Genomic DNA, 72,089 nt, shown 5'->3' on the forward strand with positions numbered 1-72,089 from the left:
GAAAGCTAGTAAGCCTAGTTTCACACTAGTGCTAGACATCTCCGGCAGGCTGTTCCAGCAGGGATCTGGATCTGTCATTGCTGGATGCTACCTGATACCCACCAGCCCCATTAACTATAACGGATCCCTGCCGGTCCCGATTATAGTTAATGTGGCCAGATGGCAACGTGGTAGCTTCTGGCAATGTCTGAATGCAGAGAGATCCAGCCGAGAACAGCCTGTCAGATACAAAAGCGCCAGTGTGAAACTAGCCTAAGTTTTGGAGGGAAAAAAACATGGTAAAAGGTGAACTTCTGACTGTCTGGTTTAGCTCTGTCAGATAGTTGTTTGTGTCTGAAAACTGCTCAGTCATTCCCATTGACTTGTATTCAGGCACATTACAAGTCTATGGCACTTGTAAACTGCGGTTCTTGCTGACTCCTATGTGAAGGCAATTCAGAGCGGAACAGTCCCCTGCATGGAGAATGCGGTTCTGGCTTTGTCCTCGATTGAAAACACAGAAGCTTTACAAGACGCACTGTCCAAATATGAAAGTAAGATGAGCAACCATGTCCTGAGGTTCCCAACAGAGACACAGCAAGAATTCCTGAACCTACACATGGAATGTGAGAAAGAGGCCATCAAAGTTTTCATGGGACGTTCATTCAAAGATAAGGAGCAAAAATATCAACACAAGTTGAAGGTTAGTCCCCAGATCCAAAAGCCCCCAAAATGGTTTACCTCTCAAATCCCACCATTAGAAAACGGCTTACCTACAGACCCAAACTCCAGCATTGAAGACCAACAGTTGTGTGAACTGACAGACATCAATAAAGTTGGTTCTAAACATTCCGACTGTTATCGATATGTTTGCAAATTAGTACATACCAGCAGGGACGTGCACAGACATTTTGAAGGGCAGGGGCTTAAGTAAAAAAAAAAAAAAGGGCACTTGTCATAATTTCAAAAAATGTTTGTACCACGAAGCTGACTTTTCTAGAAGTCCTACCTTGTTCTCCATAAATTTTTTGAGACTGTAATTGTAAACACGACAGAATCCACAAATATTACTTTTTTGGTTTCACCGTACATATTATGGTAAAATGAGTGATGTCATTACAAGACTCTACAGACTCTAATATGTAAAGAGACAAAGCACTACAACCCCCAGTATGCAAAGGGACAACGCACTCCTGCCACACTGAGCTAGGCAGAGTGGCTTAAATAGCCAGAGGGTGGAGATAACCTCCTACCCGGAAGTGAGGTCAGAATGCAAGGCCCCACTCAGCTGAGGCGGCCTTCTAGAAACTTATAACTAACTAAAAGTCAAAAATAATACATATAGTCGGCCACTGCCTCCTGTCCTCAGACACGCAAAGAGGACAGGAGGTGAAGAAAAAAACTCTAGCGGCGAAAAACGCAGCGTGCCTGACCGGAAGTCGTCAGATGATGCACTTCCGGGACGCCACAAGAGCGCTGGCCGCCTGAAGTATTAGAACTCCGGAGCGGTCGGCAGTGGAAACCGGATGCCCCTGTCTCCTGTCCTGAGACATCGAGGACTGGGGCGAACCTACATACTCAGAAGCCCTGGAGCTTCCCCTTTAGAAATATCAGTGGCCGCAAGCGCCGGCGTCCAACCGGAAGTCGTCAGATGACGTACTTCCAGGACACAGCAGGAGCGCAGGCCACCGAAGCTTAGTGAGGAGAAAAAAATCCCAGATGCCGAATGGCACCTACACGAACAGGGGCCTGGACCCAAGGGGGGATGCCCAAGGGCATATCAGCAGGCATTTAAATGGCAGTAACTTAAGCAGATGTAAGAGACTCCAGCTTGGGAGTGTCGCCTGTCCTAAGCTCACAGGACATAAAAAAAGCACCTCCTGCCATTGTGGGGAATCCTATATAGGAGTGGGTTTAATTAGTTACTTATTGATACTTGGCAGTCATTTTCTTTCAACAAAAACTCCGCCTGCCCTGTCCAGCTTCACAGGGGAGGAATCCCCCACTTGTGCTGCTGGTTAGGACGACATGGAAAAGCTAGAGGGACTGGAGAAAGGAAGTGGCAGGAGGACAGAAAGTCGGCAGTTAGAGAGCAACGGGTTGAGACGTGTCTGCTAAATTGTCTACCTGAGGTGTCCTGTGATCGGCCAGAGATTGAAGGCTTTATCCACAGCAAGCAAGGGCCGATTATTGATCTGCTGCCTGCTAAAGAGGATCTGTAGTCGTCGTTTATCATCAGGAGCTGAGGAGACCAGAGGCCGGCCTGCCCTGAGGCCAGCGTTGGATCATCCATCAAGAAAACCAAGCTGCCATTCAGGCCTGCACTGGAGATCTCAGCCTGAAGCATTTTCCGCTCGGTTTCTGCGCACTTTGAATGGGACAGGTCCCTCCCAGCAATCAGGGTGAGGACAAGTTTTGGCGCCGTTGCAGCAGTTAAAGCTTTACTGCGACAGCAAGTGGATCCACGTCCCGGCTCTAGAGTTACAAATAGCCACGTGGGAGTTCAAGGGAGTCTAGCTGAGGTGGGGTGGGGGGCATTACCGGCATCCAGGAGGGATAGGGTGGGATTTTTTCTGTATTTGGCCTCTGTGAGCCACAGTGCCCCTCAGCTGAGATCCCAGGTACACAGACCCCAAATGTGGTGTTGATTCCTAGTGGCTTCGGTTCTCTGTGTTTGGTTAGGACTTAGGAGATTCTGCCGTATTTAGCTGCATTTAGGCAAAATATAAACGTCAGTACACCGGAGCTCACCTCACTCCGTGTGGTCCGGCTGGATCACGGTGTACATTATATTGTAAATAGTTTTCTGCTCTAGAGTCAGTAAAGTTCTTTTGGTTCACACAGCTCACTGTCCGTGCATTCATTCTTGTGTGGTTCACTGTATCCCAACGGACTCCCTCGGATCCACCTCTTACAGAGTGCTGCACATTTGTATACATCAAACCGATAGGAAATAAAAAATTTCTAGGCTCCAGCAGGGCACATTTTTGAGAGTTTCCCTTTAAGACGCATAAAAATGGCCCCTGATTAAAATGCATACTTTTTGTGGGAATTTTTGCCAATGATTCCCCTCTGGTTTGTCACTGTCCATGTTGTGGGAGGATTTGTGCACTTCTAGTAAGTGTTTGCTGGCTGCAAATATGACCTGAAGGTTTTTCAGGTTTGCCTGCCATTAAAGTGAATGGGGCCCGCCACGAACGCGCGGTTCGCGAACATTTGATCACGAATGCGCATTTGCGAAACGTCCCGGCCGATGTTCGTCCATCACTACACCCCTGTATACAGACCCCAGACCTCCCCTGTATACAGACTCCAGACCTCCCCTGTATACAGACTCCAGACCTCCCCTGTATACAGAACCCAGACCTCCCCTGTATACAGACCCCAGACCTCCCCTGTATACAGACTCCAGACCTCCCCTGTATACAGAACCCAGACCTCCCCTGTATTCAGACCCCAGACCAGACCTCCTCTGTATATAGACCCCAGACAAGACCTCCCCTGTATACAGACCCCAGACCTCTCCTGTATACAGACCCCAGACCAGACCTCCCCTGTATACAGACCTCTCCTGTATACAGACCCCAGACAAGACTTCACCTGTATAGAGACCCAAGACCTCCACTGTATACAGTCCCCAGACCTCCCCTGTATACAGAACCCAGATTTCCTCCCCTATATACAGACCCCAGACCAGACCTCCCCTATATACAGACCCCAGATCTCCTCCGCTATATACAGACCCCAGACCAGACCTCCCCTGTATACAGACCCCAGATCTCCTCCCCTATATACAGACCCCAGACCAGACCTCCCCTGTATACAAACCCCAGATCTCCTCCCCTATATACAGACCCCAGACCAGACCTCCCCTTTATACAGACCCCAGATGTCCTCCCCTATATACAGACCCCAGACCAGACCTCCCTGTATACAGACCCCAGACCAGACCTCTCCTGTATACAGACCCCAGATCTCCTCCCCTATATACAGACCCCAGACCAGACCTCCCCTGTATACAGACCCCAGACCATACCTCTCCTGTATACAGACCCCAGACCAGACCTCCCCTGTATACAGACCCCAGATCTCCTCCCCTGTATACAGACCCCAGACCAAACCTCCCCTGTATACAGACCCCAGACCAGACCTCCCCTGTATTCAGACCCCAGACCAGACCTCCCCTTTGTTCAGACCCCAGATCAGACCTACTCTGTATATAGACCCCAGACAAGACCTCCTCTATATACAGACCTCAGACCAGACCTCCCCTGTATACAGACCCTAGACCTCCCCTGTATACAGACCCCAGACCTCCCCTGTATTCAGACCCTAGACCAGACCTCCCCTGTATAAAGACCCCAGACAAGACCTCCCCTGTATACAGATCCCAGACCTCCCCTGTATTCAGAACCTAGACCAGACCTCCTCTGTATATATACCCCAGACAAGACCTCCCCTGTATACAGACCCCAGACCAGACCTCCCCTGTATTCAAGCCCCAGACTAGACCTCCCCTGTATACAGACCCCAGACCAGACCTCCCCTGTATTCAGACCCCAGGCCAGACCTCCTCTGTATATAGACCCCAGACAAGACCTCCCCTGTATACAGACCCCAGATCTCCCCTGTATACAGACCCCAGACCAGACCTCCCCTGTATAAAGACCCTAGATCTCCTCCCCTGTACACAGACCCCAGAGAAGACCTCCCCTGTATACAGACCCCAGATCTACCCTGTATTCAGACCCCAGACCAGACCTCCCCTGTATTCAGACCCCAGACCAGACCTCCTCTGTATATAGACCCCAGACAAGACCTCCCCTGTATACAGACCCCAGACTTTCCCTGTATACAGACCTCAGACCAGACCTTCCCTGTATACAGACCCTCCCCCCCCCCCCAGTAAAGGCTGATAGACCCTGGTGCAGGTGAGATCTCCAAAGGCAGCTCTAAATCTTCAGGATCTTTGGGCCCCTCTAGGTCCATAGCTCGGGCCCCCTGGAGGATCCTCTGGTATGCTGAGGGGCCAGTCTGACCCTGAGGGGAGCTCTGTTCCCATTACTGGTGTCTCCACGTGTCACCGCTGGCTCCTGGACTTCTACAGAACGGGGTCTGGAAGGAGCCGTGGACAAGGATGGTTCATGGACAACGCGTTGCAGCCCGCGCCCTCCGGTTACCACAGAGCAGCAATATGTCACCCATAGGGGGCGCAATGTGCAAATATAATACAGATACAATAACCCCCCCCCCCCCCCATTGTGTAATGAGCGCAGCTGACTGGAAACACTGCAGCTCCAGGAATGTCCGCCACAGCCTCTTCTCTGTCACTTTCACTTGCATTTTTGAGCCTCTATAAAAGGCAGAAGAAGCTGCAGGAGCGGACGGACGGACAGATCTGTGCTGCACGGTGAGGACGCCGGCAGCTGTGAGGAGCAATATTACCGAGGTTAGTCACCAGGTATGTGCTGATGTCAGGGGCCCAGGACCCACTTGTAAGCATGAGGCAGAATTATTAACCCTGTAGATGACAGTTACGCAGGCTGTCTGCACCCTTCACACCCCTTCCCTTTTTTTGGCTAGGTGCAGAAGTGTTCTCTACATCTAGATGCCGCACATTTCCTGCAGATCGTCACCTCCCGCCCCCCTGTCAGTGAATGTCTAGTTATCGGGGACGTTTCCATTATATTTCACCGGATTAGGCTACATTCACACGACCTTACGTGTTTTACAGTCCACAAAAAAGCGGATACACAAAAAATACAGATGATGTCCGTGTGCATTCCGTATTTTGCGGAACGGAGCAGCCGGCCCCTAATAGAACAGTCCTATCCTTCTCCGTAATGCGGCCAATAATAGGACATGTTCTATTTTTTTGCGGAACAGAAATACGGACATACAGAAACGGAATACAGAGTTCTTGTTCTTGTGCATGAGCCCTTATTCTGTGTATTGTACCCTGATCGGTGTGTGGGAAGGAGATGATCACTCCTATCATCCTCACTTGAGTGTTTACTACAATGCTGTGCACCCCTCCCCCGGCGCGGGCAGTATGGGGGGGTCATCCTCCTGCGTCCTCGAAGCTTCCATGACGCTTGTAGATTACTCGGTACCAGGTGCCGCTTTCTCTCCTATTAATCCCTGTGAAAATCACTAATTTTGAGCAAAAGCTCCAGATTATATTAAAAAAATGTTAATTTTCACTGTCCAATTGTAATCCATTCTATGAAACCCGTGTGTGGTCGCTGCGCCCCTGGACGACCTCCTTAAAGGGGTTGTCCAAGACTTTGATTGGCCATTCACAGAACAGGAAATCAATATGAAGATCAGCGGAGGTCTGCCCCCCCCTCTGTCAGTACCAGACACGACAGCGCCCTGCACTGTGTAGTGGCCGTGCTCGGTATTGCAGCCCAGGCTCATTGACTTGAATGCGACTGAGCCGCACATAGGCCGTGTGACTGATGAACGTAACGTCACAGACCTAGGAAGGGGCTGCAGTACGGCCGGGGGGCCAGGAATTGGATGTGGCCCTGAGGATAGCCAATCAATGTGAAACACCCAGAAAGGGTTGTAGCTTTATATTATGTATCAGAATAGGAGAAGTGATTCATTTCCTGCCTGAGGATTGTGCTAGACACAGCAACTAACATGAACAAACAAAGCTGCAGTGAAAAGCATGGGGGAGAAGTAGAACAGGAACTTGTGGCTCTAGTGAGTGTGATTTCCATACCAGACTTCATCTGCATGTGCGCAGTTATAAAGGGGCGCTCGACCTAAAGCTACTGTCCAAAAAGTACATAAAGAACCAAATCAAACAAAGGAATCAAAAATATTAGGCCCCTTTCACAAGAGCGGGTTTTCCGTGTGGGTGCGATACGTGACGTGAACGCACAGCACCCGCACTGAATCCTGACCCATTCATTTCATTGAGTCTGTGTACATGAGACTTCTTTTTCACGCATCAGTTCTGCGTTGTGCGGCTACAGTGCGTTTTTCACTGATGGTTGCTCGGAGAAGTTGTTTATAAACCTTCAGTTTTTTTTATCACGGGCGTGAAAAACGCATCAAAACGCATTGCAGCCATCCCTCCTCTCTGCACTGCCCCACAAACCCCATCCTCTAAACCCCTGCTCTGAAAACACTGCCTCCATGCCTCCCATAAACCCCATGCCTTATCCTACGCCGCCCAGGTCCCTGCCGACAAGGATCCCCTCACCAACTCTCCAGCCGATCCAAAAACAGATTCCACAGCTCCTGGGGAAAGCTCGCTCCCTGCTCGTCCGCCTCCGGTGCCAACTCCCAAAACCGATCCCACTGAAAACGAGACAATGCGTCCGCAATTGAGTTTCCCCCGGCACATGAGTCGCTACTATCCAAGCATTCAATGATAAACAACCCAAAACCAAATGCTGAAGCAAGCACACAACAGGAGGAGACGAAGCCGAAATGCAAATGATGGCCTCTCTAAAAAGGAAGCCCACACCCTTAAAACATCCCGCTGTTCCCAATTAAGCCGCACAAAATGATGAGGAGCCTGAACCCCCGTTGTCGCCCGGGCCAACTTCCTACAAAATATCCGCCCAAAGGATAATACGGCAAGCAAAATTAAGTTTACCCAATAAAAACTGCAACTTGCGAAGCCGTGTTTTTTGTCACCCACACGCAGCCAACACCTCTCGCCGTAGATCATTAACCTTGTCCTCGGGCAAACTGCACTCCATAGCCATAGTATCTATGACGGTAAAACTTAAAGGGAACCTGTCACCGGGATTTTGTGTATAGAGCTGAGGACATGGGTTGTTAGATGGCCGCTAGCACATCTGCAATACCCAGTCCTCATAGCTCTGTGTGCTTTTATTGCGCATAAAAATCGATTTGATACATATGCAAATTAACCTGAGATGAGTCAGAGCTTGAAAATATGACTCATCTCTAGTCACACAAGTAAGACATGACTCTTCTATGTTAATTTGCATATGTATCAAATTGTTATTTTACAAAATAAAAGCACACAGAGCTATGGGGACTGGGGACTGGGTATGGCGGATGTGCTAGCGGCCATCTAGCAACCCATGTCTTCAGCTCTATAGACAAAATCCCGGTGACAGGTTCCCTTTAAAACCAACGTAGGGCCTTCCGTTTTCTCCGACGCCAAGGGAACCCCAAAAAGTTGTGACATGGCTTCAAAAGAATATCACGGAGCATCCATTCGAAGTTGGCGGCCCGATGAACAAAAAGTCATCCAAATAATGGATAATCGAACCCCAACCGCCACACACTCCAGAAACGTACTGAATGTCTCAATGTAAACACACGAAACCGAACAACCCATGGGCAAACACCGATCAAAAAAAAAACATCCCAAAAACAACCCAGCAAGTGCTGACAATCCAGATGTACTGGCAAAAGACAAAAAGCCGCCTCAATATCCACCTTGGCCAACAACGCTCCCCGCCCATATGTCCGAACCCAACGAACCGCCTCATTGAACGATGTATACACCACCGAACACAACTCCAGTGCAATCCCATCATTACCCGAACCCCCTTTTGGAAATGAAAGGTGATGGTGGATAAGGCAAAACTTATTATGCTCCCTCTCCGACACAACCCTAAACGGTGACATCCGCAGATCCTGCATCGGCGACTCCCAAAAGGGGCCTGCCATGCGACCTAATTCCACCTCTTTCCGCAATTTTTCAGCAACCACCCCCATATGCTCCTTTGTTGACTTCAAATTCTTCTTCCCTTGCCAAAACGCGCCCTCCACGAACGGGATGCAAAAACCCTCTCTAAAACCCATCAACAAAAACCCAGCCGCCTTCGCATTTGGGTACTTAGAAAGAGAACCATCTCGGTTACCCGAATTGCCGTCCGCCCCTTTTCCAGCCACTTTCCCCCCACCCCTTTCCTCTACGACCTTTGAAGCACCTCTGCGCTCTGATTCCCACCACATGAAGAACACTCGTGCTTAAATTTGCACTTGTCCCCATATCTGCATCCACCCTCGTTAAACAGGAAACAGAACCCCTTTTGCGAGGCCGCCGAGCGCTCTGATTGCCCAGAACTTCCGGCACCTCCTGGAAAGGACCGCCCCGCCCTGACTGGAGCCATCACCCTCATCCATAGGACAATGCAGCAGCCCCCTGCAAATCAGATAAAGTACAACAATGCCATAGTCACAAAAATAATGATCACCCAAATTATGGTGCTAATGCTACACATCTGAGCTCAGATGTTTTTGTACAAAATGCATTGGCCAAGCATCTCACTTTATAAAAAGGTGTAGCATTAGCACCATCATTTTGGTGATCATTATTTTTGTGATTATGGCATTGTTGTACTTTGTCTGATTTACAGGGTGCTGCTGCATTGTCTCTTTTTTTCCTCTAGGTCTTTGCCATGGCAGCGTGCACCTGCGCACTGGGAGGTGCTGACTAACCCCCTTTTTTTGCAGATCCTCATCCACAGGCCAATATCCTTATGATCCCACCGGATGCTAGACCGAGCCGCTTTGCGTTGCCGAAATTGCTCGTCATACCTCAACAACCCCAGCCCCCCATATACCCGATACTCCTCCCCTATCGCGTCCAGGTAACAGAAAAGCGCGGAAAAATTCTCTGCCGCCTTCTCCCCAATGACACTGGCCAAGATCACAAACGCCTGCATCCAGTTGGAAAACGTCCGCGGAATCAAACGTTACCGCCGCTTGACCTCATCTTCCTTTTTTTATCATACTTACTTTCCCTATCTAAATTAAACCGTTCCAGCAGGAGTAAAAAAATATGTCCACGTACTCCCCTTTCCAAATTTTTTCTTTTATCTCTGGCCTCAAGTGGGCCCCCAGTGGCCCCTCAAAGCAAACATATACCTCCCCTCTCGCAACGTCGTCCAACCGCGTCTCCCCCCCCCCCCACCCCCGTCTCTCTCTCTCTCCTAAACACTCTCTCTCTATAACCCCGTCCTTATCCGCCGGCCCTTGTAACGATGCCCCCGACGACACACTGGCCCCCGTACCCACAGCCCCACTATTCCCTGTCCAGTCTACCCCCACTGCCCCACTACTACCCGGTACTGCTGACCCTTGTAAGCCCCAAGCCACCAAAGGTGACCCCATTAACATATCACCCAGCCCACCCGCTATGGACACTCCCGGGTCCCCCCCAACCCCGGGAGCCCCTTTGAGACAAGCAACTGCTAATGAGGACTCCCCTCGTATCTCACCTGGCTGCATGGACGCTGTGATACCACCAGCCGGAACAGGTGATAGCGGAATTTGACCGGCTCTGATCTCTCCTCCAGCTGTCATCAGGTCTTGACCCCGCCAACTTGCCGATGAAGCCTGGACATCTCTCCCACGCCGGGCAAGGTGAATGCATCCTGACCCCGCTGCTGAACCTGCTCCTGCACCCCCGCCGACTGCATCAGATGAGGGGGCAGCACGCCTCCCCCACCCAGGGTCTGGGGATGCGGGGAAGGGTCACTTCTGTGACTACTGGGGTTGGACTGGGCTTCCTTCGGCCACCAGAGGAAACTATTCTCAGGGTCCCCCCTCAGTAAAGGCTGATAGACCCTGGTGCAGGTGAGATCTCCAAAGGCAGCTCTAAATCTCCAGGATCTTTGGGCCCTTCTAGGTCCAGAGTCCGGGCCCCCTGGAGGATCCTCTGGCACGCTGAGGGGCCAGTCTGACCGCTGGCTCCTGAACTTCTACAGAATGGGGTCTGGAAGAAGCCGAGGATAAGGATGGTTCATGGACAACGCGTTACAGCCCGCGCCCTCCGGTTACCACAGAGCAGCAATATGTCACCCATAGGGGGCGCAATGTGCAAATATAATACAGATACAAAACCCCCCCCCCCCCCCCTTCATTGTGTAATGAGCGCAGCTGACGGGAAACACTGCAGTTCCAGGAATGTCCACCACAGCCTCTTCTCTGTCACTTTCACTTTCACTTGCATTTTTGAGCCTCTATAAAAGGCAGAAGAAGCTGCAGGAGCGGACGGACGGACGGCAAGGAGCGGGATCTGTGCTGCACGGTGAGGACGGACGGACGGACGGCGAGGAGCGGGATCTGTGCTGCACGGTGAGGACGGACGGACGGCGAGGAGCGGGATCTGTGCTGCACGGTGAGGACGGACGGACGGCGAGGAGCGGGATCTGTGCTGCACGGTGAGGACGCCCGCAGCTGTGAGGTGCTTCTACCTCCCCCCCCCCTCTGCAGAGCAATATCACCGAGGTTAGTCACCAGGTATGTGCTGATGTCAGGGGCCCAGGACCCACTTGTAAAAACATGAAGCAGAATTATTAACCCTGTAGATGACTTACGCAGACTGTCTGCACCCTTCACACCCCTTCCCTTTTTTTGGCTAGGTGCAGAAGTGTTCTCAACATCTAGATGCCGCACATTTCCTGCAGATCGTCACCCCCCTGCAGATCGTCACCTCCCCCCCCCCCCCCCCCCTCCGTCAATGAATTTCTAGTTATCGGGGACGTTTCCATTATATTTCACTGGATTAGGTCTCATGCACACGACCGTATGTGTTTTACAGTCCGCAAAAAAGCGGATTCTCAAAAAATACGGATGACGTATTTTGCGGAACGGAGCAGCCGGCCCCTAATAGAACAGTCCTATCCTTCTCTGTAATGCGGCCAATAATAGGACATGTTATATTTATTTTGCGGAACAGAAATACGGACATACGGAAATGGAATGCACACGGAGTAACTTCCGTTTTTGACCATTGAAATTAATGGTCTGCAAAAAAAAACGGAACGGACACGGAAAGAAAATACGTTCTTGTGCATGAGCCCTTATTCTGTGTATTGTACCCTGATCGGTTTGTGGGAAGGAGATGATCACTCCTATCATCCTCACTGGAGTGTTTACTACAATGCTGTGCGCCCCCTCCCCCGGCGCGGGCAGTATGGGGGGGGGGTCATCCTCCTGCGTCCTCGAAGCTTCCATGACGCTTGCAGATTACTCGGTACAAGGAGCCGCTTTCTCTCCTATTAATCCCTGTGAAAATCACTAATTTTGAGCTAAAGCTCCAGATTATATGGAAACATTTTTAATTTTCACTGTCCAATTGTAATCCATTCTGTGAAACCCGTGTGTGGTCGCTGCGCCCCTGGACGACCTCCTTAAAGGGGTTGTCCAAGACTTTGAAGGGCTATTCACAGAACAGGAAATCAATATGAAGATCAGCGGAGGTGTTCCCCCCCCCCTCCTCTGTCAGTACCAGACATGACAGCGCCCTGCACTGTGTAGTGGCCGTGCTCGGTATTGCAGCCCAGGCTCATTGACTTGAATGCGACTGAGCCGCACATAGGCCGTGTGACTGATGAACGTGACGTCACAGACCTAGGAAGGGGCTGCAGTACGGCCGGGGGGCCAGGAATTGGATGTGGCCCTGAGGATAGCCAATCAATGTGAAACACCCAGAAAGGGTTGTAGCTTTATATTATGTATCAGAATTGGAGAAGTGATTAATTTCCTGCCTGAGGATTGTGCTAGACACAGCAACTAACATGAACAAAGCTGCAGTGAAAAGCATAGGGGAGGAATAGAACAGGAACTGGTGGCTCTAGTGAGTGTGATTTCCATACCAGACATCATCTGCATGCGCGCAGTTATAAAGGGGCGCTCGACCTAAAGCTACTGTCCTAAAAGTACATAAAGAACCAAATCAAACAAAGGAATCAAAAATATTAGGCCCCATTCACACGAACGAGTTTTCCGTGTGGGTGCGATACGTGACGTGAACGCACAGCACCCGCACTGAATCCTGACCCATTCATTTCAATGGGTCTGTGTACATGAGTGGGTTTTTTCACGCATCAGTTCTGCGTTGTGCGGCTACAGTGCGTTTTTCACTGATGGTTGCTAGGAGAAGTTGTTTATAAACCTTCAGTTTCCACTTCACCACCATGACGGCCCAGAGAGATTGACCCCTGACCTCTGTAGGGGCAGGAACAGAGACAGGTTACAAGGACCCCTCCCACCACCATTCACCAGTGAGTTCCTGCCCCTATAGTGGCCAGAACAGAGAAAAGTCCTCTCTGGCTTTCAGGGAGGTGAAGTGGATAAGGACCTCTTTTTATTATGACACCGCATCGGCGGTGTATATTGCCTCCCTTGCGGGCCTTTTCATCCAGGACTGCGTCCCCTGGTCCAGCGGACTCCGTTCCAAAGCTGACAGGGAGACGCCGGGGTCACGCTCCCTTTTGTGGGAAGCCTGCCCTGAGCTGCGGCTGGGTCGCCTACCTCCCTGTGTAGGTAGCTGACCGGAAGGATGTTTTACGCAGGCGCGCGCGTCTGACGTCACTTCCGGGTAGCCGGCCGAAACCCGGAAGTGTATGTCTTCTACAAAAATGCTCACAAGCACTTTCCCGCTGCGCTCTCTGCATCGCTCACTGCATCGCTCTCTGTACACCGGAGGACATGTCGGACCAGGAGAAGGAGCCACAGCAGAAGGAGCAGACCGCTCCAGAGCGCCCCTGCGTGAGTAGCCCACCTGGGCATGCCGGCAGCTTGACAGATGGGGGCCAGTGGGGAGGGTGCCTTAGTATGCCACTAGTATGTGCCCCTCCCCCTGGGGTCTTCTGGTATACTGCATCTAATTTATGCAACTATACTGGATCGACATAAAATTGATGGGCTGCTCTCTCACTTTAGGCCAAGCTTGCTTTAAAAAAGCCGAGGAAGACCGCCAGATGCATCCAGTGCTCCGTCAGGCTCTCCGATGATTATGCTAAAAAAACTTTGCAAGGATTGTATTGCCAAGTTAGTGAGAGAAGAACAACCCTCAATTATGCAGGAGTTTAGATCTATGATTCAGGAGGAAGTTAAGTCTTCTCTGGCCTCCCTCCGTGAAGATACCCTGGGGGCTCGCCCACCCAAACGGCCCAGGATGGCGGACATTTCCTCCTCAGACTCCGAGGATTTGGAGGGCGATGCCCAAAAAAGAGGACGACGAGTACCCCCTATCTGAGGGCAAGATCGTCGAGGACTCTAAAAAAATTTCCTTCTCTCCTAGCGAGATGAGTGACCTTTTAAAGGCGGTCAGAGATACAATGGGGTGGAGGACATCCAGTTATCCCATACAGTTCAGGAAGAGATGTTTGAGGGATTGAAGGTCAGACGCTCCCGTGTATTCCCCATAAATGAAAACATTAAGGAGATGGTGATGGATAAATGGGCCCATCCAGAAAATAAATTACGAATTTCCAAGGAATTCAGGAACCGCCTTGTATTTGACCCGTCAGACTCTAAAATTTTTGACGAAGTCCCCAGAATTGACGTCCAGGCGGCCAAAGTTAATAAGAAAACCTCGCTACCATTCGAGGACTCCTGTCAGTTAAGGGACACCATGGAAAGGAAGGCAGACAGTTTACAAAAAAATCCTGGGAGGCAGCTATGTTTAGTGTTAAGACCAACATAGCCACTACTTCAGTCACCAGGCCTATGTACCTGTGGCTGAATGAATTAGAAAATCATCTAATTAACAAGACGTCCAGGGAACAGATACTGGACTCTATTCCCTTGTTAAAATCCACCACAGGGTTCTTAGCGGACGCCTCTGCAGAGACAATTAGATTCTCAGCCAAGGACGCGGCATTGTCCAACGCTGCCCAGAGGGCACTTTGGATGAAATCTTGGTCAGGAGACATCTCTTCCAAGATGAAGTTGTGTTCTATAGCCTTCTCGGGGGAATACGTGTTCTATCCTGTATTGGACAAAATTCTCGAGAAGGCTACTGATAAAAAGAAAGGGTTCCCTGAGGAGAAAACCCCAAAAAAGAAACCCTCCTTTCGTAGTCAATATTCCCCAAAATAGCTCGTTTCGTGGTAAAGGTAAATCCGGACGTTGGAGTTACCCAAAAGGGGGGAGGGGTAGAGGGTACCTCCTCAATCCCCAGAACAAGGGCGGTGAGAAACAGTGATGCCAGGATAGGGGGAAGACTATCCCAATTTTTTGCTCAGTGGCAGCAGACTTCTCCCAGCCCCTGGGCGCAAAATCTTATCAAGAACGGCTACAGGATAGAGTTATCTTCCCCCCCTCCGAATGTATTTCTGATTTCTCACCACTCTTCTCCTTTTCAGTACAGCCAGATTTGGAAGGAGGTCCAGAATCTCCTGGACTTAGAAGTAGTTATTCCTGTTCCCGAGCTTCAACGGGGGCAGGGATTCTACTCCAGCCTTTTCTTAGTAAAGAAGCCGGGGGGTTCCTTCCACATGATTATAAACCTCAAGAGGCTAAACAAATTTGTAATTTACAAAAGGTTCAAGATGGAATCCCTAAATTCTACCATTCCTTTAATTAAAAAAGATGCGTTCCTCTGTACAATCGACCTGAAGGACGCATATTATCATGTTGCTATTCACACCCAGTCTCAGAGGCTCCTGCGTTTTGCAGTAAGGGATCACAGAGGGTCTGTTCACCATTTCCAGTTTGTGGCTCTCCCCTTCGGGATGGCCTCAGCCCCAAGGATTTTCACGAAGCTGGTGGTAGAGATTCCTTACCTAGACGACTTTCTACTGATTTCAAACACGGTGGATCAGTCTATAGCAGATCGAGAGATCTTCTGTTCCCTTCTGACAGCTCAAGGTTGGGTGATAAACCTAAAAAAGTCATCCCTAGTTCCAGATACCAGGGTAAAATTCCTATGGGTTTTGCTGAATTCAGTAAAACAAACAACCTTCCTTCCAGCAGAAAGAATCCAGAACCTGCAGTCATCAATCAGGGCCTTCCTAGGACATCGCTCCTTCTCGTTCAGAGAAACGATGAGCCTTTTAGGTCAGATGACAGCCTGCATGGTAGCAGTCCCTTGGTGCCAGGCCCATTACATGGCCCTTCAGTCCTGGCTTCTAAGAAAATGGGACAAACAGCTGTCCTCTTTGGACAGGAAAATCCTGATCCCGGGCCACATAAAATCTTCAGTCCGGTGGTGGCTTCAAACAAAAAATCTAAAGAAGGGCATGGTCTGGTTCAAAACCCCAGTAGTGCATATTCAGACCGATGCCAGCGTAAAGGGGTGGGGCGCAAAAATATACTCCAACCTCTACCAGGGAGACTGGCCTCCGAAAATTGCAGCTCAGTCCTCAAACTACAGGGAGCTCAGGGCAGTTTGGGAGACAACACGAGCAGCCGCTCCAAAACTAAGGAACTAACATATAAAGGTCTATTCAGACAATGTAACGACCGTGTCCTACCTCAAGCATCAGGGGGGCACACGGTCTCAAAAACTAGAAGGTCTGTCCAGAAAAATCTTCCTTTGGGGGGAAAAAAATGTAAAGTCAATATCTGCAATTCATTTAAAAGGAAGCCTAAACAGCGCGGTGGACTTCCTCAGCAGGACTACCATAGACCAGGGAGAATGGTCTCTAAGCATCGACATCTTCAATCTGATTGTCCAGAGATGGGGCCTCCCACTGGTAGATCTATTCGCTACAAGGATAAACGCAAAGGTATCAACCTTTTGCTCCCTAAACCCGAGGGACAGGCCCCTAGCGATCTATGCCTTCTCCCTGCACTGGAACTGGGATCTTGCATATGCCTTCCCTCCGTTCCCGTTAATCCCAAGGGTTCTCCAAAAAATCATCAGGGACAGGGCTAGAGTAATCCTGGTCACCCCGTACTGGCCCAAGAGGAGCTGGTTCTCGATTCTAACCAACCTCTCCCCACAGGAAGCATTTATTCTCCCAAGGAGAAAGGATATCCTGATCCAGGGGCCGGTTCTCCATCCTCATCCAGAAATCTTCAACCTCTCGGCTTGGATCCTGAGTCCGACCTTCTAAGACATAGAGGTCTCTCTGAGGGTGTTATATCTACCTTGAAGGCCAGCAGAAAGAAGGTGACTAACTCCATTTATTTTAAAATCTGGAAAAGATTCTGCACCTGGTCAGGTGACGAAGCCCCAGACCAGACTAAACCAAATATACAGAGGATCCTGGATTTCCTGCAAAAAGGACTAGAGTCAGGGTTAAGTCCTTCTACCCTTAGAGTCCAGGTCTCAGCGCTTAGTGCCTTTTGTGAGAATCCTAAAATTTCTGGAGAGGAACGTTTCCATACCCTGGACGTCAAACGAACAGTACTAAAATACCTAGAGGTCACTAGAGACCTAAGAATGGTGGACAACTTACTAGTACTCTTCTGTGGTAAAAATAAGGGGAAGGCAGCTTCCCGATCTACCATTGCCCGATGGGTAAAACAGGCTATTACAGACTGCTACAAGATCGAAGGCATCAGTTGTCCAGAGGTCATTCGGGCTCACTCCCCGAGAGCCATATCTGCCTCATTCGCTGAAAGGGCAGAAGCTTTCCTAGATCAAATATGCCAGGCCGCAACCTGGTCCAGTGTAAACACCTTCATTAAACATTATAGACTCTACTTATCCAGGTCTTCCGACCTGACCTTTGGTCGCAAGGTCCTACAGGCCGTTGCCCCACCCTAAGACGTATATAATCTGTTGTGTCTCTCTGGGCCGTCATGGTGGTGAAGTGAAAAGCCGGAATTAGACTTACCGGTAATTCATTTTACACGAATCCACCATGGCGGCATGATATCCCACCCAAAAAATGACTTGGTATGAGTTAATACCAAAAAAATAAATAAATAAATAAATCAACTTTTGAGTTGTTTCACTTCTTAACCGGTGGTTGTGGCACTATAATCTGGAACTCACTGGTGAATGTTGGTGGGAGGGGTCCTTTCAACCTGTCTCTGTTCCTGCCCCTACAGAGGTCAGGGGTCAATCTCTCTGGGCCGTCATGGTGGATTCGTGGAAAATGAATTACCGGTAAGTCTAATCCCGGCTTTTTTTATCACGCGTGTGAAAAACACATCAAAACGCATTGAACTTGCGCAGAAACAACTCACTGCAATCGCACACAAAACAGACTGAACTTGCTTGCAAAATGGTGCAAGTTTCACTGAACGCATCCTAAACGCATCCGTCATGCTTTTGTGAAAGAGGTCTTAGACCTGGAGGAAAATGCTCCGATATCGCATGTCTGTGAGCGGTAAAAGTATGTGAACCCTCATGACAAGCGTATTATGGAGTCATTCCCTTCAATGTCCCCCATTCCTAATCCAAATAAAGACACAGCACCACAGGTGGATTTTATTGGCCACAGCAGCACCTGAAGGCTCGCCCAAGAAAAAACATAAACACGGGGAGGGTCCTTGGAGCCCCGTAAACCAGACTGGTACCTGCCCCGCCCCTCAATTAAATTAAATTACCTCTAGTCGATAAATGCCAGTTCAGAGGCAGAAAACGGTAACCTTGGGCAACAAACATGGGCAGATACCCGCCATATCTTGCCCCAAATTCCAATACCTTGGGAGTCCAGAGCCCACTTGGCTCCCTCCCCACCACACCAGATCCACCATAACCACCAACTCCAAGGACCCCACCACTGCCCACGAAGCAAAGCGGGGTGAAACCTCACCTCCTTGCATCCCGCTACACCCGCAAAGCTAACTCAATCCCGTCCTGTAAACCCGAACACCACAAGTCAATCCCCACCACATTCAGGTGTACTCCATCCCCCCTCCAAAATACCCCCTCACCTGTTACCAACTCCCTATGACACACCGCCAGACCGCCATTCCTCACCACAAAACGACTTACCGCCCTATTCACTTTTGTTAAGCCTCTTCACCGACCTAGCGTCCCTCCATTGCTTCCTTGGCACCATATCCGACCAGACCGTCAACAAACCTGGAAACTGAGCCCACAAACGTAGCAAATCAAATTTAATGTCCCTTGTGAGCTCTCTAAAGGGGCACACCCCCAAATAATTCCCCCCCACATGTAACACCAATACCCCCGGGGACATATCCAACCTTGCAAATCTATGCAACTCCGGGAGACCACGACCCCACAGGATTCCTCTCATCCCCAACCAGCGAATCACCGCCACCTCTCTAGGAAAACCCAGTTGTCTTCCTTCCGGCCTGACCACTGCACGCAACGCTCCCCAGAACACGTAAGAGTGCCCCATGATCCAAACCAGGCACGCTGAACCACCTGCAGGGAACACAGAATACAACATATCAACCAAAAAGGCCCTCAACATGCCCTATCCCCACACTAACTCCATTACCCTTTTTATAACAACGCTGGCCTAACATAGGACCGGAACCGGATAGACTTCCATCGACCAATGCGACTAATGATATTATCCCCCAACCCCCTCCTAGCCGCCTCCGTGGCCACGCCAATCCGTAAAGAATGACCTCCAAACAGCAAGGGGTCTCTATCCAACTTTGCTAAACAAGCTCGCAGTTCCACCGTAAACTGGAAACGAGAAATAATCGACCCATCCTCGTGAACCAACAACGGCCCACCGCCCCCAACCTTTCGCCCCCAAAACTCCCTAAGACACTGAACTGGGCACACAACCGAACCCACCACCTGGTATAAAACAACCCGAAAACCACGACCCAACTGATCTGTTTTTGACCACCTCCTAATTAGAGTCGAGCGGACACCTGGATGTTCGAGTTCGACGGTTCAGCCGAACTTCACAAAAAAGTTCGAGTTCGGGACCCGAACTTGACCCCAAACCCCATTGAAGTCAATGGGGACCCAAACTTTTGAGCACTAAAATGGCTGTAAAAATGTCATGGAAAGGGCTAGAGGGCTGCAAATGGCATCAAAATGTGGTTAAGAGCATGGCAAGTGCTCTGCAAACAAATGTGGATAGGGGAATGACTTTAAATAACATAAAATATTATAATTAAAAATAATAAACTTGATCTAGAGGACGAGGTCCATATGGAGTAGGAGGTTGAGGAGGCGGTGGATGTGGCGGTGTAGGTGGAAGCGGCGGTGGAGGAGGAGGAGGTAACCTACACTGCTTTTTGGTTTTAAATTTATTTATATTTTTTTAAATTAGGGTACACCCCCAAAACATTGGAAAATATAACCTGTGATGACCCCCTCCAGTCGTGCTAAACAAACGTTCAGACAATACCTTAAAGGTGTAAGGCCGAGTTCACACGAACTGTGACCCGTGCCCGTGCTGCGCAATGCACGATCGCCGGCCGTAGGTCAGCCGCATCGGATCGCGGACCCATTCATTTTAATGGGTCCGCGATCCGCCCGTTCTATCTTTATGCGGAATGAAAGTATGGGACGCAACCCCACGGAAGCACTCCGTAGTGCTTCCGAGGGGTCCCATTCCGTGCGGCTGTTCTGCAATTCCGGATTTGCGGACCCATTGAAGTGAATGGGTCCGCATCCGTGATGTGGAATGCACACGGAACTGTGGCCGTGTATTGCGGCCCGCAATTTGTGGGCCGCAATACGGCCACGGATCACACACGTTCGTGTGAACTAGGCCTAAAGACTAAGCTCAGGCCATGTGCCCAGAGACCCAGAAGTTGAAGGGGGCAGACCCGTCATTCAGGACGTGTAGGCGTGTGCACACTTACTGCCCCACCATGTCGCACGTCCCCATGATGTCCACGATCCAATTTGATATCTTCTCTATCAACTTTGATGTTCTTTTATGCGCCTACCATGGTGATCACCGGTGTCGGGGAATCGGGGTTCCAGGCCAGAGAGGGAGCGTGAGAAAGGGATACCACATCCAAGGGAGGTCAATAAATGAAATTAAATGTAATGGAGCGGAAATGTGGGACACAGTATTGAAGCAGAAGCATCCAAGTTATGGAGGGGGCGCGGGGCAATTACCCACTCCTGACTCGGGGAGGTAGTGACGATAAATAACAATACAAGACTCTTAAGATGCCCTGTTATTGGAATGATTAATAAAAATTTATAGGGAATGTCACAGGGGTATTTTGGATTAGGAAACGCTAGCCAAGAGAGGCCCTTCTGCCTCTTTGTTGACTCTAGATAACTTCTGCCTGATCACACGTCCCTGTGACGTCCAACATCCATTTGGATATCTTCTCTATCAACTTTCGATGTTCTATTCTGAGCCTACCATGTTGATTACGGTTATCAGCGAATCAGGGTTCCACGCCGGAGAGGGAGCGTGAGAAAGGGAGACCACATCCAATGGAGGTCAATGGCTGCAATGGGATGAAGCAGAAATGTGGGACAAGCTATTACAGCGGAAGGATCGAATGAAAGGGCCAATTAAAGACGAATTTTAGAAATCTAAGTCACCTATGCAGAGCAGGGGTTCGCCAGAAATGGGTTAATGTCACTCACCAATGGAACAAATTATTTTTTAAAATTTCTGTCCCTGTCACCTATGCAGAGCAGGGGTTTCACGGCAAAAATTGTAAAATGTCAACCCAAGAATGTAACAGAAAAATTGGTGAAATTTATTAAGCTGTCAACTAGGTAGAGCAGATGTATAATCACACCCAAAAATTGGTGAAATTCACCCGAAAATGTAACACAAATTAGTAAAATGACATAAAATAAAATGTGTAAAAAAAATTATTTAAAAAATTGATTTATGAGGTGGAGTTCCATATGGAGTAGGAGTTTGAGGAGGCGGTGTACGTAGGTGTGTAGGTGGAAGCGGCGGTGGATGAGGACGAGGTAGCCAACACTCGTTTTTGGTTTTAATTTTTTTTTTTTTTATTAGGTTACACTCCAAAAGAGTGTGAAATATCCAAAATACAAGAATGAGCAATTGCACTGTAGTATAACAATGGCTGGTTAGCGCCGGTATACATCTCTATTCTGCACAAGGTACGGACAAGTCCTGAGGGATCCATGCCTGGCTCATTTTAATGAACGTGAGCTTGTCCACATTGGCTGTGGACAGGCGGGTGCGCTTGTCTGTGATGGCGCTCCCTGCCATGCTAAACACACGTTCAGATATTGCACTGGCTGCAGGGCAGGCCAGCACCTCCAAGGAGTAAAGGGCAAGCTCAGGCCATGTGCCCAATTTGGAGACCCAGAAGTTGAACGGGGCAGACCTGTCATTCAGTACATGTAAGTGTGTGCACACATACTGCTCCACCATGTTGGTGAAATGCTGCCTCCTGCTAAAACGTTCCATAACAGCTGGTGGTGCTGGTTGTGGCGTGCTGCCACCAGCAGCGCGTCTACCAGTGTGCGATTGTACTCGCGCAGCTTACGATCACGCTCCAGTGAGGGAATTAAGGACGGTATGTTGTCCTTGTAACGGGGATCCAGCAACGTGGCCACCCAGTAATCAGCACAAGTTAGAATGTGGGCAACTCGGCGGTCGTTGTGGAGACACTGCAGCATGTAATCGCTCATGTGTGCTAGACTGCCCAGAGGCAACGAAAAGCTGTCCTCTGTGGGAGGTGTATTGTCTGTGTCCTCTGTATCCCCTCATCCACGCACCAGTGATGGCCATGAGCTGGTCTGGGTGACACCCTGCTGTGAACATGGTTCCTCCTCCTCCTGCTCCTCATTCTCCACCTCGTCATCCTCCTGAACTGTGGCCTGGTTGGACAGTTGTGTACCTGGCCTCTGTTGGTGCAGGAACCCACCCTCGGAGCCACTTGGGAATGACTGGCCGGAAAACCCTACGAAATGATCCCTCTTCCTCCTCCTCCTCCTGTGCCACATCCTCTTCCATCATCGCCATGAGCGTTTTTTCAAGGAGGCATAGAAGTGGGATAGTAACGCTGAGAACTGCGTTATCGGCACTGGCCATGTTGGTGGAGTACTCGAAACAGCGCAACAAGGAACACAGGTCTCGCATAGAGGCCCAGTCATTGGTGGTGAGGTGGTGCTGTTCCGCAGAGTGACTCACCCGTGCGTACTGCAGCTGAAACTCCACTATCACCTGCTGCTGCTTGCACAGTCTGGTCAGCATGTGCAAGGTGGAATTCCACCTTGTGGGCACGTCGCATATGAGGCGGTGATCAACCAATATTAACCGGACAGAATGATATCAAAACATCGGACCCCCAAGGATTCATAATGGACTTGATGGTGTTGTCGTGGGTCTCTCGTCCTGGGACGAATCCCACCTGTTCTCTATGAATACAGTTTTGAATGTAGGGGCGTGGTTTCAGGGCTAGTAATTTAGCGAAAATTTTTAAGTCTATACCGTGGACTGATGAACAGCAAGGCTTTTGGAGATGCTTTTATAACCCTTTCCAGCTTTATGCAAGTCAACAATTCTTAATCATAGGTCTTCTGAGAGCTCTTTCATGCGAGGCATCATTCACATCAGGCAAGGCTTCTTGTGAAAAGCAAACCCAGAACTGGTGTGTGTTTTTTTATAGGGCAGGGCAGCTGTAACCAACACCTCCAATATCATCTCATTGATTGGACTCCAGTTGGCTGACACCTCACTCCAATTAGCTCTTGGAGATGTCATTAGTCTGGGGGTTCACATACTTTTTCCACCTGCACTGTGAATGTTTACATGGTGTGTTCAATAAAAACATGGTAACATTTAATTCTTTGTGTGCTATTAGTTTAAGCAGACTGTGATTGTCTATTGTTGTGACTTAGATGAAGATCAGATCACATTTTATGACCAATTTGTGCAGAAATCCATATCATTCCAAAGGGTTCACATACTTTTTCTTGCAACTGTATATATATCTTATGTCTCTTATTTCTGTGGCTCTTAAGGACACGCCCGCTGCTGACGATGCCGCCAGTGCTTTCGATGCCGCAGCCTATCTGCCTGATAGAGAATGTTAACGGGAATACTCTGGTCATTAATAAAGATGCGGAGAAGATCCTTCTGGAAATCTCGCAGCCGGTGGTGGTTATCGCAATCGTAGGAAAATACCGGACGGGGAAATCCTATCTGATGAACAAACTGGCCGGGAAAAGAAGCGGTGAGTTATAAATGTTACGCCCAGAACACGTCACATGTGATATAATATCTGTAGAGTATTCGAGAAGGAGTGTTATATGAAGAATGGATTGTAACCCAAGTAACGGGGGATCAGGGCCGCCACTAAAGGGGGTCACTGCATGTACGCAATCCTCGAGACTTCAGGGCAGAGCCTCGCCATCACTCCTCTGAGTAAAGTGAAGAGTTCCCACGTCATGTTAGAGCCGATCGGCCTTGAGGAGCCACAACTATACCACCAGTCATACTCACATTAACCCCTTCACTGTCCTAGACCTGGTCAATTTTAAGGCTTCAGATTTCTGTGTCTTATTTGAGTTTATTTGTGAATTTTTCCAGGTTTTGCTCTGGGATCCAGCATCCAGTCAAAGACCAAAGGGATCTGGATGTGGTGCGTTCCTCACCCTCAAAATCCTGGACAAACCCTTATTCTACTGGATACAGAGGGACTGGGCGATGTGGAGAAGGTGGGTTACACCAATTGGACAGATATGAAGGGCTCTCTGTAGTGTGGATTACTCATTGGTGGGGTTGTCAGAGTGTAGAAAATGAGCTTGTTTTTTGTAAGAACAGCGCCCCTCTTGTCCTTAGTTTGTGTCTGGTATTGCAGCTTAAACCCATTTAAGTGAACAAAGCTGAACCCCAAGATGAGACACCGTCCATGGAGCAGTGGGTGCTGCTTCTAGACCAAAAGATAAACCTTTTTTTTTTTTGTACTCTTTAATAAATTTCTCTCCTAGCTTCATTCACTTAAAGGCATACTCCAGTATTTTAAGTTATATCCTGTCCACAGGATCAGGGAAATCTATTTGATCATTGGGTATCCTACTGCTGGGACCCGCACCGATCATGAGAACAAGGGCCCCTTCCCTACAGGGTTGAGCATGCACATTGCAGCTCCATTCATCTCTATGGGATTGTCGGTGGTTACACCACTTGGTTATTTCTGGCAGGTCCCATGGAGATGAATGTAGCGGCAATGTGCATGCTCGACCTGATGCTCCATACATTTTGCCCCCCCCCCCCCCGTTCTCATGATCGGTGGAGGTCCCAGCTGTAGGACTCCCACTGATCTAATAGTTATCCTCTATATTGAATAAAAGATAACTTAAAATTACTAGACAACCCCTTTAAGGTGGCCCTACGTCTTCAATAGTCATCAGCCAAACGCTCATTTCCTTCAGTCCCCCTCCCATACACATGCACACTTAGTCTGCTTGTTGAAATTCAGCAGGTGTGATCCTTCTTTCCCCAATATCTGTTGAAATATTGTCTGTATAATATCTCATACCCATTAGCCCATCCTACCGATATTGGCAGGTTTTGCCGCCGTTAGTCTGGCCTCCTTTGTGTCTTTTACGGGCATCAGAACAGTCGTCAGTCAAAGCTTTCCCTGAAATAACTATCGCTGGGATTGTGATAGGAGTGAAAATGAAGTCAGGGCTGAATACCAGGAAAGTGAGGAACCATGTCCAGGATTTACTTACTCTACTCAATCCTCTGCTGCTCGAGCAATGACCTCACAGCATAAGGCTTATGTACATTAGAAATCTACAATCTGTAATTCTTGGTGATTTTGAGAAATTGCATTAAAATCATATTCTTGTACGGCAGGGAGACTGTAAGAACGACGCTTGGATCTTCTCCTTGGCGGTGCTGCTGAGCAGTGCCTTCGTGTTTAATAGCTTGGGGACCATTGACCAGCAATCTATGGAGCAGCTACAGTATCCTTAATGCATATTCATTTAGGACTAAGCAGAGGCTTACATAGAGAAGTAAGGGCCCCATAGCAAGGATCAAACCAGGCCCCCCACACAGGACTGGAGGGTTTCTGCCTAAAACCTTACTTCATGTATACTGGCTGCTTGCAGCCCTTGACCGGCACCAGAACATAATTAGTAGAGTGCGGTTCTCCATCTTCTTCAAATAAACCCTTTTCAATGACCCTTGGAAATTTTTCCACTGCTTCATTTGCTAAAAGTTCCTTTAAAAGGAAGATTCCTGACCAAGTTTTCACCTCCAGCAGAAGAGGAGATGATCCCAACTTAGACTGGGCCCCCTCTTGCCCTGGGCCCCATAGAAATCGCATGGTCGGCCACTATGGTAGTTAATTCCCTTGGTAATACGTTTTATTAGATTTTATCATTCCATTTATTGTATTTATCTGCAATCCATGTGGATATCTGAACCTTATTCGGGGATGTGTCATCTTCCTCACCTTCTATTAGGCTGTGGTTCCCCTTTTTGTGCCTGCAGACCCTTTACAAATGTTCAGAAACCTCTTCAGTCACAAAGAAACATAAATAGTGTGAAACAGTAACAGGAGCCGAAGAGGATGGGGGAGGAGGGGGATGAAGCTGCACTGTCTCTACCTCAGTGTACTGCTCTAGAAGGGAGGGGCGAGCAGAAGGTTAGTGACGGCTCTCACATCACATGGGTCCATCTACTCAACAGGCATGGAGAAAGAAACTCTACAAAAGAATCCCAAATATTCAGGTTACACCCGAATGTTATCTGCTGACTTATTGCTCTATTTCCACCTGAAAAGACAAATCTACTTCACATAGAAATTAGTGGAAATTCAAACTGGTAGAATGTAACCGAGCGTACCATTTCGGTGGTTGATTCACTGGTGGTGCCACATAGACTCTAAGACCACGCAGTGTAATGTGCTGTAATTACACCTTTGCATAGCAAACCCACAAGAGATGCCAAAAAAGCCTCCAGACCTCCCATCCTCCAATGGCCTCCTAATACTATTAGGTCACTTCTGTTTCCAGGTCCCTGGGGCAGCACTTTGCATTTTGTAGGTCCTGGTGGTGCATCTGCTGCTACCACTGTTTCTCTCACTCTCTGCTGTACTGACAGGCTGGCTCAGCTTCTTCTGTATGCTGCACTCTCTCTCTCTGTAGTCTGACTCTAGGTTATGCCAGGGAACTTTCCTCATGGCTCCTGAGGCTTCAAGCTTTGGCCTCCATGGCCAGCAGAGCTTAGGGTGCTCTGGCTGGCATGGGCACGTCCAACAAAGACATTCCCTTGCACACCCTTCCCCTAGCTGGGGGTAAACTAGACTGACTAGAAACTGGTCCCCACCCTTCCTGCTGGAAGAGGGACTCGCTCACCTCTCTCCAAAGGAGGGTAGAATAGAATGGAAAGCTCCATTCTACCTAAGTACAGTTCTGCCGTGTTTTCTGCCACCTGCTGGTGAACCAGGGACATTACATGAACAGTTACATAACATTAATACACATGCACAGTGTGGAGGACCTGGAATAAAATACACAGTCATATTAGCCCATAAAAGACAGTAGCAGGGTGCAGAAGTGGTAACACCACTCTGGGATGTTACATATATATGTACCTAGAAGAAGTGCTACTATATACAGGAGTATATATTGTATAGATGTGTATAGTGTATATACTGTATATGTACCTTGAAGAGCTGATACTATATACAGGTGTATATATGTGTATAGTGATGCTGAAGGCGGGGGGCGCTAACACTGATTGGATTTACATTTCTCTTTTCTTCACATCTGGTGGCATTAGAGGCGGAGCTTGTTAAGAGCTCATTTGCATATTTTCTTCATTCACTTTACATTTTGTTCATTGATAGCCATAAACTATTAATCCTTCTATTAGTGAAAGCTTACTTTTCCACACCTGCCTAGGACTTTTGCACAACACTGTATATAATCTCCATTCTCCTTTACATTAGATTTCTCTCTTTCTCCTCCTTTCACCTTTTCCTTAACAATACAATCTCCCAGTTATGTGACCGAACTGACAAAACTGATTAAGCTGAAGTCGTCCTCCGGAGCAAAAGACGACACCGGCGAATATAAGAGATTCTTCCCGTCATTCACCTGGTGCGTCCGAGACTTCACTCTATTACTGGAGAAGGACGGTAAACCCATCACAGAAGACGAGTATCTGATGACATCTCTGCAGATGAGGAGAGGTAACATTTCTCATTTTAAGCATTTGTTGACAATAATTTCTGTAAGTTTTGATAGGTGCGAGGGCTCCGGGTGCTGGACCGGGGCGGGGGTGGACTTTTCATGTCTAGGTAATGTGTCTGGACGTGAAGTTCCAGCTGCAGGTCGAGTCTCATGACTTTAGTACTTCACTGATCCAAATATTGGATTCTTATTGATTTCTGCCACATTTACACAAAAAAAATGATAATATAACTGCTCAGAGTTCCCCAAACGCTGCATATTTTTGCCCCATCTTCCTGTTTCTCATGTCGGCTCTTTCCTTCCCCTGATCTCCACATCACTGCATCCTGGCAGGATCTTGCCCTGTTTTACTTCCTGTTTTCTTCAGCTTCCTGTTGGGTTTTCTAACCAATCCCAGCATGCCTTGCTTCACCTAAATCACATGAAGATGGGAGGGAACAGTGGCGCAATCCCTCAGGAACGTTGAGAGTTCAACTTGAAAGAAACTCTTGGTCATCAAGACTCTCTATTACCACTGCTCCGCTCTCACACTTCTCCCTTTCCTAAGGACTAAATGCTGTAGATAAAGCAGGAATTCCTGATGAGAGTAGAGTAGAAGATAACACGGCCTGTCTATGTTCCCTTCATGTTCATCACTATATTACGGTATGTGGCAACTCATCAGGGGCCGAACCAAATTAGTGATACGGTAGAGATGAAGTCTCACCGACTGCTGTACAATTGGACGTTTCATGTAATTGTTTTGTCTTGAGATTAAGAACTTCATTACTGAAAAAATATGAAGAAATGTTCACTTTTAATTATCCTTCTGCTGCATTATCAGTGAAGAAGACGTCTTCTTCTGTCAATGGAAAACAACAGTCCAAGTGCTTCCTTCATCTTCTCCTTTCCTTAAATCCCATTTTGTCTCATTATGGGATTAAAATTGATAAATTTATCAAGAATTTCGCTGTGTGTCCCAGGAGCTCAGCCATGTCCTCCTCCTCCTCCTCCTCTTCATGCATCTGGCTGTAAGGCAACTGGCTGCAGTAGGCCCTCCCCGTCCCTTCCTCCCCCGAATGTGCAGTAGAACAAAAAGATTGTTTTTGTACTTAAAATTTAAAAAATATAAAGTAAAGTTTATCTTTGTGTAATGCTGATATAGTCAGGTGAAATGTAATATCGCGGTATAGAGGATGGGGGTGATGAAGGGGAGGATACAGTCCATGATCAGTTCTAGGGATATGGCATTTTCCACGTATGACGCTGATGTCATATTGCCAGGAGATGGCATCAATGTAATATTTGTGGGGATCAGACCCCTGTAACCCGCTGGCCAATCACAAGATCAAAATGGCAGCAGAGTATGGAGGCCATGGACTCTCCATGTGGCCTCCGATAAAAGTCTAGAAAAGCCAACAAAAACCCGATAGCATCACTGCCCCTTCGCTCTAGTGATCGGGGGTGTCTACAGCTGTGAGACCCCAGGTGATGAGATACTGATAGCAGATCCCGGAACCAAGTTATAAGGTCTAGACTCAAGAGCCAAGTGATGGTGACGTGGTCCTCAGTCTGATATAAACTTCCAATCATGTGGTCCTGACTGGTACCAAGTGTCAGCTCTACTGTGACAACCCCGGTGTCCAATGTATGGTACATACTGGTACCTGCAGCTGCCAACAACTAGGAAGCCCCATTGAGAAATCTCGACAAGCTTTTCGGCCGGTTCACCCCTGAGCAGAGTGGCGTTCACTTACTGTATAGTAACACTGATAACTTATCTCTTCAAGGTACTGACAAGGAAGCCAAGAACTATAATTTACCCCGTGAGTGCATTCTACATTTTTTCCACACGCACAAATGTTTCGTATTTGACCGACCGGCGTCAAAGAAAAATCTTCAGGTTCTGGAAGAACTAGAAGAAAGTGAATTGGAAGAGGAATTTGTGGAACAGGCAACGAGATTCTACAGTTACATGATCACCGAGAGCCGCGTGAAGACACTGGCTGGAGGAATGGAAGTCACCGGGAGAAGTAAGTCACATAGTGAGGAATAAGTATGCACGCCCTCCATTAATGGACATCTGTCAGCAGATTTGTCCCTCTGACACTGGCTGACCTCTACCATGTGCACTTGGCAGCTGAAAGCGTCTGTGTTGGTCTCATGTTCATATTTGCCCGCATTGCATGGGAAAATTATATTTTAATGTATGCAAATGAGCCTCTAGGAGCAATGGGGGCGTTGTCGTTACACCTAGAGGCTCTGCTCTCTCTGCAACTGCCGCATCTTCTCCACTTGACAGAGCGAGGCGTGACAATGTTTACCTTATTGTTTAAATCACGTTTTTATGTGATGATTTGTTCTATTGTTCATATTACTATCCAATCTATATAAAAAGTCCTGAAATCTTTCAGTTTTCACACTGACCCCTATAATAGGCTGACAGTAACTGTAAAGATCATTTCTTAGCAGTCATCTCATTATCATCACAGGCAGGAATACAATAGCATATCACACCTATATAACTCAGGGTCCACCATTTGAAAACAGATGATCACAGCTCATCTCCTCCCCTCCCTGCACAATGACCTCTGCACGTTAAGGAGCATGCCCACAACACTCTCCCATAGAAGTCTGCAGGTTCCTATAGTCCATGTAACTGTTGTAAAGCATATCTCTGACTGCTGTTAACTGCTCAGGGATGATGGCCGTACAATGCTCCATGTTGGATCTTTACTTGTATGTTCTAGTGTTAGCGGTTCTCGCTGACTCCTATGTGAAGGCAATTCAGAGCGGAACAGTCCCCTGCATGGAGAATGCGGTTCTGGCTTTGTCCGAGATTGAAAACACAGGAGCTTTACAAGACGCACTGTCCGAATATGAACGGGAGATGGACAACCATGTCCTGAAGTTCCCAACAGAGACACAGCAAGAATTCCTGAACCTACACATGGAATGTGAGAAAGAGGCCATCAAAGTCTTCCTGGGACGATCACTGAATGATAAGGACCAGAAATATCAACACAAGTTGAAGGTCAGTCCCAGATCCAAATGTCCCCAAAATTGTTTGAATCTCTGTATTCTTATGTTCTGAATTCCAATCATTAGTTCTCGGGACCAGCATCACAATGCCGAGGATAGTCCATGGTCACTGTAAAGGTAGAGAGGCTGACAGCTCCCTCTCCGGACTTCTCCATGCACATACACACTCAGATCTGCTGACAGCTCCCTCTTTGGACTTCTCCATGCACATACACACTCAGATCTGCTGACAGCTCCCTCTCCGGACTTCTCCATGCTCATACACACTCAGATCTGCTGACAGATCCCTCTCCGGACTTCTCCACGCACATACATACTCAGATCTGCTGACAGATCCCTCTCCGGACTTCTCCACGCACATACATACTCAGATCTGCTGACAGCTCCCTCTCCGGACTTCTCCATGCACATACACACTCAGATCTGCTGACAGGTCCTTTTCTGGACTTCTCCATGCACATACATACTCAGATCTGCTGACAGCTCCCTCTCCAGAGTCCTCCATGCACATACACACTGGCGTCGGCTGACATGTTCCATGTGAGTTCTTCCGACAATAGCCTGATGTGTCTGGGGGCCCTAAGACAGTGACTACTCTCCATTAACATGGGGCAATATGGGGATTCACTATGTCAACAAGTTCCCATGATGCAATGAAAAACTATTTCACAATCACTGAACCAAAAGTTTCCAAATTATTGCAGATCGTTTGTATTCACCCCGAAGTTTGAGAAGATCTAATAGATTTTTCTCACCACCTGCTCCAGCACAGTCCTGCACAATACTGGTGGTTTCCATGATGATTGCAGAGGATTTGCAAAAAAAAAAATTCACTTTTTTCTAACAGGAACTGATTGATAATAAAATGAATGAATATTCCACAAAGAATGAAACGGCTTCAAGAGATTTCTGCAGGAAACTTCTCCGACAGCTGAGTCTGACTATGGAGGATGACATATTGGCCGGAAGATATTCCAAACCTGGGGGACACAAATTGTATTTAATGGAGAAGCTTAAGGTTATGGAAACTTACAACGTAACTCCTGGAAAAGGCATAAAGGTAACAAGTTCACAAAGATGATGAAGGCAAAATAAGAATCACATTCAGTGACCTTCCAGACAGCGATGTCGTAGGAATCCTAAACAATTAGCAAATACATAATTACAATGTGAAATTCCGATTGGGCTGGAGCGTCCCCTTCACTACCCTTTTGGATATCTGAAATACGATTCCCTTAAAAATAGTCAAACTACAACTGCATAATTCAGGTAAAATGACACCCGCCCCCCCCCCCATAAGCATTTTCATTTTTTGTATCCACAGGGTCTGGAAGTGATGCAGGAGTACGTCTCTGAGAAGAAGGACGTTGAAGCTTCCATCATCCAAGCAGACAACACCCTGACTGAGAAAGAGAGACAGCTAGCAGGTGAGAGACGGGCAGCTCCTGAAACCTGTAGTGTCATGGCCCCCGGTATTTGACCCATTGAGGTCTCTGGACCTCTGTGCTTAGAAAAGGGACAAAATTATGACCCTAACTATACGCTGCAAAATTCTGACAAAGGTGTAGTAAGAAACTGTGCAGAAAAAAACTAAAAAGAGGCCACATTGATGAATCGAACCCTCTTTATTAGGATTGGTGGGGTTCCCTGTACCAACTAATATAGAGTTTCTTGGGTTCCACTGGTGGGGGACCCTCTGATATTTATCTATTAATACTTATCAGTATGTACTCACTATTTTAGAGGAACGGGCTCAAGTGGAAAATGCAGAGAGGGAGAGAGAAATTATGGAGCAAAATAACAGAAATCTGCAAGAACGCATGGAAGACCAAAACAGGAGCTTCAAGCAGCATGAACAAATGGTCATGGACAACATGGAACGAGAGAGGAAGATGATGATGCAGCAAAACGAACTGGTGATCAAGCAGAAGCTTAAGGTAGAGTATTGTAGAGCTGCCCGCGGACATTAGATGTTTCTTGGTGGAGCATGACCCAAAACTGGTCAACACCATAAAATGCATACAGTTTATTAAGTGGTATTGTTCTTGTACCATCTCTCGGGGGTTGTGTATCAGTTCCGTCTGAGTAGCAGTTGCTGACCCTTCGAGTCTTACTGGTGGTGTCTTGCTGCTCAAGTATACTGTAGTCAACAGCTTTAGTATTTTGCAGGCGTTTTGATAAATTTCTTCCTTGTCTCATCTCTTTTTTGTATTCAATTTTAGGAGCAAGAAGTGATGATGAATGCAGGGTTTCACGACAAAATGAACGCTCTGCAGAGAGAAATCAATAGTTTACGGAGTCAGAACAGCTCAGGTGAAGGAAGTTGTATTGTATTGTAAACTACTTTGAAAAAATAAACTCTTTAAAAAAAACTCCTTAGCAAAAGTTAAAATTATTGGTGCAGTAAAGTTCCCATAATCTGGATCCCACATTATGGAATTCTTGGTAATCCAGCATAAGAGAAGAATGGTCCCGATGGATGGTCTGACTGTTCCTGTAACTGGACACTGGTGGAAGATCGGGCGGCCACTGTCCATTCCGTGCAGTCTACTCCGAGGACCTTTGCAAGAAGTTTACCCTTGATAAGTGTCAGACCTGAAGCACGTTGGGGTCCACCTAGATGGAAGTTTATAAAAAAAATGGCAGACTACTGGATGTGGCCCATTGGTTTGGTAGATGAACGGGCACAAGCATGGAACTTGAGCATACGATCTGTAGACAGTGCAGTCAGGAATTTGGCAAATTTTGTCAAAGTAAAAAAGAAAAAAAATTAGATCCTCTGCGGTATCTTCAGGCTGTATGTAGTCAGCTATACCTACTAGGCAGTTCAGTGTGCCAGATTAATGGGATTTGACGGTTCTAGTTTTATTGACATGTCTCATACATTTTATTAGAAAATTGAACAAATCAGAGAAGAAAAAAACAAAGACTACACCACAAAATAAGCCCCACACAGTGGGCGACTAATGGTCACTTGAATGCAAGCAAATAAACAAAACAAGAAAAAGAAATGGGAAAAGAAGGATATCCCATGGTGCAAAGAAATCCCCCTTTTTCTAAAGTGACCGGCAAAAACACCCAAACTTATGGAACTATTTTGGGCAGCCCACGCAGGGTGAACCGGTCACAGAAGACTTCCATGTTTCTTTGAGAACCCCTAAACCGATCTGGGTGAAATTTGAATATGTTGATCACCCAGATCGGGGCTATCAGGGCACATATGATTTGTGGGGATACCTCATGTATAAAGGGGTGTGCCCAGGAAAGGGGTAGAGGGCTGCAAAAGGCAGCAAACAAATGTGGATAGGGAAATGAATAAAAATAAAAATAAAATAAATACAAATTTACCAATATCAATTGGAGAGAGGTCCCATAGCAGAGAATCAGGCTTCACGTCACCCACCACTGGAACAGGCCACTGTCAGATATTTAGGCCCCGGCACCCAGGCAGAGGAGAGGTTCATTCAACTTTGGGTTGCCCCGCAATATAATGGTAAAATTAAAAAAAGAGGATTGAATGAAGTTCTCTGGAGTACAAGAATATATGGTTAAGGGGAGGTAGTTATAAATGTCTAATCTGCACAAGGGATGGACAGGTCCTGTGGGATCCATGCCTGGTACATTTTTATGAACGTCAGCTTGTCCACATTGGCTGTAGACAGGCGGCTGCGTTTGTCTGTAATGACGCCCCCTGCCGTGCTGAATACACGTTCAGACAAAACGCTGGCCGCCGGGCAGGCCAGCACCTCCAAGGCATAAAAGGCTAGCTCTGGCCACGTGGACAATTTGGAGACCCAGAAGTTGAATGGGGCCGAACCATCAGTCAGTACGTGGAGGGGTGTGCACAGGTACTGTTCCACCATGTTAGTGAAATGTTGCCTCCTGCTAACACGTTCCGTATCAGGTGGTGGTGCAGTTAGCTGTGGCGTGGTGACAAAACTTTTCCACATCTTTGCCATGCTAACCCTGCCCTCAGAGGAGCTGTCCGTGACACAGCTGCGTTGGCGACCTCTTGCTCCTCCTCTGCCTTCGCCTTGGGCTTCCACTGGTTCCCCTGTGACATTTGGGAATGCTCTCAGTAGCGCGTCTACCAACGTGCGCTTGTACTCGCGCATCTTCCTATCACGCTCCAGTGTAGGAAGTAAGGTGGGCACATTGTCTTTGTACCGGGGATCCAGCAGGGTGGCAACCCAGTAGTCCGCACACGTTAAAATGTGGGCAACTCTGCTGTCGTTGTGCAGGCACTGCAGCATGTAGTCGCTCATGTGTGCCAGGCTGCCCAGAGGTAAGGACAAGCTGTCCTCTGTGGGAGGCGTATCGTCATCATCCCCTGTTTCCCCCCAGCCACGCACCAGTGATGGGCCCGAGCTGCGTTGGGTGCCACCCCGCTGTGAACATGCTTCATCCTTATCCTCCTCCTCCTCCTCATCCTCCTCCAGTAGTGGGCCCTGTCTGGCCACATTTGTACCTGGCCTCTGCTGTTGCAAAAAACCTCCCTCTGAGTCACTATGAAGAGACTGGCCTGAAAGTGCTAAAAATGACCCCTCTTCCTCCTCCTCCTCCTCCTCGGCCACCTCCTCTTCCATCATTGCCCTAAGTGTTTTCTCAAGGAGACATAGAAGTGGTATTGTAACGCTGATAACGGCGTCATCGCCACTGGCCATGTTGGTGGAGTACTCGAAACAGCGCAACAGGGCACACAGGTCTCGCATGGAGGCCCAGTCATTGGTGGTGAAGTGGGGCTGTTCCGCAGTGCGACTGACCCGTGCGTGCTGCAGCTGAAACTCCACTATGGCCTGCTGCTGCTCGCACAGTCTGTCCAGCATATGCAAGGTGGAGTTCCACCTGGTGGGTACGTCGCATATGAGGCGGTGAGCGGGAAGGCCGAAGTTACGCTGTAGCGCAGACAGGCGAGCAGCGGCAGGGTGTGAACGCCGGAAGCGCGAACAGACGGCCCGCACTTTATGCAGCAGCTCTGACATGTCGGGGTAGTTGTGAATGAACTTCTGCACCACCAAATTCAGCACATGCGCCAGGCAAGGGATGTGCGTCAAACCAGCTAGTCCCAGAGCTGCGACGAGATTTCGCCCATTATCGCACACCACCAGGCCGGGCTTGAGGCTCACCGGCAGCAACCACTCGTCGGTCTGTTGTTCTATACCCCGCCACAACTCCTGTGCGGTGTGGGGCCTGTCCCCCAAACATATGAGTTTCAGAATGGCCTGCTGACGTTTACCCCGGGCTGTGCTGAAGTTGGTGGTGAAGGTGTGTCGCTAACTGGATGAGCAGGTGGAAGAAGAGGAGGAGGAAGCTGAGTAGGAGGAGGAGGCTACAGGAGGCAAAGAATGTTGCCCTGCGATCCTTGGCGGCGGAAGGACGTGTGCCAAAGAGCTCTCTGCCTGGGGCCCAGCCGCCACTACATTTACCCAGTGTGCAGTTAGGGAGATATAGCGTCCCTGGCCGTGCTTACTGGTCCACGTATCTGTGGTTAGGTGGACCTTGCCACAGATGGCGTTGCGCAGTGCACACTTGATTTTATCGGATACTTGTTTGTGCAGGGAAGGCACGGCTCTCTTGGAGAAGTAGTGCCGGCTGGGAACGACGTACTGTGGGACAGCAAGCGACATGAGCTGTTTGAAGCTGTCTGTGTCCACCAGCCTAAATGACAGCATTTCATAGGCCAGTAGTTTAGAAATGCTGGCATTCAGGGCCAGGGATCGAGGGTGGCTAGGTGGGAATTTACGCTTTCTCTCAAATGTTTGTGAGATGGAGAGCTGAACGCTGCCGTGTGACATGGTTGAGATGCTTGGTGACGCAAGTGGTGGTGTTGGTGGTACATCCCCTGTTTGCTGGGCGGCAGGTGCCAACGTTCCTCCAGAGGCGGAGGAAGAGGCCGAGGCGGCAGCAGCAGAAGAGGTAGCAGGGGGAGCCTTACTCCACTGCAGTTCATGCTTTGCACTTAGATGCCTGGTCATGCAGGTGCCTGGTCATGCAGGTTGTGCTAAGGTTCAGAACGTTAATGCCTCGCTTCAGGCTCTGATGGCACAGCGTGCAAACCACTCGGGTCTTGTCGTCAGCACATTGTTTGAAGAACTGCCACGCCAGGGAACTCCTTGAAGCTGCCTTTGGGGTGCTCGGTCCCAGATGGCGGCGGTCAGTAGCAGATGAACTCTCTTGGCGGCGGGTGTTCTGCTTTTGCCCACTGCTCCCTCTTTTGCTACGCTGTTGGCTCGGTCTCACCACTGCCTCTTCCTCCGAACTCTGAAAGTCAGTGGCACGACCTTCATTCCATGTGGGGTCTAGGACCTCATCGTCCCCTGCATCGTCTTCCACCCAGTCTTCCTCCCTGACATCCTGTTCAGTCTGCACACTGCAGAAAGACGCAGCAGTTGGCACCTGTGTTTCATCATCATCAGAGACGTGCTGAGGTGGTATTCCCATGTCCTCATCATCAGGAAACATAAGTGGTTGTGCGTCAGTGCATTCTATGTCTTCCACCCCTGGGGAAGGGCTAGGTGGATGCCCTTGAGAAACCCTGCCAACAGTCTTCAAACAGCATAAGAGACTGCTGCATAAGTTGAGGCTCAGACAGTTTCCCTGATATGCATGGGGGTGATGTGACAGACTGATGGGCTTGGTTTTCATGCGCCATCTGTGCGCTTTCTGCAGAAGACTGGGTGGGAGATAATGTGAACGTGCTGGATCCACTGTCGGCCACCCAATTGACTAATGCCTGTACCTGCTCAGGCCTTACCATCCTTAGAACGGCATTGCGCCCCACCAAATATCGCTGTAAATTCTGGCATCTACTGGGACCTGAGGTAGTTGGTACACTAGGACGTGTGGTTGTGGCAGAACGGCCACGTCCTCTCCCAGAACCAGAGGGTCCACTAACACCACCACGACCATGTCCGCGTCCGAGTCCCTTACTAGATGTTTTCCTCATTGTTACCGTTCACCACAATAAGAAAAAAATTATTTGGCCCGATGTATTGAATTCAAATTCAGGCCTTTATTTACAGGCACCTAACACTATCTGGCTATCTATTTAGGTACCGTATTACACTAATACAGGCACAGCAGAAACCACTGATTTAGAGAATTGCTAATTTGGGAATTGTATTTCAGCCCAGAACAAAAACTGTGCTTTGACGGACACTAAATAACTTGACCAGCCACAGCAGTAATCTCGGATTTAGCTGAATATAAATTTAGGCCCTGGATGGATGACAGGTATCCCTTTACGGACAGAATTACACTTGGAGATGCACGGTAGCGTGTGAAGTTATTGAGAATGACCCTTTCAGCACCTTCAATGTAATATACCCTTTTATGGATAGATTTAAACTTGGCCTGCTACAGCAGAAACCACTGATTTCAACCCAGAAAAAAATATATCCTTTGCCAGACAGCAGACAGTATTACAATTGGCTAGCCACAGCTGAAACACCAGATTTAGGGTACTGCTATTTTGGCAATTGTATTTCACCCCTCAATAAAATAGCAAGCACAGCCAAGCCCCTGATGTAGGATATAGCAAAAAAAAAAACACACTATTGATGGTTAAATGGACTTTGTGGCAGCTTGTGCTGGCGCACCACAAGACACAAAATGGCCGCCGATCACCCCAGAAAAAAGTGACAGAAAAACGCTCTGGGCAGCCTTAAAACAGTGAGCAATTGAATAGCTGAGGTTGTATGATACACAGCTGTACATCGATCACTTCAGTAAGTAAATCCCTGCCTAATCTCGCCCTAACAGCAGCAGCTGCATCCTATCCCTACACTGATCAGAGCAGAGTGACGTGCGGCGCTACGTGACTCCAGCTTAAATAGAGGCTGGGTCACATGCTGCACTGGCCAATCACAGCCATGCCAATAGTAGGCATGGCTGTGATGGCCTCTTGGGGCAAGTAGTATGACGCTTGTTGATTGGCTGCTTTGCAGCCTTTCAAAAAGCGCCAAGAAAGCGCCGATCACCGAACCAGAACCCAGACTTTTACGTAAATGTTCGGGTTCGGGTCCGTGTCATGAACACCCCAAAATTCGGTACGAACCCGAACTATACAGTTTGGGTTCGCTCATCCCTAGTGGCAAGCAGAGGGATTCGAATCCCGAATGAACGTCCTGAACCAAGCAAGGGAATGAATGGCTCAGCAATACCAGCTGCTTAAGATGACCACGCTAAAGGATTTACTGGAAGCTCGAGGCGTAGTGGCAAGTAACAAGACAAAAGCCACGTTAATTGCAGAATTAATACAGAGCGACGGAACCAGCAATACAGAAATGGAGCACAAGGAAGACACCGCGATGCAGAAGGACATCAGATGGATGCTCAGTGTATTGGGACCCAATCCATCAACAGAGGCGGTTCTGCAGGTCATGGCACAAGCCAGGCAATCGTAAAAAGAGCGAGAGGACCGAGTCAGACCGATACAGGGAGATTGGCTACACTCCCCGGGAAGTACCAATGACCTACCAAAGAAGGTAAATTATGCAGCGTTTAAAACTTTTAATGACAATGAAATGGAAATTGACAGTTATTTGCAAGACTTTGAACGTCAATGTGCGCTGGAGGGATTAGACTCCACAAAATGGGCTGCAGTACTGAGCAGCAAGTTGTCTGGAAGAGCAGCAGAGGCGTTGCGAGCAGTACCTGATGGGGACATACATAATTATGTCCAGATAAAATACATTTTGTTGGCCAGATATGCTGTAACCCCTGAGGCATACCGTAAAAAGTTTCGGGAACTTCGGAAGACCGGGAGAGATTCACACACTGAATGGGCTTTTCGGCTACACAAGGCAGCCAGTAATTGGATGCAGGGCTGCCAAGCAACTACCCTGGAGGATGCCTTACAGCTCCTGCTATTGGAGCAATGTTTCAATCACACTGCAGAAGATATAAAAGATTGGGTAAAGGACAGAAAGCCTAAAATGGTGGAGGAGGCCGCCAGACTAGCAGATGAATACCAGAACAACAGGAGGAGGGAACAGGGGGTGAGCAGGCCAACTTTTAAGCCCAACTACCCGGCTCCAACAACATCTGCAGCCCCTAGGGCCTCCATAAACCACCCGCCGCCGGGCTCCGCAGCAACCCCTCGACCCCCTGCAGTGTGCCATTATTGTAAGCAGCCGGGACATTACAAAAACCAGTGCCCTCGTTTGAACCGGGGAGGCTGGGAAAGGCAACCACCACAACAACCCAGGTCAGCCGCTCATTGTGTCCAGCAAGAAAGTACAACCTACGTCCCTAATCAAGAAGAGCAGTGGAGTGTACTACACAAGGTTAATCCAGTGCAAGCGGGAGGTGACAACCGAGACCACCACCGGCAATGGATTACAGTGGATGGCATGGGGACACGAGCTATGAGAGACTCTGGGGCCACTCTAACCGTGGTACAACCACACACGGTCATGGCCCAAGCTCGCACCGGTCGCACAGTAGCTGTAAGGGTAGCTGGGGGCGCCATACACAAGTTACCTACAGCCAGTGTCCTTGTGGACTGGGGTTCTGGATCCAAACAGTTGGAGGTTGGCATTATGCAGGAACTGCCGGCAGAAGTCCTACTGAGCAACGATGTAGGCTGTTTAACCTCTTAACTATCACGGGACACCACTTCAGAAGCATACCCGGTTACCACCCGAGCTCAAGCCAGACTGGAAGCACTGCTGCACTCTGAGGAAAGCCAGGTAGGAGTTGAAATACCCCCTTTACCCGACCACCCGTCCCCTTTCTGGGATACGTCACAGGGTTTTGAACAGGAACAGAGAACCGACCCCACACTAGAAGGGTACAGAAAGGCAGTAGACGTGACCCGGGGGGAAAGATTTGAATGGCATAAGGGGTTATTGTACCAAGTGTCAGGAGGGGTGGGACACGGGGCCGCTCAGGTCACTAAAAGGCAACTAATAGTACCCCGTAAGTTTCGGGCGGAGTTATTAAAACTCAGTCATGACATCCCCCTAGCAGGACATCTAGGGGTTAAAAAGACAAGGGACCGGTTGACCTAAACATTCTTCTGTCCTAGGGTCGCGCAAGATATTAAGTATTATTGTAGGACGTGTGACATATGTCAAAAGATAGGGAAAAGAGGTGAGGACCAGAAAGCCAAACTCCACCCTTTACCCATTATAGAAGAACCGTTTCACCGAGTAGCGGTGGACTTAATAGGACCCCTCAGCCGACCCAGCCAGTCCGGCAAAAAGTTCATTCTCGGACTATGCCACTAGATACCCAGAAGCAGTAGCCCTCGCAAACATAGAGGCCGAGACTGTGGCGGAGGCCCTAGTTAAAATATGTTCCCGGGCAGGTTTTCCCCAGGAGATCTTGTCCGATCGGGGGACTCAGTTCACAGCACTTCTGACACAGCAATTGTGGCAGAGCTGTGGAGTGAAACCCCTATTTAGCACTCCCTATCACCCCCAGACCAATGGACTCTGTGAACGGTTCAATGGCACACTCAAACAGATGCTAAAGACCTTCGCAGAGTCCCACAGGAATTGGGAAAAGTATCATCCCCACCTTCTGTTTGCCTACCGCAAAGTGCCCCAGGCATCCACGGGGTTTTCCCCCTTCGAACTCCTGTTCAGGAGAAAAGTCCGGGGCCCCCTGGATCTCATACGGGAGCACTGGGAGGGCAACACGGATGAGGGGGGAGTACCTATCGTCCAGTATGTTGTGGAGTTCCGGGACCGATTGCGGGCTCTCACCGAATCCGTACGGGAGAGCCTGAGGGCGGCCCAGGAATGCCAGAATAAGTGGTACGATAGGGGAGCCAGAGATAGGGTACTAGACATAGGGCAGAAAGTGTTGGCCCTGAGACCCGCTAAAAAGGACAAGCTGCAGGCGGCCTGGCAGGGACCCTTTAAGGTGGTAGAGCGCATAAGCGATACCACCTATATTGTGAGCAAATGTTCAGATGAAAGGCTGACCAAAGCTTTTCATGTAAACATGCTCAAACCCTATTTTGAGAGAACGGAAGATGTAGGTGCCGTATGTGCCCCCTCTTCTGAAGATAGTGAGGAACTACCCCTCCCTGATTTATTAGACACCCCCCGTGTACTATTGACCAAGTAAGCTGGGGTCAGAACCTAAACCCCTTAGAGAAAGGTGAGGCATTTTAACTGCTTCAGGGATACCAAGGAATGTTTTCGGCCATACCAGGCTATACCTCCGCTGCGGTACACCGTGTAGAAACCCAGGGAGAAACGCTATTATGGCAGCAACCATATCGTATCCCTGAGGCAGTACGTGAAAATATGCTCACCAAAATAAGAGAGATGCTCAAGTTAGGGGTTATAGAACCCTCACAAAGTCATTGGGCTTCACCGGTAGTACTAGTACCGAAGCGCAACAGCACCATGTGCTTCTGTGTAGAGTACTATCGGAGACTCAACGATTGCACTAGAACTGACGCCTACCCCATGCCCAGAATAGATGAGCTATTAGACCGTATGGCTGGGGGGAATTACTTGACCACCCTGGACTTGTGCAAGGGGTATTGGCAAATCCCCTTGGAGCCTGCGGCCATCCCCAAGTCGGCATTCGTCACTCCATTCGGGCTATACCAGTTCAAGGTTATGCCCTTTGGGATGAAGAATGCCCCGGCTACTTTTCAGAGGATGGCCGATAGGCTCTTGGAGGGGTTCCAGGACTTTGCATGTGCGTATCTAGATGATATTGCCATCTATAGCCGCACATGGGAGGACCACCTGGGTCACGTGTCCAGGGTACTCAAACTAATTTATCTCGCAGGTCTCACCTTGAAACCGGACAAATTCCATGTAGGCATGGGCGAGGTGCAATATCTCGGCCACAGGGTAGGTTCTGGTAGGCAGCGTCCAGAGCCGGCTAAAGTAGAGGCCATAGCTAATTGGCCCCAACCCTGTACCAAAACCCAGGTATTAGCCTTTTTAGGGACGGCCGGTTACGACCGAAAATTTGTCCCAGAGTATAGCGCCCTGACCAAACCTCTCACCGACCTTACAAAAAAGGCCCTACCAAAACAGGTAACCTGGACCCCAGAGTGCGCGGACGCTTTCCAGAAACCTAAAGCAGCATTAAGCGAGGCTCCTGTGTTGGCAGCACCCAACCACATTAAACAATTTCTTGTCCACGCAGATGCCTCCATGTTTGGGTTGGGAGCCGTGTTGAGCCAAGTGGGGGACGACGGCATGGAGTACCCGGTGGCATACCTCAGCCGTAAACTTTTGCCCAGAGAGGTCAGCTATGCCACCGTGGAGAAAGAGAGCCTAGCCCTAGTTTGGGCACTCAAGAAACTTCAGCCCTATCTGTATGGACGGCCGTTTACCCTTATGACTGACCACAACGCCCTTATGCGGTTAAACTGGGTAGCTGGTGACAACCCCAGGCTATTACGGTGGAGCCTAGCCCTTCAGCCCTACAACTTTACAATGCAATACCGTCCGGGCAAACAAAACGGTAATGCGGACGGTCTGTCCCGACAGACCGAACTGGACTCTTGAAATAACTTTCTCGGACATCCCCAAGCCAACCCGACAGGGTCTAGGCGGGTATGCCGACCTATGGACTTATAGGGGAGCAGTGTGAAGAAATGACCCTTTTTCTAAAGTGACCGGCAAAAACACCCAAACTTATGAAACTATTTTGGGCAGCCCACCCAGGGTGAACTGGTCACAGAAGACTTCCATGTTTCTTTGAGAACCCCTAAACCGATCTGGGTGAAATTTGAATATGTTGATCACCCAGATCAGGGCTATCAGGGGACATATGATTTGTGGGGATACCTCATGTATAAAGGGGTGTTCCAGATAGAGATAATCAAGTTGTTACTTTATCAGGCTTGATTATCTCCAGGACTAGGGGAGGGCATTGTATGTTTATGCTGGAAGGGTTTTATGTTTCCATTGTATTTGATTGGCTATACTGTGTCCCTGCCTGTGGGATGTCCCCTTGCATGGGGACTTGCATAAAAGCCTATGTGTGTTAATAAAAGCGTGTTCTATTTGTACCCTTCTTCTTGACTTCGGCTGATGTTTGGGGATTCGTATGCTTTATTAAGGGAATCATCTTATAAAGTTATTGGCATTTCGTATGGAATTCGTCTACTTCCGAACTACCGAACGGAGCGCTATATTCACCAGGCTCGTGCGGTTCGGGAGGAAACTACCGAATGTGGTTTAAATATACTTGGTTTCCTTACACATGGGAAGTGGGGCATCATTAGATCTACGAGCAAATAGGGCAGCAGGGAGGTGACCTCATATCACCCACAACATATATAAGAAATAAAAACAGTAAAGAGGACCCGCACCACAAAGTCACATGAGGCAGCCTGTGAGAGGAGGACAGAGATTCATATAGGAGTCAACCGTATCACCTTCAATAGCTGCAATCTTTTCATAAATGCCGATTCTACCCATGCGCTGTAGGACTTCAGATAAATTGACCTATCAGTACGCCATTCGGCAGCAATGTGTATGCGTGCCGCTAATAGAAGAAATTGGGCCAATGTAAACGGTGCATACTTTAGCCTTAGTGGTCTGTCCCCGAGTAGATATGCAGATTGACTTTTATGGAACGTAGTGCCCAGAACATCTGAGACAACCGAACATATAAGTGTCCAGAAGGTGCTGACTATAGGGCATGCCCACCAAGTATCATACATACCCTATGGAATCACAGCCTCGGAAGCAAAAGAGAGAGACTGCTGGGTAGATAGTAGGGTTGAGCGAACCCGAATTGTAAAGTTTGGGTTCGTACCGAACTTTAGGATTTTTGGACCCCGGACCCGAACATTTCCGTAAAAGTTCAGGTTTGGTGTTCGGCGCTTTCTTGGAGCTTTTTGAAAGGCTGCACAGCAGCCAATCAACAAGCGTCATACTACTTGCCCAAAGAGGCCATCACAGCCATGCCTACTAATGGCATGGCTGTGATTGGCCAGAGCACCATGTGACCCAGGCTCTATATAAGCTGGAGTCACGTAGCGCCACACGTCACTCTGCTGTTACTAGTGTAGGGAGAGGATGCGGCTGGACTTGTGATTTCAGGGAGAGAATAGGAGAGAATCTAACTCAGCGATCTACATAGAAATAGTTGTGTGGGTGCAGGACACAATCGTTTTACCCTGCCCTGAGGCCATTGACCAAAAAAATAATAATGGTGGATGGGTCTTTGGAGGAGAGGGGGCGACCGAACCCTGAGGCGGACAACAAATTGCTAGGCAATTGATTTTGTATGGGGCCATTCAAGAGATTATTGGATGCTTGATGCTGGTTCTGAGACTGTGTCTACATGGGACTCCAGCGAAACTGGCTAATGGTCTTAACTTGTGCATCACTTGGTCCGTTTGACTGTATCTTCTCCCCCTGCTATCAATAAGTGGTCCTCTTACTATCTTATATCTATTGAATATAGGATATCATAACGGTTTATGGATATCCCACATCCATAATGAATTTACTAACTATATAGGATATCATAATGTTAGATGGATATCAGGCATCTTTAATGTACTGACCCCCTGATGATCCCACAGAGTGGGGGAAACGCGTCGGGGTATGAATGATGTTTTTGTGTACAACTACAATGCACTGTGTACCTAGCTGGATGTATTAACCAGCAGCACAAGGGTTGTATACACAGTTCATTAATAGGCCCTATATCATATGGGTAGCTATATGTGGTATTGTCGTTTTTGTATTTCCTTTTTTCTGTATCTGCCCACATTTTAGCACCATTTCCTACCTCCCCACCCTCTCAGGATCACTGTGTCAGGGCTACGTGAGGTTTAGATCAGCCTAGGTTCGAGGACAGGGAGTCCCCACCATTAGGGGTTGTCCCTGGGCTGAGCAAGATTAGGGTGAGACGATAGGGACAGTTTTCCCTCTATCCCCTACATATCTTGCAGGTGCTTAGTGTGGCAATACATCTGAGTGGACCCTCAGTGAGTATCGTACTGTGTATATTTATTTCATTTTTTAAGGAATATTATTAAAGTATATACATTTTAATGGGTTATATAATTTGCTGGAAGTAGTTAAAAAAAACAAAAAACTTTTAGAATTCTGTTAGTTAGGTGGGTGGCGGCCATTTTATGCAAGCTCAGTGCACTGCATCTGAGCTTTTGGGACATTGCAAATCACCATATATTTTTTTGGCCAACTACAACATCTGGATTAGTCAGTCTGCAATTTAAGCTAGAAATACACCCATCATTTACTGGGGTTTGAAAAACACACTATTATTTTCAAAAAAACAGTATTTCCCATATCTGCAAGTGTTAAATTCAAGTTTAATAGATAGCTTTCATATTCTGTTACCAAAAAAACACTTTTTGGCTAATCTACAACATCTGTTTTAGTCAGTGTGCAATTTAAGCTAGAAATACACGCATCATTTTCTGGGGTTTCAAAAACACACTTTTTTGACAAAAAACACTATTTTCAGGCCTTGCAGCTTCAGCACATGTGAAATTCCAGGCTTATATACTGCTGTCAAATTCAGTTGTTAAACAAACACTCGTTTGGGCACAAAAAATTTAGTTGGCAGCCTTTGATGCAGATGTCATTGTGAGATACACCCTTAATACATTTGGGTTCCATTCAGAGATTTTAAATACAGCCATTTGGTTCACCAATATTTACTTCAGGCCTACAGAGGTTCAGGCCGTGTGAGATACCCCCTCTACATACAGGGGTTTGATTCAGGGATTTGAAATACAGCCATTTTAAATACCGCCATTTTGGGCAAAGAAATATTGAATTCAGGCCTACACTGGTTCTGACCGTGTGAGATACACCCTTTACATACTGTCGTTCTATTCTACTTTTAATTTAACACCCATTTAGGGCAAGATCCTAAATTTGAAAAATATGAGGAGAGCGTCAAATAAGGGACGTGGCCCAGGTCGTGGTGCTGCTGGTGGAGCTCCTGTTGCAGGGAGAGGACGTGGTCGATCTGTGCCAGCTACAAGCACAAGTGAAACACCTTCCTCAGGTGCGAGTCGGCGACAGAACCTGCAGCGGTATTTGGTCGGGCCTAATGCGGCTCTACGAATGGTGAGGCCTGAGCAAGTACAGGCGATAGTAGATTGGGTTGCTGACAGTGGATCCAGTTCCTTCACATTGTCTCCCACCCAGTCTCCTGATGAAATACCACAGTTGGCACCTGCAGCCGATGTCCATCAGTCTTTCACCTCACCCCCTTGCAAATCAGCCAAGCAGTCTGAGCCCCAAGTCATGCAGCAGTCTCTTCTGCTTTTTGATGACTCTGTGAGCAGGATTTCCCAGGGCCATCCACCTAGCCCTGCCCCAGAAGTGGAAGAGATTGAGTGCACCGATGCCCAACCACTTATGTTTCAGGATGAGTACATGGGAGGACCATCGCAGCACGTCGCGGATGATGACGAAACACAGATGCCAACTGCTGGGGCTTTCGAAAGTGTGTAGACCGACAAGGAGGGCAGGGGTGAAGACTGGGTGGAAGATGATGTGGAGGACGATGAGGTCCTCGACCCCACATGGAATCAAGGTCATGCGAGTGACCGATGTAGTTCGGAGGAAGAGGCGGTGGTCACACAGAGCCACCAGCACAGCAGAAGAGGGAGCAGGGTGCAAAAGTGTAGTGGCCGTCCCCTAGACAGTACGCCTGCTACTGCCCACCGCAGCAAGGGACCGAGCACACCAAAGCCAGCTCCAAGGAGTTCCCTGGCGTGGCAGTTCTTCAGACAATGTGCTGACGACAAGACACGAGTGGTTGTGCAATCAGAGCCTGAAGCGAGGCATAAACATTCTCAACCTGAGCACAACCTGCATGACCAGGCATTTAAGTGCAAAGCACGAGCTGCAGTGGAGTAGACACCTCAAAAACCAAGAAAGGTCTCTGGCTCCTCCTGCTTCCTCTTCTGCTGCAGTCAACGCATTTCTGTTACGACCAAGGGTTTTCACCCGAAACACCTCCACAGGACGGTATATCTCAACATTGTTTATCCTGGAATAAAGCTATTTGGACTCCCACCATTACACTGGCAGCTCATAGTCACCGCTGTTCTGATTACTCCATCTGCCCAGTGGCCTGGGCCTACATCCTGCTGTCTGGTTCCCAGCAGGTCCAGGGTCGGGTCTGCTCTGTCCCTCCACACAGATCTCTTTTCCTATGCTTTTGGAGAGCATTCTCCCTGCGGCTCTTAAAGGGCCAGAGCCAGCATACCTGCACCCTAATCTTCACCAGCCAATGGCTAGCATCCGGGGGCACTTAAGACCCCTTCCTCTATAGGAGGGTGCTTGAGCAATAGGTTGCTAGTTCCTTGCATAGGTTTGCTGTATACTGTTGTCTGCCTGTGTACTGACTGCCTACCCGTTTACGGGATACTGACCCTCCGTTACCCGACCTGACCTGTGCCTAAATTCTTTTCCTGCCTCCAAACCATTTAACAGGATAGATCATCAGTCACTGATCGGTGGGGGTCTGACACCCGGGACCCCTGCTGATCCGTGCTCACCAAGCACAGCGCTGTACATTGTATAGCGGGTGTGCTTGGTATAGCGCTCAGCCCCATTGAAGTAAATGGTGCATCATTCACAGATCCACCATAACAGTGTCATCCACAGACCACCATTAATTCAAAACTCACCAAAAGCACACCATTTGGTTCAAAATATTTTTTTTCTAATTTTCCTCCTCAATAACTTAGGTGCGTCTTATCATCAGGTGCGTCTTATAAAGTGAAAAATACAGGTATTTCCTTTCAGCTAACAGATTCATACTCAGACCCAGACGGCAGGATTCTTATTCTCAAAGGGAAGCTTGGAAGCTCTTGTTCCATTAGGTAACGTCTCTGCACCTAACACCGGTCAGCCTCACTGGATACCTACCACCCGAGCCTTATTAGATACTTACAGAGTGGGAGAGTTGATTGTGGGAGGCGATTTCAATGTAGCCTTAGAGCCATTAATAGATCCGTCCACCAGAAAATCCTCCCTTCCCTACAAAGCCCTTAATCAAATCAAAAAATCTTTACAGTCTTTATGTCTCGTAGAGGTGTGCCCCACGGACTGGGATTATTAGTCCCTCATAATTCCTACCACATGAGAAGCGTACTGTCGAGTCGTTCCCCCCTATGTCCCCCAATTCCCAACTAAATAAAGGAGCCACACCACAGGTGGATTTTATTGGCCACAGCAGCCATTTATTAAATAACAAAACATACAATAAATAATATAAATAACCAACCCTCCCAAAAGGCCTTCCCACATGAAGGCCCGCCCAAGAAGAACCTGAAAAACGGGGAGGGTCCTTGGAGCCCTGTAAACCCGTTGTGTATCTGCCCGCCCCTTAATTGAATTAAATTACCTCTAGCCGATAAGCGCCAGCTCAGTGGCAGAAACGGTAACCATGGGCGACAAACATAGACAGATACCCGCCATATTACCCCCCCAAATTCCAGTACTTGGGGAGTCCAGAGCCCACTTGGCTCCCTCCCCACCACGCCAGATCCACCATAACCACCAACTCCAAGGACCCACCACCGCCCACGACCCAAGGTGGTGACACCTCACCTCCTTGCGTCCCGCCACACCCGCAAAGCCAACTCAATCCCATCCTGCAAACCCGAACACCATAAATCAATCCCCACCCCGTTCAGGTGTACTCCATACCCCCATCAAAACTCCCCCACACCAGCTACCAAATCCCTATGATGCACCGCAAAACCGCCATTCCTCACCACAAAACGCCCTACCGCCCTATTAACTTTAATCCTGGCTTTATTGACCCTCTCCACTGACCTAGCGTCCCTCCACTGCTTCCGTGGCACCATATCCGACCAGACTGTCACCAAACCTGGAAACTGAGCCCACAAACGTAATAAATCTAATTTAATGTCCTTGGTGAGCTCCCTAAAAGGACGCATCCCCAAATCATTCCCCCCCACATGTAACACTAATACCCCCGGGGCAACATCTAAACTTGCAAATCTATGGAATTCTGGAAGAACCCGACTCCACAGCATTCCTCTCATCCCCAACCAGCGAATCACTGCCACCTCTCTCGGAAAACCCAGTTGCCTTCCATCCGGCCTAACTGCTGCCCGCAACGCTCCCCAGAACACGTACGAGTGCCCACACCAGGCAAGCCGATTCACCTGCAGGAAACACAAAATACAACATATCAACAAAAACATCCTTCACATGCCCCCCAACCCTGACAAACACCATTCCCCCTCTTATAACAACGCCGGCCTAACAAAGGACCGGAACCAAATAGACTCCCACCGCCCAATGCAGCGACTGGCGTCATCCCCCAACCCCCTTCTAGCGGCCTCCGTGGCCGCGCGAATCCGGAAAGAGTGACCCCCAAACAGCACAGGGGTCCCTATCCAACCTTGCCAAACAAACCTGTAAAACAGCTAAAAACTGGAAACGTGAAAGAAAAGACCCATCCTCATGCACCAACAGTGGCCCATCACCCTGAACCACGTTCCCCCAAAATTCTTTAAGACACCGAACCGGGCACGTGACCGATCCCAGTATCTGGTAAAAAACAACCCTACAACCCCGACCCAACTGATCTGTTTTAGACCTCCTAATACGAAATTCCACCCTGTCAGCAAATAACTCCACATCCTCTCTCTGAAGCCCACCCCCACGGCTCTTACTCGGACTGACCAATTCCCCAATCCCCAAAGCCCCAAAAAAGGCCAAAGAAAAAGCTAACTGAAACAACCTAACCTCCCCAACCGACACACAAACCTGACCCAACTGCTCCACCATGTCCGCTAACAACGTGAAGGAAATAGGCCTACGCTGATCCTCACTGGGAGACTGGCTCCTCCAACCCTTCAATGCCTGCAACACCCAAAATGATTTCGTCACATCCGGCACTTTGCCCGGCACTTACAACCAAATGCCACTCCCGCCATAAACTTCCCTATTCTGGACACCGACCACCCCTCCTCTCTGCAATGCCCGACAAACAACAACAACAGAACAACTTCCAGACCGTGCCCCTGAAAACGCTGACACCATTCCTCCCAACACCCCCATGCCTTATCATATGCCGCCCAGGTCCCCCCCCCCGACAAGGATCCTCCAACCAACCAAATTGCAGATTCCACAGATCCTGGGGAAAGCTCGCTCCTTGCTCGTCCGCCTCCGGTGCCAACACCCGAAACCGGTCCCACTGAAAACGAGACAAGGCATCTGCAATTGAGTTATTTACCCCCGGCACACGAGTCGCTACTGTCCAAGCATTCAGTGATAGACAACCCAAAACCAAATGCTGAAGCAAGCACACAACCGGCGGAGATCAAGCCGAAATATGATTAATAGCCTCCACCACCCCCAATTTGTCACAATGGAACCGCACCTTCCTATTTTGGAAAAATTCCCCCCAAATGGACACCGCCACCACAATGGGAAAAATCTCTAGCAACACTAAATTCTTCACCCAGCCTTCTTCCTTCCATCTCAGCGGCCACTCGCCTACACACCACCGACCCTGTAAATACGCCCCAAAACCGTGCCCACCCGCTGCATCATTAAACAAGTCCAGCTCTGCCGCCAACACCCCATCCGCCATCCATAGTGATCGCACATTATATCTTTCCAAAAAGGAAGACCACACCTTTAAATCATCCCGCAGCTCCCGATTAATCCGCACAAAATGATGAGGAGCCCGAACCCCCGCAGTCGCCCTAGCCAATTTCCTACAAAAAATCCACCCATTGGCATAATACGGCACGCAAAATTTTGCTTACCCAACAAAGACTGCAACTCACGTAGCCGCATCTTTTGACGCCCACACGCCAACGACACCTCACGTCAAAAATCATCTAACTTGTCCTCAGGCAATCTGCACTCCATCGCCACAGTATCGATGACGATACCCAAAAAACGTTGTAGGGCCTTCCGTTTTTTCCCATGCCAAGGGTACCCCAAAAAGCTCAGACATGGCTTCAAACGAATGCAACATCACGGAGCATCCATTCGAACCTGGCGGCCCAATAAACAAAAAGTCATCCAATTAGTGGATAATCGAACCCCAACCCGACCACTCACGCGCCACCCATTCCAAAAATGTGCTGAAAGTCTCAAAATAAGCGTACGACACCAAACAACCCATAGGCAAACACCGATCAACAAAAAACACCCCGTCCCAAAAACACCCCAACAAGTGCTGACAATCCGGGTGTACTGGTAACAGATGAAAGGCCGCCTCAATATCCACCTTAGCCAACAACGCTCCCTGCCCATAAGACCGAACCCAACGAACCGCCTCATCGAACGAGGTATATACCACTGAACCCAGCTCACAAACGCCTGCATCCAGTTGGAAAAAGTCTGCGGAATCAAACGATACCGCCGCCTATCCTCGTCCTCTTTCTTTTTATCATCCTTCCTCTCCCTATCCAAATTAAACCTCTCAGGGGGGAGCAATGAGAAAATGTCCACATATTCCCCTTTCCAAATTTTTTCTTTTACCTCCATCCTAAAGTGCGCCCCCAGAGGCCCCTCAAAGAAAACATAAACCTCCCCTCGCGCAGCGTCGTCCAACCGCGGCTCCCCCCCGTCCTTATCCTTACTACCCTCACTCTCCCTAACCCCATCCGTATCATTCGACCCCTGTAACGATGCTGCCAACGCCACACTGGCCCCCGCATCCATAGACCTATTACCCCCATCCGTTCCGCAATACCCGGTATTCCTGACCCCTGCACGCCCCAAGCCGCCAGCGGTGACCCCATCCCCGGTCCCGCTAGTCCTTTTATTAGCTCCCGCAAACCCAGTAATAAATCCCCCAGCCCACCAGTTACGGACCGCCCCAGGCCCCTGCCAACCCCGGAAGCCCCCCGAGACAAGAAACCGCTAAAGAAGACTCCCCGCGTATCTCACCTGGCTGCGTGGATGCTGTGAATACACCAGCCGGAATCGGCGGAAACGGACTTTGACCGGCGCTGATCTCTCCTCTGGCTGTCATCTGGACTTCAGCACTGCCTGTGCCACCACTTGCTGCTTCTGCTACTGGAGCCTGCACTTCCGCAGCTCCGCCACTAGTGGCCGCCATCGTACAAGCTGGAACCAACTGTGACTGTCCAATCACTGAAGAAAGCCCAGGAGCCTGCGCTTCTGCAGCTCCGCCACTAGAGGCCGCCTTTACGCAAGCCAGAGCCGTCTCTGAGCCAGCCACACGCTGCCCGATCAGGGATGGAAGCACAGGGCCGCCATCTTGACCCCGCCGACACGTAGAAGAATGGGCATCTCTCCCTCGCCGGGCAAGGTGAGTCCGACCTGACCCACCTGCCGAACCTGGTCCTGCATCCCCGCCGGCTGAATCGGATGAGGGAACCACTTGCCTCCCCCACCCAGGGTCCCGCCATCCTACAGGATTCCTCCCAGCACGCGACCGCCTGACACTGGTGCTTTTACCTGCCGTGCGTGCCGGTTAATGGGGGCATCCGTAGAAGCTGGATCCCCCGACCCCAGCAACAGGCCCGCAACAGAAGCCTGCAGCCACTCCTGACCCCTACTCTCCGCTGCCGCCCGGAGTTGCGCCAGCAGCACGTCAATAGCAGACATCATCGCAGGTACCCAACAAAAACACAAAAGAAGTAATGCAGCAGCTCAGACTATCCAGGCTGTTGCAGATTCAGTTGTTCCCTGCAAAATGGCTCCTCTTCCCGCTCCTCTCACCCCTTTTAACACCTTACCCCCTCCCCTAATGCAACGCCCACCTAAAACCTACCAATTAACCCCTTAACTCCCTAACAGCTCTCCTCCCTCCATGCCTCTGTCATGCCAGGCTTGCAGCCCTAGGTCCGGCCTGTACTGGATTATTTCTCTCTTCATAATACCTCTTTAAATAAGGTTAAATCATTTCTTATTATGTCCAACATTCACTCAGATCACTTTCCATTGGAGTTGGCACTTGTAAACCGCCTTGGCGACTAAATGAAACATTAATATGAATCCCTTCGGTCCGATCGTGTGTCAGAAACCCCAGGCTTCTTTTTAAACACAACATCTCTGAAGAAGTCTCCATCCCTGAGGTGCGGGAGGCACATAAAGTGACGATCAGAGGAGAATTCATTTCCATCAGTTCATATCAAAAGAGGCTCAAGGATGGTCAGATACACGACCGATACCTTAAAATAGAGAGAGACTAGAAAGACTACATAGACAATCCCCGGCCAAATCCCATCTCCAACAGCTCACCGCTTCTCACCTTAAACTGTATGACGTCTTAAATAAAAACTCTACTAATGCAGTCTTCGGGCGCTCTACTTGGGGTCCCTTAAAGTACATATTTTGTCATGACGCCTGTTGCAGTAGAGCAAAAAGGGAATAGGGTCCCTTTTAGTGATGTAGTAGATAGTACCCAGGTGTAGGAATGCCAGAGTGGTGTAGGGTAGCCTATAATGTCCCTTTAGGTGCTGTGCACATGTCACGGTGCTCCTACATGGATACTGATGGAACCCCAGGCGTTGCCCTCCAAAAGCAAAAAGATAGGGGGAATAATTAAGGGATTGAAGAAATAACTGAGTCCAGACCTTGTGATAAAGTTGATAACAGCTTCACTCTCCATAAATGTTCATCCAAACGATTTACAGGCTTTGTCTTGGTTCCAGCAGGCTTTGGCATTAACTGTGGCAGGCAAACTTCTCTCTACTACATCTGTTGCTCTCTGGCTATGCTGTGCTAACAGGCTGCTTATGGAACTTAGCTTCTTCTTTATGCTGTACTTCATTTTGTAATCTGGTCTGTCTCTAGCTTTGTCCAGGGAACTCCTGGTTTCTGAGGCTTCTTGCTGTGGACTCCAGATCCAGCAGAGCTGTAAGGTGCTCTAGCTGGTCTAGGCAGGGCTCATCCAACAGGGACAAGCTCCTGCTTTCTTCCCCAAGCAGGGGATAAGCTAGACTCCCCTCAAAACTGAACTCCTCCCTCCCTGCAGCAAGGTGGACACGCCCACCACCTCACAGAGGGGGGTGCTATAATGGAATAGAAGATTCCACTCTATGTAAGGGCTTATTCACACGGCTGTGCCGTGTTGTGCGGTCCGCAAATTGCGGATACGCAAAACACTGATGCCGCCCATGTGCCTTCCCCAATTTGCGGAATGGAACAGGAGCCAATTATAGAAATGTCTATTCTTGTCCGCAAAATGGACAAGAATATGACATGACTCATAATTTTTGTGGGGCCACGGAACGGAGCAACGGATGCAGACAGTACACGGAGTGTTGTCCGCATCTTTTGCAGCCTCATTGATGTTAATGGGTCTGCACCCAAGCCGCAAAAAATGCGGTTCAGATGCGGACCAAAACCACGGCTGTGTGAATGAGCCCTAAGATAGCTCTGCCATTTATGCTGCCACCTGCTGGTGAACCAGGCACACTACAGTTACATAACAAAATTATGAATACACATTATGGAGGACCTGGAAATTTTTACATAGAATGACACGTGGTTAACCATAGGAGATAGTAGCGAGGCGCAAAGGTGGTAATGTACCTCTGGGGCGTTACACTAAGATCTACATGTCTGTGAAACGTTCCTTCTATGCCCATGGGGACAAAACCTCAAAATGGATGATGTTCCTCAATAAAAAGCATAAACCCCGTTCACACATCTCGAAAATACACGCAAAGACTGGCCAACTCACTCAGGATTCGGAATAGACCATAGAGAGACATTATTGATTTTATACTTTTTTTTTATATGAATTACATGCCACCAACCCTCTGCAGAACAGATCATCTTCTATAAAAGACTGTCTATCAAATATTACACTACTGACCCTCCGTACGTCAACACATGATGCATTACCCAAACCGTTTTCAAAAGAAGAGGTCCTCTCCACCCTGTCAAAGTGCCCTAACGATAAAGCCCTTGGTCCGGACAGCTTCCCCAGCTCGTATTGTAAATCTTTTTCCTCAATTCTACTTTCACGCCTCCTTGGCGAACAGGATCAAAATTGAAGCAAGTCTTACACCATTTTTGCGATGTACTTTTGGCCATATTCGTGATGTACTCGTCACCAACAAGCCCCCTTTACTATGTGCAGCGGCACTAGGCAGGGATGCCCCCTCTCTCCTTTTCATCTTGTGCCTTGAACCTTTACTACAAACAATTAGAGAACATCCAGACATGCAGGTTACACTCGTAGGAAAGTTACCCATAGTACCGCAGCCGATGATGTATCGGAAAATGCGGATTAGAATGGGAAAATATCAAATAACTGTATCTAAATCAGAAGGACTGAGAATAATCTCCCTGATTCAGAAAAAGAGTCTTTGCAATAGAAAGTCCCTTTCCAATGGTCTTCTTCCCGTATCAGATATCTTGGACTTAAACTTATTTCTTCATGGAGGGACCTCTATCCCCTTAATTACGCACCATCTCCCACACGTTTCAATCCACATTAAACTCCTGGTCTTTGCCTTTCCTCTCTTGGATGGGACAAAAAGATCTCATTAAGGCAATACTCTTGCCGAAACTCCTCTTCCTCTTCGAAACGCTCCCTATTCCCCTTCCTATTTCATTTTTTACACACCTCAGGAAGCTTACTAATAAATATCTATGACAGGATAAGAAACCACAAGCCATGCCCTCCTCACCCAACGCAAGCTCTGTGGTGGCAATTATATTATGAAGCCGTACATCTAACCAGATTAATCCAATGGGCAAGCCTCAACAAATCTAAACTTTGGATCCCACTGGAGGAACACATCTTCCTCACCACCGCGCTCTCAATGGCGGAGATAACCCCCGCGAGTCTTGTAGCCAGAATCCTCGCCAGAAGCTTTACGTCCGCATTTAGGAGTGAGATCGGTCTATACGATCCCAAATCTGTGAGGTCCTTATCTTTTTTTGGAATTAATATTATCACGGCTTCCGACATTGAACCCAGTAGGGTCCGCTCGTCTGCCGAGTCGGCAAAGACCTGCAGCAATTTTGGCAAAATAGAATCCTTGTATTTGATATAGAATTCATATGGTAGTCCATCTGACCCGGGGGTGGAGTTACCGGAACAAAGTTTGACTGTCCCTTCCAACTCCTGAATTGAAAGGTCGGCGTCAAGTGCACTCCTTTGGGCCGAATTAATAATGGGAAAGGTAATACCATCGAGATAGACATCCATCATTTCATCCATTATCCTTCAATCCGCTCCATACTGCTCTATAAAGTAGTCCAAAAAGGCTTTCTCTATAGGGTTTTCCAGTAACTACCCTCCCATTGGTCAGATGGATACCATTTATTTGTTTGTTAGGATCCTGGTTCGAGATAACCCTCGATAAGAGTTTGCCCGGGCGCCCTGATTCTGTGAAATATTTTTGACCCTTAAAAAATAAACTCTGTTGGGCCTTCTCCAATAAGAAATTATAGTATGATTGTGTGGTCTTGTCCATAATTTCCCTATTTCCCTCTGTCCTATTTATATAGAAAGATTGAGTAGCTAAAGAGGCTTGTTCTTTTAAATTTTCCTCCTTTTCCCCATACTCCTTTTTAAGATTGGCAATATTACTAACCATTATTCCCCTCATATAAGCCTTGAAGGTGTCCCATACTACTTGTATTTTTGCTGAAGTATAATTAGCCTCCCAAAATTGGTTAATTTCCTTTTGTATTATTTCATGGTTCTTTATTACTGATAACCAATAGGGGTTAAGTCTAAATGGGGACCGCCCCATTTGTTTATCATAGGTCGGACAGAGCTCAAGGAGCAAGGGGAGATGATCCGAGAGTGACCTAGTCTCATACTTCATTCGTTTAACAAACCGCACATATTTTTTATTAATCAAAGCATGATCTATTCTAGACATAGATCTTCCTAATTTACTAATACATGAAAAAAACGTTCTCCCCTGTCCCAAACATCCTCGAACCTGGCCTCTAAGCAAAAGCGTGCCAAGGGGGACCCCTGGACAGAGGCGTCTCCCTTGACACCCATAGAGACCCTGTCGACCGCAGGATTGATAACACAGTTAAAGTCACCCATAATCAAGGTGAGACATTCCGGCCATTTTTCCATACATTTTAGAGTTCAACATTTTTATTGAAAATTTTTCATTTAAAGATCAGTAAAACAGGACATTGCATAGGTAATTCAAGATGGGCGCAGCCACCAAGGACAAATATTATTCTATTAACAAAAATATTCCAGTATGATGGAAAACATGACTTAAGATTAATTTTAATTACACCGCCACTCAGGGAAAGGCTGATTACAATGGCAACATAATAGCTAACAAAAATGGCTAGAGGAATATCATTTTCCTAATTCTCCTCGAGCCATACATTACTCCTGGTACTTACGGCACCACAAGGATGACCAAAATACGTTGCTTAGCATGTATTAGTTGTTAAGTATCAACAATTAAATATTAAAACCATAAATAACACGTGTCGATCACGGATTTGTCTGACTAGGAGGCTTAGATGCTGGAGGGATCTACAGAAAACAGTCTCAAAGGAAATGTCCGACCACTATCTCTCATAAGGGGCCAGAGTTTTGATGATCATCTACTGGGAGAACTTTGGATGAACCATCCAGGGGTGCCAGGTGGATTTGAATTTTGCAGGAGAGAGCATTGCGGGCGGAATCATCTTCTCATAACGACATGAGCTATTTAACTCAGCTATCACCTCCGAAATATCCGGGGGAGTTGCTTTTTTCCAGTGGCGGGTTATGACTAATTTGGCACTAAGCAAGACATGTCCCGTTATGGGTCTAACTGACGGGAGAAATTGCTGTATGCCTAGAAACAAAAGAGCAATTTCTGGAGATGGGGAGCAATCATGACCAGATATTTCGCCCAGCAGCGCAAACACCTGTTTCCAGAAACTAATGATGACCGGGCATGCCCACAGAACATGAAGCAAAGAGCCTACACTTCCACAGTTCCTCCAACATAGGGGAGAAGATGTAGGGTAGATGATATGTAACCTCTTAGGCGTAAAATACCAATTTAAAAGCGTTTTAACCCCAGCTTTATAGTGTGTGATACATTTAAAATTGGAGGCTAAGAAGCCTATTGCAATGGACCATTCAACTTCAGAGAATGAGTTGCCCAGTTCATGTTCCCATTTCTGGAATGGTTTGGATTTGGCGAATTTAGACTTATCACCCATGTACTCATATATGCGCCCTGTCGCTCCTTTTTTCAGCAAGTTCTGGGAACAGTAAATTTGAAGGATACCTGCATGTGTGGGAGGGGGTTTGGTACTGATAGATGTCAGTAGGTGTTTAACCCTAAGGTAGTTGAATATCTCCCTAGCTGGAAGCTGGAACTTTTGAGCGGTAGTGAACGGGAGGACTCCCTCAGAATTAATAAGTTGAGAAACTTTTTCGATTCCCCGATCACGCCAGCCTCTAAGACTAATGTCCCCTAAAATCCATTCCAAGGAGCGAGTATCTAGATGGGAGAATAGGACGTCAGTGGAATCAGCATGTGTGTTGTGGAAATGTAACCAGAGCTTCCCTACATGTTTAACAGTCTGCAGGGAAACATCAGGGATCTTCCTGTTCCATATTGTGCTAATCAACAAGTCTCTTAAGGAGCCCTCTTTAATTGAGTAAGATTCAATTTGGTGCCAAGCTTTGTTGCAATCTTTGTCCCACCATTCCCTAGCAAGTGACAAGCTAATGGCTCTGTGATAATCACTTATGCAAGGTAGTCCCAACCCTCCTGCTTTTTTCCGCAAGAAAAGCTGCTTCTGGGCAATCCTAGGTTTAGACGATTTCCAAACGTACTTGGACAATGTTGCCTGCGCTTTTCGGAAGAATACATCCGGAACCGGAATGGGGAGCGCTCTAAATGTATAGATCAATTTGGGCAGAGTTATCATCTGGAATGCTGCCACCCTTCCTACCCATGATATCTCCTTCATGGAATACTGGGAGAAATCGGACGCCATGGTTTCTAGAAGGGGTTCATAATTCCATTTATATAGATGAGAGCAGGGGTACGTCAGCTTGATTCCCAAGTATGAAAGTTCCAATTCCTGCCAATCTAGAGTAAATCGGGATTTTAGCACCCCAACATCCTCCTGAGGGATGTTCAGTAGAAGGGCTTGAGATTTGGAATTATTAATTTTATAATATGAAAGTAAGCCAAAATGTGCTATTATATCAAAGGCTGAACTTAATGAATGAAGGGGACTTGATAGGGTGAGGATGATGTCGTCAGCATATAATGATATTCTATGATCCCTTCCGCCAATGTCTACCCCTTGAATAAGGGGAGCCTTCCGTATGTGCTGAGCCAAAGGTTCCAGAGCCAGGATGAACAGGAGGGGCGACAAAGGACATCCCTGACGTGAACCATTGGTAATCTGGAAAGGGGCAGATAGCACCCCGTTAACCCATACCTTAGCCATAGGGGAGGCGTATAAGCTGTGAAAAGCGTTCAATATTCTACCTTGAAATCCCATTTTATTGAGGACTGAGAATGCGAATGACCAATGTAGACGGTCGAACGCCTTCTCAGCATCCAGGGTCACTGCTATCATAGGGAGACTGCTTTGCTCAGCAAGGTCGAACAAGTTGATCAACCTTCTAGTGTTGTCAGTTGATATGCGGCCTTTAACAAACCCTGTTTGATCATCTTTGATCAAGGAAGGGAGTATAGCTGACAATCTATTGGCTATCAACTTGGCGAAAATTTTGATATCTGAATTCAGAAGTGAAATTGGCCTAAAATTTTGAGGAACTTCTGGGGGTTTTCCAGGTTTTGGTAATGTAACTATGAGGGCAGTAAGAATCTCAGTCGGGAATGGGGTTCCTTCAAGAGCGCGATTAAAAATTTCTAGGATGTAGGGGGACAGTACTGGAAGGAAATGCTTATAGTACTCATTAGACAATCCGTCCGGGCCTGGGGATTTGCCCAAAGGGAGGGTTGCAATTAGCTTATGAAGTTCTGTGGGCTTGAGAGAGGCATTCAATGAATGGAGCTGGTCAGAAGAGAGAGTGGGAAGGTCGGATTGGGTCAGGAAGGCCTCCACCAGTTCAGAGTAGCTATCAGGCAAGGCAATCCTGTCTTTCTTTAAGATTATATAGGCTATGGTAATAGGAGCGAAATTGTTCCGCAATATCTCTTTTTTTTTTTTTTTTAATTATCTTTATTTTTATTTTAGAAAACATAAAATTAACACATGGACCAATATTAGTCACAGCAATATATATATTATAACAATCATAAACCTCATTATATCCCCCCCCCCCCCACGACTTGGCTGTCGTCCCCTCCATTCAGTCAAGTGTATCATAGTATCGAAGTTAAATAGTATATAGCTACGTAGCTCTGCGTGCAACTCTCCGTTTCCTTTCAATATCCTCATATATTTTAATTTGTTGTAGGTAAAGACCCCACTCCCTTGACGAGGGCGGGGAGACAGAACCCCAATACTTGATATATATAGCTTTCGCTACCATCAATCCTCTCATCCAAATCCGTCTAACCTGGGGCGGAACTTCCGTTTCTGAGCTATAGTCTCCAAAGATCACTATCAAGATCCCCGGGTTATAGTTCATTGACGATTCCTTTTGTAGGGCAGAAAAAATCTCATCCCAATATTTCCTTATTTTGTTGCAGCTCCAAAGCAAATGGACACAGTTCGCATTTACATATCCACATTTAGGACAAGAACAATCCTGGTCCCTATTTTGGGGAAATTTTTCTTGGGTTTTGGGCGTATAATACAATCTATGGAGAATCTTAAATTGGATTAATCTATGAGCACTGGAAACTGTCGCCTTTCTCACGTTCCTATAGATAGTGGGCCACTGTAGTGGGGGGCAATTCAACTCTTGCTCCCACTTACTAGGGCTATTAAAAGGTGTTACAGTTGCCAGTGCCATTCGGAGTTTAGCATATAATCTAGATATCTTCACCTTCACATCCTTCTGAGCGTCACAGTAATCAAAAAATATATTTTCTCGTGGAATAAAACGACCCCTATCCCTAGAAGCTTCAAATATATGTTTCAAACGTGCATACATAAATAAATCTAATGGTGAACTGTCGGAAAAACCAAATTCCAAAAGTGATTTAAAGCAACCTGCATGGAAAAGGTGAGACACCCTATTGATACCATTTCGTGTCCAATAACCAAAATCTGTAATTTTGAAGAATTCCTCCAGCCCCCTGTTCCCCCACAGAGGGGTGAAAGCAAACGGGCCGGAGACTTTGAGGATCTCCTTCAGCCTATTCCACACCCTCTGTAGTGAGCAAGGGATCAGCATGGACCTCTCCATTCCCATAGACCCAGTCTCCAAACATGCAAAAATATTCTCTATTGGCCTGTCAATAACCTTAGTTAAATATCGTGAAAGTAAACTCTCTTTCCAACAACAACAACACTGAATCTGTGCACAAAAATAATAGCCTTGAAAAAAAGGTAGTGACAGCCCACCATCTGCCTCCGACAACCAAAGATATCTCTGCTTTATCCGCACCCTCTTCCTTCCCCAAATTAAATCGTTGATCAAAGTCTCCAATCTATGGAAGAAGATATCATCGATCCAAATGGGGGAGGCACATATCGGGAACAGAACTATAGGCAGAATAATCATCTTGATCAATGCGATTCGATCTGTCTGTGCCAGTATCAATTTCCGCCAAGCGCCAACTTTGGCCCCAACCTTATTCAAAACCGGGGCCAAATTAAGCTCATAAAACCTACTTATAGGAACACCGATCTTAACCCCCAGATAATCCAAGGTATCGTTAGGAGCTAAAACACGAACTCGCTGCCCTTCATCTACAGCTTTCCGGTTCAGCGGGAGGAGCGATGACTTTGTCCAGTTAATCATATAACCTGATAGTTTACCATATTCTTCTATTACCTCTATCACATACTGGAGGGTTTTCCAACCCTGATCCAGGAACAGAATCACGTCATCTGCATATAGGCTTATTTTATCGCTCACTCCCGCCACTCCGAAGCCATCTATACAATTGTCTGAACGAATCCGGCAAGCCAACGGTTCAATAAACAGAGCGAAGAGGAGAGGAGACAGGGGGCAACCCTGTCTCATCCCCCTCCGCATCATAACAGGACAAGAGCCAGTTCCACCTATATTAATATATGCAACCGGCTGTTCGTATAACATTTGGGTCATTTTCAGAAATAACTTCCCAAGGCCAAAACCAGACATTGTAGCCCACAAAAAAGGCCACTCCATCCTGTCAAACGCCTTCGCTGCGTCTAAGGACAGGATGGAGTGGTCTATACCGCCCCCAACAGATAGATTCAGATATACCCTATATATACTCATCTGTATTTGACGGCCAGGGATAAAGCCCGTCTGGTCAGAGTGTACCAGAGAAGCTATAACCCTCTTCAAACGACCAGCTAGGATTTTTGCAAAGATCTTATAGTCCGTATTTAGGAGCGATATAGGTCTATATGACCCCACATCGCATGGATCCTTCTCCTTTTTCAAGACAAGGATAATCACCGCCTCTCTAAATGATGGCGGTAGAGAACCGAATGCGCACGATTCATTGAAAACTTGAAGTAGGATCGGCAAGAGTGATTTAGCATGGTACCTATACATTTCAAATGGCAATCCGTCTGGGCCGGGAGCTGAGTTATATTTTAGAAAGGGAAGAGTCGCCTGGAGTTCCTCCAAAAGGATGGGGGAATCCAACATCTCTCTATCTTGAATAGGCAATTGAGGGAGCTCCAGTTGTTGAAGATATTGATGGATGTCAGTATGACTAAGCATAGACTCAGATTTATAGAGGGTAGAATAATATTTCGCAAATTCCTCTCTAATCTCCTCTGCGGATCTCACCCCAGTTCCTTGTGGATTCCTAACTTCTCTTATGGTGGTAGCCTCTCTCTGATTGGCCACCAAACGAGCCAAAAACCTGTCAGTTTTACCAGACTCGCAAAAACGATTCTGGCCCTGAAATAGGAGTTTGTGTTGTGCTTTTTTATATAAAAATGTCTTAAGCTGTAAATTAGCCTCCTTTAACTGATTAATGTATTGCTCCGTGTGGCGGTCAATCAAAGCGGCACGTAAGCTCCTTATTGAGTCTGTCAGTTCCGGTTCCCTACGCCGTAATTCCGCTCTAAACCTATTAATTTTATAAAAGTACAGACCCCTAATATGGGCCTTCAACGCGTCCCACACATAATGGATGTGTGTTGAACCTACGTTGAAGCCACAAAATTCTTGGATATCCTGATCTAATCGGGCTTGCTCCCCTATCACCTCAAACCAATGTGGGTTCAATTTAAAAGTTCTTCCTGAAGTAGGAGCCTCCGCAAACACAATCAGAACTGGGGAGTGATCCGAGATTCCATGAGGATCATACTTCATTCTCAGGACACGACCGCACAGATCCCGACTTGCAAAAGCCAGATCAATACGGGACATAGACCCGTATGACTGGCTAAAGCATGAAAAGATTTTTTTATTGCCATAGAGGTGGCGCCAGATATCAACCAGCGCCAGCTCCTGGCACACAGCAGTCAAAGGGGACCCAGTGCGACCGCGCCCAGAAAGCGCAGAGAACCGGTCCAACTCAGGATCAGGTACTGCGTTAAAGTCAATTGCCACTAATAACGCACATTGATTTTTGGTGGATATGTATTGGGCTAAATGTGAAAAGATCGTTGATTTGAATGGTGGTGGGATATACATAAAGGCCATTATCACCTCCTGCCCTTTCCAATACCCATATAGGAATACGTACCTCCCTTCTTTATCAATGAGACTATCTAAGGGTTGGAACTCCATCCCTCGGTGAATGTATACACTGACACCTCTTGCATAAGAGGAGTAACAAGCATGGTACTCCAGAGAAGCCCATTTCCTTTTCAAAGTATGAATCTTGTCTGATATTGCGTGGGTCTCTAATAGTACCACAATCGCAGGTAGATGACGCACCACGAGATCAAATACCACCGTCCTCTTCACTCTGTCTCCCAACCCTCTCACATTCCAACATAAAATGTTACACGGCATATCCTATGAGTAAAGGTATTTCCAAATCCCCCATCTTAACGGAGAGGCACGCATAGCCACGGAGCAGACGACGGCAGCCAATCCCTCCCTTAAACCCACCCCCAAAAACCCCCCTGCATGGTTGACAGGGCATTTTACAATGCCCATCAACCTCTCTCCTTCCACCAAACCTCCCCCCCGCCACCTCCCCTCATTAACCTCCCTCCTCGCCACCTTTTCATACTGTTTCATAAACCCCTAGAATCCAACCATTGCACCGCCTCCACTTGTGTGGAGAAAAAACTTACAGAATCATTGTATACCACTCTCAGTTTAGCGGGATATAACATTGAATACTTAATCTTGGCTGAAATCAATCTTTTTTTGACATCAAAGAAAGCTCTCCTTTTAGTTTGGGTCTCCCTGGAGAAATCAGGGAATATTGATATCAGATTACTGTCAAAATGTGTCTCTATTACTTCTCTTTTACGTCTGAGAACCCAATCCCGGTCCTTTGAACAGACAAATTTTGCCAAGATTGCCCTTGGAGGAGCCCCTGGAGGTTTTTTTTTAAAGGGAATTCTGTGAGCCCTTTCCACACAGAAGGTAGATGCATCATAATCTGGCCCCAAGCTTTCTACCAACCACTTCTGGATAAATTTCGACGGGTTATCCTATTCTGCCCCTTCTGGGAACCCTACTAATCGCAAATTATATCTGCGAGACCTATCCTCCAACTCCACCACTTTCCTTCTTAACCAAGAACGATCTTCGTCTACTTCTTCTAATCTGCTCTTTAATAGACCGTTCTCTACAGTGACCGATTTAACTTCAGATTCCAATTCCTTCACCTTTAATCTCAGTTTCATCATTTCGTCTCTTATTATGGTAACGTCCCCTTGTACTACTGCAAGGGAAGAGGTCAGCTCTGCAACCGAGGTACTAGTAGCATTTACTACTCCCAGTATATCCTGCAGCTTTTTATTAATGCTCTCAACACCTTCCCTATGGGAGGAACTGGTCTTTGATACACCCTGTTCTAACCGATCCGTATTATCTAAGCCTACCTCAGCCTGAGGAGCAGATCTCTGTACCCCTCCTCTAGTTTTGGGTGGTGGTGACTTCAAAAATTTATCTAATCGAGCCTGTGGGCTCCCCCCTAATCCACCCTTTGGAGAGGTCAGTCCACCTGATTTGCAGATTTTTGGCGGCATTTTTATATAAGTCGGTATGATATAATTATAAACACAGTTCCTACAGACCAATAATTACTAAATAATTACTTCCCCCAAATAGCAGGCTAAATAAAATTGTCTGCAGATATATAATAATCACATAAGCGGGAGGGAAGTAGAGCCACTAATAAGCTAACATAGAATTGCCAGCAATTATGTAGCAGTCATATAGATAAAAGTGGAACAAACCCACTTAATGTCCAAATAAAATATTGACGCTCAGATTTAGAGTATGTATCCCACATGGGGAGTGCAGAAGCAGGTTAGCAGTGGGTGCACCTTCTTGCGTTCAATCTGCGGCCCCAGAGGTATGGCTTTCGCCCAGATGCGGTGACAGAACGCCCCTCTAAATTTCCCGCAAGCGGCTGAAATTATCAAGAGGGGGAGTCCTTCCAAAAAAGACAGGGTCCAAGCAACTGTAAATCGAAGGGAGACATTATGGGCCTTGCCTCTTCATCTGTGCTTTACAGCCCCAAGGCTCGCAGCTAACAGCCGTAAACAGCCGAGCTCTCAAAACGGAACCGCAAACGGCACCAGCAGGCCTCACATTACAGTCACTGCCATCTCCCAACAGCGCCCCAGGGTCAGCACATTTGACATCATGATTAAGTCCCAGAATTCACCCACGAGGCAACGGACACCGAACACCTACTTCAGGGGCCACAGCCCAGCTTGTCAGGTGGATTACTTCCACACCCAGCCCCTAACAGGCAGCAGGGCATCAAGCAGCCGGTCCCGTTACGCAACGGGCAGCGGATGACAGGCAGCGGGTGACGGGTCAGAGTGGGTCAAGGCAGATAGTATATAATACTATATATAATAGTATATAAGAGGCAGCTAGTCACAACGGGCAACAGGCGGCAAGATAAAACAAAAGCCGCAGCCCACCTTATCAGGTGGCTTACCAACTCCAACACCGAACACCTCACAGACAGGAAAGATGGCTGCAACGGGGCACGAGGAAGCAGTGGGTCGAGGCAATCTCACATCCGATGCAGATCACAGCAGGAGCGGATCAAGACAGACAGCACACACCGGATCCCAGCGGGCAGCAGGCGGCAGGGTAAGGCAGATCGGAGTCCCATCTAGGCTCGGCTAGCCAGGCCTGGCCAGGAGGCGGCGTTCCTTCAGGGTCGACATCTAAGAGCGAGGCAGGGAGAGACAGGAGAAGGCAGCCGGAGGAGGAGCGCGGCACACCTAGGATCTAGCAATTTTGCTTTAGATGATGGGTGGATAAGAAATGGGATTTTTGATTTGGATTGCTGTATTTTAAGTTGATTAGCCAATAGCTTGCCAGCCTTGTTTCCTTGGGCATAATACCTCGACTTTAATCGGAGCATGGATCTAGAATAATTATGTGACAGCAAGCTACCTAGTTTGTCCCTCTCCGTTCTCAGACAAGCAGTTATTTGAGCTGTAGGGGATATTTTATTTCGATTCTCTAGCTCTGCAATGGATTTGAGGAGCTGAGAAATTTCCTTTTCTCTGACTTTCTTTAATTTGCATTTTATTCTTATCAAGGAGCCACGAATAAATGCCTTACAGGGGGGGTGATCACCCCATATAGACTCCCTGATCACCCCCCTGTCATTAATCACCCCCCTGTAAGGCTCCATTCAGACGTCCGTATGTTTTTTACGGATCCACGGATACATGTATCGGATCCGCAAAACACATACGGACATCTGAATGGAGCCTTATAGGGGGTGATCAATGACAGGGGGGTGATCACCCCATATAGACTCCCTGATCACCCCCCTGTCATTGATCACCCCTCTGTAAGGCTCCATTCAGACATCCGTATGTTTTTTACGGATCCACGGATACATGGATCGGATCCGCAAAACACATACAGACGTCTGAATGGAGCCTTACAGGGGGGTGATCAATGACAGGGGGGTGATCACCCCATATAGACTCCCTGATCACCCCCCTGTCATTGATCACCCCCTGTCATTGATCACCCACCTGTAAGGCTCCATTCAGACGTCCGTATGTGTTTTGCGGATCCGATCCATAGATCCGTGGATCCGCAAAACACATACGGACCTCTGAATGAAGCCTTACAAGGGGGTGATCAATGACAGGGGGGTAATCACCCCATATAGACTCCCTGATCACCCCCCTGTCATTGATCACCCCCCCTGTCATTGATCACCCCCCTGTAAGGCTCCATTCAGACGTCCGTATGTTTTTTACAGATCCATGGATACATAGATCGGATCCGCAAAACACATACGGACGTCTGAATGGAGCCTTACAGGGGGGTGATCAATGACAGGGGGGTGATCACCCCATATAGACTCCCTGATCACCCCCCTGTCATTGATCACCCCCCTGTCATTGATCACCCCCCTGTAAGGCTCCATTCAGACATTGGCCCAAGTTAGCGGAAATTGTTTTTTTTTTTTTCTTTTTTTCTTACAAAGTCTCATATTCCACTAACTTGTGTCAAAAAATAAAATCTCACATGAACTCACCATACCCCTCACGGAATCCAAATGCGTAAAATTTTTTAGACATTTATATTCCAGACTTAAAAATGCCAGGGCAGTATAAATACCCCACATGTGACCCCATTTCGGAAAGAAGACACCCCAAGGTATTCCGTGAGGGGCATATTGAGTCCATGAAAGATTTAAATTTTTGTCCCAAGTTAGCGGAAAGGGAGACTTTCTGAGAAAAAAAAAAAAATCAATTTCCGCTAACTTGTGCCAAATTTTTCCCCATTTTTTTTATACAAAGTTGGCATTTGACCGAGATATTTATCTCACCCAGCATGGGTATATGTAAAATGACACCCCAAAACACATTGCCCAACTTCTCCTGAGTACGGCAATACCAGATGTGTGACACTTTTTTGCAGCCTAGGTGGGCAAAGGGGCCCACATTCCAAAGAGCACCTTTCGGATTTCGCCGGCCATTTTTTACAGATTTTGATTTCAAACTACTTCTCACGCATTCGGGCCCCTAAAATGCCAGGGCAGTATAACTACCCCACAAGTGACCCCATTTTGGAAAGAAGACACCCCCAGGTATTTCGTGATGGGCATAGTGAGTTCATGGAACTTTTTATTTTTTGTCACAAGTTAGTGGAATATGAGACTTTGTAAGAAAAAAAAATAAAAATCATGATTTTCCGCTAACTTGTGACAAAAAATAAAAAGTTCTATGAACTCACTATGCCCATCAGCGAATACCTTAGGGTGTCTACTTTCCGAAATGGGGTTATTTGTGGGGTTTTTCTACTGTCTGGGCATTGTAGAACCTCAGGAAACATGACAGGTGCTCAGAAAGTCAGAGCTGCTTCAAAAAGCGGAAATTCACATTTTTGTACCATAGTTTGTAAACGCTATAACTTTTACCCAAACCATTTTTTTTTTTACCCAAACATTTTTTTTATCAAAGACATGTAGAACAATAAATTTAGAGAAAAATTTATATATGAATGTCGTTTAAAAAAAAAAAAAATTACAACTGAAAGTGAAAAATGACATTTTTTTGCAAAAAAATCGTTAAATTTCGATTAATAACAAAAAAAGTAAAAATGTCAGCAGCAATGAAATACCACCAAATGAAAGCTCTATTAGTGAGAAGAATAGCGGTAAAATTCATTTGGGTGGTAAGTTGCAAGACCGAGCAATAAACGGTGAAAGTAGTGTAGTGCAGAAGTGTAAAAAGTGGCCTGGTTATTAAGGGTGTTTAAGCTAGGGGGGCTGAAGTGGTTAAGGAATAAAAAATGGAAAAAAAAGAGCCAAAAACACTAGATACCATTCACAGGTTTCGAGCGCCTTGCATTAGAGTAGCATCGAGGAGATCCCCAACTCTACCACCACTACCCACTTGAGGAACAAGCTAAATAGATCAAAGTAGCAACATAATATGGAGCAACCCATCAGAAGGATCATATAGTAGTAGCAGTAAACCATGAAAGAAAGATGACTGATGTCTAACTCACTCCTGCTTTCCTTAATATGACCAGAGCCTTAATGAAGGATGAGCAGTGACCCCTCGATTTATCCCTGTCAGCCCCATCATTCACAGAGGTTCTCTTAGGAATTGACAGGTGGTGAATCAAGTGGAGTTTGTCATATTCTTTTTTGGGAAGGAGACTCTGAGGTTATGGAGCAGGAGGACCTGGAATGGACCCACCATCCTGCCTCATATTGATCCAAGTTCACTGCTATTAATTCTAGTAGCTGGTTGGATACATCTCTAGGGATGAAAGGAATCCATAATGAGCCACCCTTAGCCTGCTCACTGGTGTCTTCCTTTCTACTGGCCGTAGTAGTGGGTTTTGTTTTGGCCAATTTTGCTTTCTTAAAGGAGCGTACAGCTGCGCATGCTCCCCTACAGTGTGAGCATTCATGCCTGAAGTGGCATGGAGTGTGCCATCTGCAATGGCTTTACTTGTTAAGCCAGCAGACATCATTGCTGTTCAAACATTGGCACCAGCCCTGGCTAGAAAGGTGTGTATGGAGGGGTGCCTAGGTGTCTAGCAAGGCTAGGTCTGGAGACAATGAGCTTCCTAAATTTTTCCACCTCCCCAATTGTGCCTGTAATTCACAACTGAGGCATGCAAGATTTAAAGAGGACCTTTCACCAGAATAAAACATCTAAACTAACTATACAGACGTGTAGAGCGGCGCCCAGGGATCCCCATGCACTTACTGTTATACCTATATAACAGGATACCTTACTGACTCCAATGCTCAGCCGTGCATATTTCTGAACCTTCTGAACCTTTTTCGTGTCCTTCTCTCTTTCCTTCCTGAGTACTGTAGGAAAATGCTTTCATTCAGTGGACAATCCTCAGAGAAGTTGGTTCTCTGGAACCTTGATCCAATCCTGTGATCTTTAGACACGATCTTGCCCAAGAATCTGACTTTGCTTCAATACAGTTCACATTTCATCGCTGTTAACTTGACTCCATGTTTTTTAAACTCGCTTTATTGAAAAATGACAAGCAAGAAATACAATAAATCAATCAAAGATAAATACGGTGAATTACGCATCACAGTACATAGGGAAAAAGACAGAAATGAAAAAATTTTCTTCATCAAATCGTTAATAGTCAAGACATATCAATAGTACAATCACGTCAATGAACATTTATTTTAACATAATACCTCATGTTATATTCTTTCCAGTAAACACTAATCTGAATTTCTGGAACTGTGTGGTGGACAAAGCAGTAGACTAGGTCATAGAATGTAGATGGACTGTTGTGGCAGTCAGTGGAGAATCACACCAAGGTCCCCATATCTTTTGGTATTTCTGGGGGCATCCTCTACGGGAGTAGATGATCTTCTGAAAGGGGATGATATTGTTAACAAGGACTTTCCATTGACTAACTGTAGGGGGCCTGTCCGCCATCCATCTGAGAGCAATAGCTTTCCTAGCTAGGAAAAGGGCTTCCCTGATAAAGGTGAGAGTATAGTGTGATCTTGAATCTTCATTAATAATTCCCAGAAGGCAGATCTTGGGACAAACTTCTAAGATATCTGGGATCAAGGAAGAAATGACATCCACTACCCCCCTCCAGAATGATTGAATGTAACTACAGTCCCACATTAGGTGCCAAAAATCCGCTTTCAACTGTGCGCATCTGTGGCATCCAGTGTGTGGCCTCCTACCCATTTTAAAGAGCCTAGTCGGGGTAAGGTAACACCTATGTAATATAAATAGTTGTATCAGTCTATTGGTGAGGGATGGAGATACAGCTATTGGGGCTTCAAGGGCCTCACTCCATTCTTCATCTGTCAATGTGGGTATATTCCCTCTCCATTTATATTCCCAATGGAGAAGCTGAGATTTTGAGGTTAAGCAGGTGTGTATATATGGCAGATATCAGTCCCCTCGGTCCTTGTGTTCTAAAGACCCCAATGAGTGGATACGAAGACACTTGTCCTGGTGGCCACCCGACGGTTTAGGGAGGGTGGGCAGGGATTGATGGTCCCCCCCCCTTCTTATTCCCTCTTTTGCATTGGTTCTTCCTTCTCTCCGTTTGCTTAGGCAGTTAAGGGTTAATGCAGGGATCCGGTTTTAGGGGAGGAGGCGGGCGTCCAGCAGGGCATATAAGCCACTGTCCCGCCTCTCCTCTCCCTCTTTGAGCGGAAGCGCTTTGTCCCTCCCTCCCTTGTAAGTTGGCAGTTTGATTCTTCGTTTCAAAT

At 47.6% G+C, this 72,089-nt stretch overlaps 1 protein-coding gene across 3 annotated transcripts; it reads left to right on the plus strand.

Annotated features, from left to right (window-relative positions):
- The first annotated feature begins 5,267 nt into the window (after nt 1-5,267).
- Nucleotides 5,268-33,114, plus strand: LOC120991047 (guanylate-binding protein 2-like). Of its 3 annotated transcripts, none has more exons than XM_040419942.1 (11): nt 5,268-5,389; nt 23,531-23,742; nt 24,099-24,226; nt 25,374-25,483; nt 27,530-27,720; nt 29,491-29,733; nt 30,451-30,734; nt 31,590-31,802; nt 32,067-32,169; nt 32,486-32,679; nt 32,965-33,114. In XM_040419942.1, the coding sequence occupies exons 1-11, from the start codon at nt 5,283-5,285 to the stop codon at nt 33,079-33,081; spliced, it is 1,902 nt and encodes a 633-aa protein (XP_040275876.1). In that variant the 5' UTR covers nt 5,268-5,282; the 3' UTR covers nt 33,082-33,114. The 3 variants fall into 3 exon arrangements, with proteins under 3 accessions (XP_040275876.1, XP_040275881.1, XP_040275887.1); XM_040419947.1 differs by lacking the exon at nt 5,268-5,389 and adding an exon at nt 11,110-11,214; XM_040419953.1 differs by lacking the exon at nt 5,268-5,389 and adding an exon at nt 11,116-11,226.
- The last annotated feature ends 38,975 nt before the right edge of the window (nt 33,115-72,089 follow it).

This window comes from Bufo bufo, chromosome 1, assembly GCF_905171765.1.
Source record: "Bufo bufo chromosome 1, aBufBuf1.1, whole genome shotgun sequence".
NCBI classification, from domain to species: Eukaryota; Metazoa; Chordata; class Amphibia; order Anura; family Bufonidae; genus Bufo; species Bufo bufo.

Coding starts and splice junctions, on each gene's coding strand:
- LOC120991047 (XM_040419942.1), top strand. CDS start 5,283: ATGTCCGCCACAGCCTCTTCTCTGTCACTTTCACTTGCATTTTTGAGC. Junction 5,390..23,530: donor GGACAGATCTGTGCTGCACG/GTGAGGACGCCG, acceptor GTGGCTCTTAAG/GACACGCCCGCTGCTGACGA. Junction 25,484..27,529: donor CAATCTATGGAGCAGCTACA/GTATCCTTAATG, acceptor ACAATCTCCCAG/TTATGTGACCGAACTGACAA.